General features: G+C 44.0%; 1 protein-coding gene and 2 long non-coding RNA genes across 4 annotated transcripts; 2 read left to right on the top strand and 1 right to left on the bottom strand.

The window, feature by feature from the left end:
* Positions 1–37,075: 37,075 nt before the first annotated feature.
* On the top strand, positions 37,076–41,470 carry LOC144327517 (uncharacterized). The gene is made up of 2 exons (XR_013392589.1): positions 37,076–38,441; positions 40,980–41,470. It is a non-coding gene; the product is annotated as an uncharacterized LOC144327517 (long non-coding RNA).
* A 2,414-nt stretch (positions 41,471–43,884) lies between these two features.
* LOC114596134 (uncharacterized) lies at positions 43,885–45,503 on the bottom strand. Its single transcript, XR_003706432.2, has 2 exons — positions 45,324–45,503; positions 43,885–44,287 (listed from the first exon to the last, which is right to left on the bottom strand). It is a non-coding gene; the product is annotated as an uncharacterized LOC114596134 (long non-coding RNA).
* Positions 45,504–50,038: 4,535 nt separating this feature from the next.
* On the top strand, positions 50,039–64,839 carry SIK1 (salt inducible kinase 1). 2 transcript variants are annotated; one of them, XM_028727300.2, is made up of 14 exons: positions 50,039–50,197; positions 50,908–51,138; positions 52,031–52,147; positions 54,364–54,427; positions 54,852–55,013; positions 55,385–55,509; positions 55,637–55,760; positions 56,402–56,625; positions 57,174–57,323; positions 57,864–57,986; positions 58,297–58,519; positions 59,998–60,273; positions 60,685–60,934; positions 61,868–64,839. In XM_028727300.2, exons 2-14 carry the CDS (start codon positions 50,986–50,988, stop codon positions 62,271–62,273), a joined length of 2,397 nt encoding a protein of 798 aa, XP_028583133.2. In that variant the 5' UTR covers positions 50,039–50,197; positions 50,908–50,985; the 3' UTR covers positions 62,274–64,839. The 2 variants fall into 2 exon arrangements, with proteins under 2 accessions (XP_028583133.2, XP_028583134.2); XM_028727301.2 differs by lacking the exon at positions 50,039–50,197 and adding an exon at positions 50,257–50,426.
* The last annotated feature ends 6,906 nt before the right edge of the window (positions 64,840–71,745 follow it).

Below are 71,745 nucleotides of genomic sequence, written 5' to 3'. Positions count from 1 at the left end.
AACAAAAAACAGCCCTCTATTTATGTTTTATACCAAGATCCTAGTTCTTTCTTTAACTGTAGTCTGGACTTCAACTTTCTTATCAAAACAGAGAGGCATAACTATTGCCCAGATCAAGAAGAGATAACTCTCTCATGCCAAATGGTTCAAGGCGGACAGGCCTCATAAAAATCATGATAAATCTGGCCTCTCCTTTTCCAAGTTAATTGCCAGAGTGGAGCCTTTTACCTCCATAGACGGAAAGGTATTTAAAAGAGACAACATCATCTAATGCAACAAAAATGTGAGCTTTTCCAAACTATAAGGAGGTTTAAACCAGGCAGCACAAAAATGTATCCAAGATGGCGGGATACTGCTCTCACATTTATATCACTTTGTCCTTTCACAGAGCATTGTGGAGAGCTGCCTTTGACCAGATCTGGACAGATGGGATTACTGGTTAAATATATTGTTGCCACTAGCCCAACTGGCAACTGAAAACCTCCTGAATATTTGGGGCCCAGGTGGATTTTGTTCTTCACCTGCTCCCAGGTAGGCCTGCTTGCTTTCATATCCTCAGGCTCCTTTCTGTAGCTAGTCCCATTCAGACTATGGTGTGGGTTTCTTTTTTTGCCAGCTAGCGCCAGGCCTCCAAGTGTTTGCGGATGATAAATTTGATTCCAGATGGGTGCTTCCTCTCTGTGGTCTCTGCCAGTAGAAGCTGGCAGAATAGCAAGAAGCGACGTTGCCTTTAGTATCATATTGCTTCTCCCTTTCATGGGCACACAGGCCCCCATTTGCTATTGGGCAACCCTCAACTTGCGAAAAATATGTATGGGTGACATGAGGGTATGAGCTGTGCAAGCAGTTGCAGCTACCATCTGACTTACTCCTTTGCTCAACAGCATGTTTATATCTACTGCTTTTACACTTACCCCTAGTTGCCGTTTAGGCAACATAGCACTCGGGTGTCCAGCTGGTAGGGTTGCACAAACAGCACAGTTCAGAGTCAACATCAACCCTTGTACTGTGAAGGGCATGTGAAAGGATAGGAGTGCAGGTGGCAAGACCAGATTATTCTTCCCTGGACACTGTGCACTCAGTCACCTTTAGCACAGAGAGAGGCAGAGTCAGTCATGCATTGTTTCCTCTTTCCTGGAATTTAAGATTCTCCGAGAAGCGTTATGTAATCCTGCTATGCCCCTGGCTGGCCTTGAATGTGTGATGAGAAAGCTCAGCTCGGAAACGACTATTGCCAGTTATCAGAGGGCCAAACAGAAGATGAGGAAGCCCTGCTCCTGTCACAATACAAGAGCTTCCACCTGCCAACCATCAGACACCAAGGAGGAGCAGATGAGGACACTGGGATGTTGCCCTCTAAAGCAAAGCAGACTTTATATTATTATCTCTTTCCAGTCCCATCCTGAAGTAGCTGCCACAACTGGCCCATGGGGTGTGTCTAGCAAGGGATACTGGTAAACAAGCTGCGTCTTCAGATAGCTACAGAGCAGGTCACTTCAGCTGAGTTTGTTTGGGAACTCGGGTATAATTTTGCTTTTGCTACACAGCCATGCTGGCTGTGGCCGATGGAAGCTTTAGTTTGAAACATGTGGAGGGCACCAAGTTGGGGAAGGCTGCTCTGTTGCTTGAAGCAGAATGACAATGGTTAAGTATAGCAGAGCTTACTTGCACCCGAGGCTCTTTCAAATCATACAGGAATGCCAAAGGTCTGTTCATTGTCTCACACCGAATTGTTACCAAGGACAGCTGTGTGACTTTTAAGGAAAATGAGGGTTGAGTCTTCATCTTAGCATCCTGTCATGCTCAGGAAATACCTTTCTTTATGTCCATCGGAGTACTGTAGTCTCTTTTGTTTATGACCACTGGGATGGGATGAGGAACATGGCTGCCTGCCTGCAGGAAAAGCATGTGAATGGCTTTATGTAAGAGCCACTATTTAAACCCAGATATCAGTGTATGATAACGGGCCTTTGGGCACTAGTGTATTGAATGGATGGCTGACTACTCCATCTTCAGCCCTGGGTACCATTCTCAGGGAAGGGAAGGGACATGATCCTGAGGAGCAGGTGGGACTCTTCACACAGGAGGAAGAACCAGCTGGATAATGAAGGCCAGTGGTGCAAATCGTGGAGTTGCTGGAATCCATCAGTCAAGAGCCCCCTCAACTGGGATCCTCAGAGAACAGCAAGTTTTCCCTGGGGGGAAGTAGCAGGCCAAGCAGAAGTGTGGATGAGCCCTGAGCTTCATGCCTTGTCAGAGCAAGTGGGCTATTCAAGATCCTGTGGCACCTAGCTGCTACTGAGTGTCCGTGCAACTCTCACGCATCCATCACAACCTGTGATCAGGACAGGACAACACGTAGGATTATTACTCAGGGTCACCTACAATAACTTCAGTTATTATGAAAGTTACCTCTGCTTTAACAGCTGCACTGGACCCAGGTTATAATGCAGATGTAAAGCTCTAAAGCTCTACATGACTTGGGAACAGGTTAACTGAGAGATTACCACCTCCTGCGTAAGCATACCAAAACCTCAATATCTTCTTCGGAGGATCTGCACCATGCTAAGTGAAATGAGATTTGTTGCTACCAAAGATAGGGCCTTTTTTGGTGGTAGCCCTTGGTTGTGGAATACCATTCTCAGGGAGGCTCACTGGGGACCTTCCCGGTAGCCTTTTTGACATTAGAGGGGGAACTATTTGTTCACTCAGGCTTTTAAATTCTGTTGTCAACCAATTTCGGGCTGGTTTTATTCTGAGCTGTAAATAGTTGGTGTTCTCTCTGTTGCAAGCAAAGTTTTCTTTGGTCTTTTGTTGGTTTTAATTACTCTTTATTGTATTTTTAATAGTATTCTGTTGTTGTTGTTGTTACCTTCTATTATAATACAAATGCCTTTGTTGTTATTTTGCCAATCCAAGAGCAAGCACTTCAGCTTTGCTGTCAATATTTTGCCCTCAAACCTCTTAGTCCTCCTCAATGAAACCTGGATTGGTGCCGCTGCCTTCATCCCATTCTGCGGTGCCCTCCAGATACTGCTCAACACCAGCTCCCATCATTCCCAAACATTGGCCACGCCCTCTGGGTCTGAAGGGACTTGGGAGTCCAACCACAGCTAGAAGGCATTGTGTTGGCTACTTCTGTCTTGTGTGATTAAAAATTCAAATGGTGCCTTAAGATATATAGACATATGAGAAACTGTTCTTGTGAGGAGTGTGATGGTGGAACAGTGACACCAAAGCCAGCAGCAGTGAGTTGGCACCTTGCACAGATGTCTTCTGCTTCCCACCTGTGAACTGGTTTCCCTTGAAACTTCACCCTGGAAAACGATGGATACATCTAACAATAGTGTATTGAATTCTCTTCGGACATCGCCCCTTGTTTTGAGGAAAGTCTTTATACCCCTTGTTTCTTATGTAAGCTAGGAGGGAACGGACCCAAAATATATTTCTATAAGCAGCATCTGACTGTTACTTACGACATTGCCTTGCGTAAGGAGCTCCACTAGTCAGCCTGTTTAGCGTGGTGCCATACTGAAGAGCCATATGCCATGTTTTGGGCTGCCAACAAATCAACATTACAATAATTTGCAGACTGTTTTATATTTCCTCAAATTGGGAGTCTATGTAATTAGTTCCTCAGAACAGCCTGGAGGAAATACAGTCTGCTATTTAGGCAGAATTAATGCCCTTGATCTCTCAGTTGTGATTAAAAGAAATCCTAGCTACCAGTACCAAGAACTGGAGGAGAGATCTATGCTGGGGTATTCTTTCTCCAATCCTGCCTTAATTGCAAAACTGTTTGTGGCCAGTTCTTATGAGAACCTGCTGACTGGCACAAGATGTGCTTGCCATAATTGTTAATGAAAGATGAGTAGTCTCAACTACAGATCTCAGCAGACACGACCAAACTAGCTGTATTAATCACAAACAGCAGTACCGTGGTTACTAACCCAACCCCTACCCCCTAAGTATCCTAGAAGTGGCTCTGGTCTCTATGCATGCTCAGCTAAGGATGTATGAGTGTCTTGTCCCTTGACCCTGAAGGGAAACATTCAGAGCAAATGCTCACAAAGACTTGAGCTTCCTGCAAAGAGTCAGTTTGAATATTTGCAAAAAAGCTTGGAAGGCAATAGAAGGCCGTGCACACCCTCCAGGCATTGGTAGAGTGCCTTTTCCAGTCAGAGATGTGACTGGGACATCCTGTCCCAGGATCCCCAGTTGGAAACTGACACCGTTCATATCATTTCTGATGGAGAGAATGCCCCTGAGGCTCTTTTTTGAGTCCTCTGATCAAAGGCTCATGATAGCCTCTGTAATTTCAGCTTTATATCCTCATACCCGCTACCTGTGTTTGACAGTGGTTGTAATAATGGCATTTTACTATAGGCTGTGAATGTTTACTCATCCAAACACTTTGATCATTACCAACTGCAATAATCTGTATGAGAGCACTTAGGCACTACTGCTGGTAATATATCCTTAATGACCACTGAATTTTCTACTGTGCAAATATTTACTTGAGCAATAAGAAAAAAACCAAAAACCTGCCTCTTGCTCTGATCCCTTACTGCCCATGACATTAGTTATCTATAGCAGTGTACACAAATGAACATATACATACAGGGCTTTCAAGCAAGCAGGTCCCATGTGGATTCTGAGGTGGTACCTGTGTAAGAGGACTGTGCTGTATCAGAAATGGCACATCTGAGTTGGCTTTAGCCCAGAGCTCATCAGGACTCTGGGACAAAACCTGTTTTGTGCAAAATAGTTTAGCCCTTGAACATGTGAAGCAGACTGCTACTACATAATGTAGTTTTAACTGAAAGAGAACTATCAGGATTTACTGTAATACCCTCTGCATGGGGCTGCCCTTGAAAATGATTCATGCATTTCAGCTGTTGCAAAATTGTTCTGTTCATCTCCTGATCAACATTGGGAGGAATCAACATTGTTATTGTTTAGTCGTTTAGTCGTGTCCGACTCTTCGTGACCCCATGGACCAGAGCACGCCAGACACTCCTGTCTTCCACTGCCTCCTGCAGTTTGGTCAAACTCATGCTGGTAGCTTGGAGAACACTGTCCAACCATCTCGTCCTCTGTCGTCCCCTTCTCCTTGTGCCCTCCATCTTTCCCAACATCAGGGTCTTTTCCAGGGAGTCTTCTCTTCTCATGAGGTGGCCAAAGTATTGGAGCCTCAGCTTCACGATCTGTCCTTCCAGTGAGCACTCAGGGCTGATTTTCTTAAGAATGGAGAGGTTTGATCTTCATATTCAGTTGCAATTGTATTGGATTCCAGTGTAGCTCCAGGCCATGTTTAATGTAAGAAATATAAAGAAGATCTCAGCTGGAAGGAGCCAAAGGCCCATTTAGCCAAGCATTCTGCTCTCACAGTGGCCAACTAGATGCCAATGGAAGCCCTCAAACAGGGCCTGAACCCAGCACTGCTCTTCCCACTTGTGATTCCCAGCAAGAGGTATTCAGAGGCCAGTTTTAGGGATTTATACCCTTAACAACTTTCCAGGCCATCTGAAACCTGAAAAGAGCAGAAATACAGCAAACACAAAGCAACCAGCAGAGAGAAAAGCCCTTTCTCCAGTAGCCAGCCACTGTACCTCTGTTGGCAAGCGCACATGAAGAAGGGTCTCTGTTGAGTGTCTTTGTACATAGGCAGACACTTGTGGAAATAAACTTACCTTTAAAGCAGAGATAGGCAGCCTGTGGCTGTTCAGTTGCTGCAGGAGTCCATTAGCTCCAGCTAGCATGGCCAATAGCTAGGGATGAAGTCCAGCAACATTTGGAGAGTCATAGGTTCCCCACTCCTGCCTTCAAGTCATTCTTGGCCTGGGACTCACATGCCATAGAGGCCACCTCTTTGGCCTTTGCGCATCTGCTTAGGTCCTGCTCCGTAAGCCCTTGCTTCGCAAGGATGTGGGTGGGCCCTGTACTACAGTAGCCCCAAGGTGATGGAACAACCTGTCTGATGATGGGCCTTCCTCTCTACCTTTTGTAAAAGCTGCAAGACAACTCCCCTCCCCCCATTAGCACCCAGTGAAGTGGGCTCTTTGTGTGCTTTGCTCTGGAGGTTGTTAATGTAATGAAGTGATGGACAACCTGCCGCCCTCCAGATGTGGTGGGACTACAACTCCCACCATCCACAATCCTTGGCTATGCTGCCTGGGGCTAACAAGAGCTGGACAACATCCAGAGTACTACAGGTTTGCTATCCCTGATGCGATTGCTAAATTTGTCTTTTTTTGAATATGGCATCAGATTGTGCTTTACTGTTATTTTAAATATATTTAATTGCATGCTTCTTTGACACCCCCTCAAAAAGCAGCAGCAGCAGCAGCAGCAACAGCAACAGCAGCAGCAGCAATAATAATAATAATAATAATAATAATAATAATAATAATAATAATTGCATAGCTCCTGTGGATCAGTCCTTACTTACATAAAAATCAGCTTACTTGCCAGCTAAGTTTATGCCATCAGCTCAGGGACTAATTACACATTATGCAGAAATGCATATAGGACAGAATTGAAGTTGTTTGCTTTGTTTGTTTGTGTTGCTGCTTATTACATTTGTGTACCACCTACGCCAGTGACGGGGCTCTATGCTAAAGCCTGTAGGCAATTTACAACATACAAATTAGGAGATACAATTAAAAATCCATAAATACAATTACATAAGAACATCAATAACCTACCCCTCCATTAAACAAAGCTATATGGGGGAAAAATTCCTCGTCCAAAATAACAATAGCAATGAACATTAAATCTGTCATCAGGAAGAACATGTTAACTGTAAAACTCTAAAAATTGGGCTGATTTTATTAATATTAAATTATTAATTAATGAAATTAAAACTAATAAAACAGCTAAAATTGAATAAAAAGCCTGAAAACATGTCTTTGACTGGTGCTGAAACAAAAAGCAGTTTTGGGATGTTGGGATTTGGAGGAGAAAAGTAGCAGAGTGGAAGGAAAATGTGTTTTAAACTCTGCTGGAGGAAAAGCACCTGTCATAGTTTGAAATGAGTAAGATGCAAGTGCATATAGAGTTTAGCGGCCCTTCTGTTATCAGTTAGCTCTCTTTGTGAGGACAAACTCCTTGATCTGAAGGCCCTTTTTACTCTCTGTATACAGCCATTTGGGGAAGAAAAAAACAACAACAACCATGCAAATCTATTTCTTCACCTTTGTCTTCATTTATTTTTATTCCTATCACGGTCCTACATTTCTGGACATTCACAAGTCTTTCTAAGCCAGATTGTCATTGAAATACATTATTTAGAAATAAGCAATGAACAATATTGTTGTATAAAGTCATCACGGCATTTCCTCACAGGACAGTAAGTGGCAGATGGCTCCAAGGACAGGAGGGAGCAGTCTAGCTGGAACAGGAGCAGGTCCTTGACATCTTCTTCACCAGTCTCCCTCCCTCTCCTGGGATCCTCCCCATGAGGTAGTAGGTGATAGGCTACCCTGGGGGCAGAAGAGAGAGGACAGTTCAACTAGGCCAGGCTCTGACATTTTTGGGTTTGGCCACAGTCCTGCCTATCCCATGTTTACTTCTGCTCTTCTTCCTAGGCATGGGTCTGAGACTTTTTTTGTTTGGCCTGTTGTTTCCCCAGGAAAACCCCACCGAATTGGAGGAAGTTCCAATCCACAGAAAACCCAATTCAGAGGTAAACTACGGGGTTTCCCGGGGAAAGTGGCAGGGCAAATGAGAAACATCCTGGACCCGTGCCTAGAAAGTGTGGACAAGCTCTCCTTCACCTGTCTCCCTCACTGTCTCTTCCCTTGTTCATAGCAACCATGGTCAAGTCCCAGGAACCTTAGGATAGGTAGCAAAGATGTGGTGCCAATGGGTGCTTTCATCCTGAGGTTGTTAGTGGTTTGTCTATGTGTGCTTGGAATATTTCTATTGGGTCTGCAGCTAAGGGGGGAAGGGTTAAGCCTACCCTCCACACATGGTTTTGTCCTGATGGAATGTTTGCTCTGCACTTTTTAAAAAACATGATTTGTTCCCAAGTGATGTCATTGGGCCTCCGTATGACAATAATTATTTATTGTCACTGATTTATTAATCACATTTGAAACCTTTCAAAGACCCATTTATCCAGCTGGAAAAAGCCAATTTATTTATGCTGGGAATGGGCAGAGCTATAGGAAGCCAGCATAATTGATGGCATAATTTAATATGTATATTTTGTATTCACATTGGTGAGTTGTAAAGTTTTATCCTTCATGCCAAAATAATAAAAAAGCAGGCGGGATGGGGCACAGTCTGCTGTCTTCCTTTGGCCTAGGCAGTTTATTGCTGAGGAAAGCTGTTGCCAATTCTCCATCTGAACTATCTTGATTTTCTGCCTGTCTGCCAGCTGCCCGACTTTACCCTGTCTGACTACGGCCTGTTTGCCCCAAGGTGCTTGCTTGCCCCTGTGCCTGAGTGCAGGATGCAAAGCATATCCTCCTCTCCCACTGAGTTTTCCTTTCTCTCACCAGCACTTGCGTGCTATATATTAAAGACTGTGAAGACTGGGAAAGAATATGTGTTGGATTTGGTAGGGAGAAAGAATTACCTTTCCGCTGAAAATTATATGACGCCAACAAATGGAAACAGCCGCCTTAAATGACAGGGGGACCATCTGGACCATACGTCATCTGCCGAATCAACAGCATCCCATAAACCATTCCAAGTGTCTCAGCAGGGTCCAAAACTTGGCATGTGATCGTTACAACTGACAGAAGGATTGAATGGGAAGAGCCAAGAGCTGTAAGACACATCCGGCTTGAAACTCATTGTGAAATTATCTGACGACATTATTACTGCAGCAAGGACCAATTTCACACACCCCCCTTCATTCCAGTATCGTCAACCACAATTGGCACATTTCTATAGTTAGTATTAGATAAAAGAAACCTCTTGCATATTCTGTATTGCTTCAGCCTCCACACACAGAGAGATTCCTCACACTTTAAAAACGTTTCTTTGGAAGTGACAGTCGAATCCGTTGCAGGTATTTTCTTCAGACTTCAATCCCCACTCTGTCATGATCCTCACAAGGTGACCTTGGACCAGTCATTGTCTATTAGCCCATCCTAACTCACAGGGTTGTTGTGAGAATGAACAGCATACACTAAATTGAACTATTAGGAGGAGCAGTACGTATATATCTGGAGAACAGAAAACACTTGTTTTATTAGTGATCATTTATTTTAATTATTTCCAAAATGTATACCCCACCGTTTTACAGAATAACCAAGGTGGCATAAAATTAATAAAAAAATACAGTGGTACCTCAGGTTACAGATGCTTCAGGTTACATACGCTTTAGGTTACAGACTCCGCTAACCCAGAAATAGTACCTCAGGTTAAGAACTTTGCTTCAGGATGAGAACAGAAATCGCGCGGCGGCGGCACGGCGGCGGCAGCGGGAGGCCCCATTAGCTAAAGTGGTACCTCAGGTTAAGAACAGTTTCAGGTTAAGAACAAACCTCCAGAATGAATTAAGTTCTTAACCCGAGGTACCACTGTATTTAGGTACTGCTTTTTGACAAATCTAAACGATGCACAGACAACTTTTCTGCAATCTTTACAGCAACCCTACAAGGTAGGTCATGGAATCAAAGAAGGTTAGTGTTATTATTTCCATTCTGCAGATAGCTGCGGCTCAGAGAGAGTGTCTTGCCTATCTGAGCCACCTACAGAGGTGAGATCTGAACCCAGGACCTTCAAGCTCAACATCTTAGCAATGACACCCCGCCAGCAGTCAGCAGGGCTTGCTGCATCATTCAGACACCCCACAGTAAATAAACAACAGCAGCAGCAAGTAATTTCCTTGCCCCTCTCTACTTTCCTCCCTGAGAGATTATCTGGTAAGTTTCTTTTCATCTGTACCCTGTTAGTTTGCTCTGATATTATTGAAGATCATGTGAACTCTACTCCCAGAATAAACTGCATGTAGTCAAGTCATGGGTGAGTGACACTACTGCTGTGTGGCCCAGGGGGAAAGCCCCATCTTGTTGTTTTGCTGTTCCCTCTACCATTCTAAGAAACTGAATCGGCCTTGCCTGTTTCCCCAGACCTCTTTCATGTCGCTTATACATTCTCTTTGCCATAGAACATCCTTGACCAGTTGCTGCCTTGGTTTTATACTACCTCCATTTACAATAAAAAGATGTTCCTTGCAGGAAGCCAGTGAAACTGAAACAAATCTCTCAGGGGATGCCCTGGTCACTGTCGTTTGGCTTTCCCCATTCTGATTGGTCACAGAGAATTGCTCAAGGAGCTGCTTGTGTCTGCATCTCATCCTGTCACCCATTGCCTCTGATTAGCAACAGAGGAATTTCCTGTTTTGTGTGTGTGTGTGTGTGTGTGTGTGTGTGTTAAGTTAGTACCTCATTAAAGTGCTAAAAGAACATCCCAAAGACCCAAGACTAGCTCAGGGCATAAACCTCCTTTCCTAACTATTGGCCAATTTCTGCTTTGTTGTTTCTTTTGTCCTCCTTTCTTTTTTTTAAGCTATGCTGACATTGTGCAAAAGTACCCCTTGACCACAGAGACTTGGCAAATTTCTTCTGCTGATTTCTTTTGTCTGTGTGTGGTGGGGGAGAGGTGATGGCACTCTTTTTGCATTTGCACAATCCCCAGCTACTTCACAAGCCCATTGCAAGATTCCTTCCTCTGCCTGCTCTTTTTTTTAGTATGACACACACACATTTCTAATGTGTGTGGATTCTACCACTGCTTTAACAATCCCTCTTCCCAAAGAACTCTAGGAACTGCCACTCTGTGAGGCAGAGGTGCCAACATGTGAAGGAGATGGGGTGGGGTTTGATGTCACGCATGTGATGTCACACACGCAATGTTGGGAGGAGCAATGGCTGGCGGCTCCTCCTCTCTGGCACTCAGTCTCCTCTTCCTCCTCCTACCGCTGCCACCAGCCGGGGGCTGCTTCCCCCTTCTTTCCCCTCCATGGCAGGAAGAGGAGAAGAAGGAGCCGGCCACTGAAACTGCACTGTGCTTGGCTCCGTACTTGGCCCCCTCCACCCCTGCTTCTTTTTAACATTGGGGGGGGGGAGCCCCCACAAATTGTTAGGGGGACCCAAAAGAGCTGGGCCCCTAGGAGTTGGCGCCCCTGCTATGAGGGGAATAGATGTCTCCTAACAACTCTCAGCACTCTTCATAAGCTACAACTCCCAGGAGTCTTTGAGGGAAGCCATGTACTTTAAATGTATGGCCCCCAAATCTAAAAGATCTTCTCCATACAGAGCTGCTTGGGTGTTAATATCAACAGTAGGAGCCCTCTTCGTAGTTCCACCACCTTCAGAAGCTTGGGGTGGTGGTCCAGCAGAGGGCATTCTTTGTGCCATCACACCTATTTATCCTGTCCTTTAGGCACATGAGACGTACATTTTTAGGACCCACAAAATTCTTGTGATCACAATGTTGCATTTTAAATTGTTGTGACCCGCCCTGGGACCTTGGGGTGAAGGGTGGATAATAAAGCAAATGAAAAGTAATTAAAAGTAATCATATCACATTAACTGTTGTGTCTTCATTACATCAACACAAAATGAAAGGCTGGCCTGGAGGGTAATAGGATGTGAACTGTGCTTCCAACATTTAGAACCAAGGAAGTGGACTGGTGACAAGCAGGTCCTACTTCACAACTTTTGGCAACGTAGCAGTTTTTTAGCGTTTGGGTCAGCATTCAAGCCTGTTGAATTCCACACTGATTTCTGTGAGCTCAGGCAGCCTGTATTCCTAGTTCACTGTACGCCGTTTTCAAATACCTTGTTTATGCTGAGAGTGATTGAATTCTATGAAGTAATAGAGAAAGAATCTGCCTATGTTTTGACCCTCTGCAAATCAGTAGAGGGAAATTTATATTAGGCTGCAATTCATGTTGGGAATCGGAGCTAACGTGATGTGCATATATGGCAGGCTTCAGGCTGGGATCCAGGTAAGGGAGACTGCTAATTGTAGGCAGATGTGGGTACAGGCTGAACAAAAATTAGTGCAAGCAAGGTGAACAGCTGTGGTCTCTACAGCTTCAGCTCAAATGGAGCGTATGAGGAACAATGCACTGTGAAATGTTCGTGGAAGGCTGAAGTCACTTCTGGCCACAATCCAGAGATATAAACATGCAGTAGTGGGCCGCAATTAGGGATGTGAGAGAAATTCCATTCAGATCACATTTAAAAGCAAACCTAACTAGTTCACACAATGCATGATCTGTAACACAACCATCCTTTGAAATCACCCTTCTCCGAATTTTGCAATGCGGTTCTCTAGCCATGTAATGTGTCCAAAAATGCATATGCTGCGGCAAAGTCTGAATAAAAATGCATGTATTAGTGAAAAATAAAAATAAAAGTGCATATAATAGTGAAAATAGCGAACGAAACTGGCAATTTCCTCAGGTAGTGCAATGGGTCAGTGTGTCTGGCTGTTAAGCAAAAGGTTGGTGAGCCCACCCAGGGACGACTGTGGGCAGAATTCCTGCATTGCAGAGGGTTGGGCCAGATGACCTTTGGGGTCCCTTCCGTCTCTACAATTCTATGAAAATATATGGGGAAATTGCTTTGCAAAAAAAATGTGTATATTAGGCAAAATTGTATACCAAATTGTGTATATCAGGAGACATTTGCACTAAAATGCTGATGAGGACTTGAACAAAATTCACAAATTGCTATGGAAATGTGGAGAACTGAATTTAAGCCTGGAAAATTTGTGAAACAGAGAGAAAGCAACAGTGACAGATTTGAGCATTACTAACTGCAGTGCATGCAGATCTTTCTGAACCTACCCATTGGTCGATACCCTGAGCTCTGTCACCCGTGGTTGCTGACTGTTTCACAAAGCAGATGCAGGGGAGCTGCTCAGAGGTGGTTGTGAACATCTCCCACCTCCTCCTTGCCCACCTGACAGAATGGCACAGGTGCCTTCCACACTAAGGAGAGGCCAAGGAGACCTCTTCTGACAGTGCAGCAAAAGCAGCACCAGGGTCAGGTTTAGCTTCTCAGATTACAACTTTTTGTGACTAAGTACCTTGGCCCTTAATCCATCATAATGTAATGGGGAGCGTGTCGGATTAGTTACGATTGGGGGAACCCGGGTTCAGATGCCCACTCAGCCATTGGGTGACCTTGGGCCAATAGCTCTCTCTCAGCCTGAGCTACCTCCCAGGGAGGTTGAGAGGAACAAATGGAGGGCGAAACCATGCATGTTGCCTTGAGCTCCTCGGCGGAAGCCAGAATATGAACGTAGCACATTAAAAACAACAACAACAGACTTCAGAAAAGAAAATAACAGGACATGGGAGAGGGAAGGCAGGCAAATGGAAACATTGGAAAGCCTAGCTCAATTTGTGTTGACTTTCACCTGTTTTCAGTGCCAGGGCTCAACTACGGAAAATGAAGTAGAAATTGATGGTGTTGCCTCTGAGCAGGTGCAGAGTGCCCTTTATTTCACAATGGAGGGCAGAACTACATGTTATGATGCATTGGATTCTCAGTCCTGTGTCGATTTGTGGGGGTGAATTGGCAAGCAAGAGATATTGCTTAACCCTTCTCCTGCCCGCCAGTTCTTTCCTTCGGCATATCATTTTGACTGTTTTCCCCATGGCTCCCTCTCACAACCAGCTTCAAGCCTGGAAATAAACTGACAGGAAAATGCCCTAAAAGGAGAAGCTGTGGGGGATAAATGGTGAGTGGGGGGTGTTATATACTCTCCCCCATTACCTTTACTTGGCAAACAAATGTTTGGGAAGCGCAGACTTCCTCCTGGCAAGGTTTCATTCCATTCTAAGCAACGGCAAGAAAAACTTCACACACACATCAAGGAGCAGGCGGGAAAGCTTCCAGATCAGAGGGTGTTGTTTCCAGACAGACTTCAGCTCTGGCATCTTTTTTTCCTAGAAATCAGGAACCCATGCGACCAAAGTAAATAGAAGGCTGTAATTGTGCTGCTTGACATTTTCAGGCCCGGCAATTGACATTGCTGAAGCAGTCTGACACAAATTCCACAGCCGAGAAAGACGTGTGTGGAAATGCATCACACATAGAAGCGGCTGTGGGCTCCTGATGCAATCTGACCCTCCCCTTGTCAACTGCTGTGGGCATGACGCTTGCCTGCTTCTGGTTTAAAGAGATTCAAGCTCTCCCGGGCGCTCCTCCCATCTGAGCCGGCCTGCGTAAACCCAGCACAGCAGCAGGGGCGGGGAAGACATCGCTTTGGTTTGTCCATCAGAATTTGCTAGACAAGGGATATGATCGATGGCAGCTCTTTCGGGACAAGCCGTATGGAGCCCTGTCCCACCCTGATTCGGGGCATGTGGCACGTAGACACAAGCACCCTTGTGCGCACGCACATGTACACACACTGCTACAAAGCTATCCTTGTATAAACTTTATCAGGAAGTCATCTGGACAGAGTTTTCCAGACTGCTGTGTTTAACTCTTCCCTGATGCTGGCCTGAATTTATACGGTCTGATTATTCCCACAGATTGGACAGTCTGTTTCCAGTTGTTCCAGTTGTCTCTGAATCGCTTCCATACTCTGGCTGATGATCTATAGTCCAGTAAGGAACTCCGGCTTTTCTACATGGATTTGGGCAATAATTTGGAATGCACACCTTTGGACGAGGTGTCAGATTATAGCACAGATTCGGCCGAGTTGCACAGAATTAATGTTTGTTGATTGCATTTGCACTCCATCTTTCCTCTAAGGAACATTTGAACCAGGGCAGTGCACCAACTCCAGCCGGATCCTGAACTGAATAGGGCTGATTTGGGTCAATCTGGGATTTGGCCAGAGCTGGTTGAAGCAGCCCTAGACAAGTCAGATTGGGTCCCCATGGAGTAATCTGAGGATTCCAAAAAGTAGGTGGGTGGGAAGCAAAGAGATTTGGAAAGTAGCAGACGGAGGGAGGGGGGGGGAGAAGAAGTAATTGAGATCACATGGAATCTGCCCCCATTCTTTGTGGACTAAATGAAAACGAAACACAAAACAATGATTTACAGAGCAGGAGAAGGAGCAAGTGTAGAGGCTGGGTGTGGTGAGTAGGTATGTGAGGATAACAGATCGAAGGAGCGTAAGGGCATCTCTTAAGGGCACACATTTAATTTATTTATTGCATTTATATACCACTTTTTCAGACTCGAGGTGATATATGCGGTTCTCCTCCTCCACAACAACCCTTTGAGGTAGGTTAGTTTGAGAGACAGTGACTGACCCAAAATCACACCGTGAGCTTCATGGCGATTCGAACCCTGGTCTCCCATGTACTAGTCCAACACTCTTAACTGTTACACCACACTGGCAGGAGAGATACTATGATCATAAAGGTGGTTTTCTCAGGGTGAGGCTCGTTTATTATACTGTGGGTGTGCTGACTTATGCAATTTAACTGAAAGCAAGAAACTCAACATATAACATGTGTATTACTTGGTGGAAAGGCCTTTACTTTTTATTTTATTTTAAAACCCTAAGTAAAAACTAAAAGGCCTCGAATTGCTTCAAGGCCCAGATCCAAGTCAGATTGGGACCTTTCTGAAGCACTGGATTGGGCCTCAAATATGATGAGGGCAGGGCATGTGTACAGCCCCAGTTTTAACCTTACAACCCTCAACTGCTTAAAAATAAAAGCAAGTGCATGAGGAGCGCCAGTAGCACATCTCCTGCATAATGTGCAGCTTGGTCCTCCAACCTCACTAGAATTGCCTTGGCTTCTGGCATTACAGTTTTCACACGTGGGAATGCTGGAGCCCAGGAACTCACGAGATGTTCCTGAGTACCTGAGTTTAGTACCTGAGTACCTGAGTTTCTGTGTTTAGTAATAGTAAGTGGTGTCCATTACAGCTAGATTACATTTGTTGATCTTTAACATCTGAATCCTTAGAAGGCAAATAAACAGGGAAGGAAGTTCTTAAGAGTCTTTTGTTGTTTATCTTTGTCACTTCCGAAAATAACCACATCTTGAGCAAAGACGTGCCTTGCTGGTCATTTCACTCATTGATCAGAAAAGCAACAGACACAAATGGGCCCATGAAAAAATTGATTATGTCTTGCTACTCCAAACAATTCCATCAAAAAAACGACATGAAATAATATATATAAGAGATGATGATGACACCACGATCTTACATGTTCTTTAAAGCCGTGATATCACCACAGGCAGCAGAGAACCTGACATCTTGCACTGCACCTCACAAGGAATCTGAGGCACTCAGCTAGGGATTGAGTGGGTTGTGGAATTCAGAGTTTATCCTTTGCAAACAGGTGCAGAAAGGGTGTGTCGCAGCGGGGGCTGACATCCAGCTACAGTTACAGGCCAAACACTGACATATTACACCAGTTTAAATTTGGAGGGATTCTTTCCTGCCAATTGGGTCCTTCTGGATTTACAGCACTAATTACAGCAAAGGTCCAGTAATAGAACTTTCACCTGGTTACAGTAGAAAATCTAGGTTCAATTTTTTTACTGAGTCTTGGACTTACCGGATAGAAAGCTGCATTTTACAAAGTCAGGTCATTGATTCAACTAGTTCAATATTGCCCACACTGACTGGCAGCAGTTCTCCATGGTGTAGTGGTCAGAATGCCAGACTAGGATCTGGGAGACCTGGGTTCAAATCCCCACTCAGCCACAAAACTTGCTTGCTGACCTTGGGTCAGCCTCTACATTTCAGCCTGGCCTACCGCATACGGTTGTTTGCAAAATGAAATGAAAGAGGGTTGTTTGGATAAAAAGGATAAAAGGCAAATATACTCTGAAGAAATAAGCTTGTGCCCATAGACTCCCATAATTCATAGACACATGCATATGTACCAGGTATACAAGCCATGGATGCAAAACACTGACTTCATCTTCATAGTGCCCAGGCAATCAGCTGTCCCTTTCTGAGTTGGAAAAATCTCATCTCTAGGGTCTCTTTTGCTCAGCTTACCTGCAGATAATTTGGTCAAACTTTCCTATAGTCAGCTCAATATTTGCATATTGTTTCTGAGATATGGTGCCAGAATTTTACATAGCATTCAAAGTATGGGCTGCACATACCATTTGTTTATATGCAGGACCAACATCTTCTTTAACATATTATTTTTACTAGAAATCTTAGTCCCTCTTCCAGATCATCAGTCTTGTCTCTTTTCTTCCCTTCCTACTTGTGGGCCCTGGGTGTGGTTTCACTGAGCTCTCCCTTTCCCCAGGAGATATTCATTCAGTTCCAGTCTTTCCTGGGCTCAGCCTATTGCTTATCTACCCCCTTTCATCAGCCATCCCAGCTCTGGACTTGCTGCCTCTAACTCGCCTGCCTCTCTTTGGAGCATCCTTCCCATTTAGCTTCCCCATCCTCATTGTGCTGTGAGCCCCTGGGGCTCCTCCAAACCATAGATCCTCTCACTTTCCTTACATAGGCACATGTAAAGGGCACCAGCACTGGAAAAACACAACCACCGCAAGCAGGGTGCTTGTGCTCTCCAGCCCTCTCAGTCCTCTTGCAGATTCAAATGGCTTCAATCCAACAGCTCTACTGGTTAAAACATTAATATAAACAATGATAAAAGCTAGAATTTATTAAAACAAAGCCATCAGAGAAGCAGATCTTTTATGGAAAGTAGCATGAGAAGAACATCTGTTCTTGTTCCTGGGCAGACACAGTGAAGACATCAGAAGCAGGTTCTATCATCATCATCTAATTTATATCCCACCTTTTTCAATGACAGCAACTCAACAGGCAGTTCCCAAAAGCCTACTGAAACAAGAAAGTCTTCATTGCTGGCATGATGGCTCATGGTAGGGGTGGGGGAGGGAAACAGAGTCTCTGAGGAAGGAGTCGGGAATCTTTTTCATTCCCAGCTGGGCAGCCTGACAGGGGCCACATACAAGTGGTGGGAGAGTCTGAAGCAAAAGTGGGCTGGGCAACTAGGAAAAAATTTACCTTTGTACATTAGCCTGGTTTCTACATGCAGTCACCTACCCCTCTCTTTTCTCCAGCCAGCATGATCACAGATTAAGGACACATTCCAGCCAGGCAAAAAGCACTCACGTACTCTCCAACAGTGCTTTTTTCCCCTGGGGGGATGCATACCCTTAAACATTTGTGAATCATTTGGCCTCATTGAGGGGCATCATTTCAATATGAGTAGGAAAATGAGAGTACCCCTAAACTTAAAAAAAAATAATAGGGAAAAAAGCACTGCTCTCCAACATTCCTCAGCTGAAAATCGGGACGTTTGTTGCACCATCTCACAAGTCACCTGGCTTGTGTGGGAGAGCAGTACCAAAAGATGAGTGCTGCTGTGACAGTCAGCTGCCCGTCTCCCCTGCCACAGCTCATACCTGGCAGCTGCTCACTCCCTTCCTCTGCCCACATTGCACCTCAGGCCGCTATTACAGCGGAGGTTGTGGCTTGGGCAGCAGCAGAGAGGGGTTGGCAAGAGCGTTGCGCCTGTCCACCACCTCTGCTCCAGCAGGGAACTGCCTCCCCTGCACACTAGGGTTCCGCTTTATGAGGGTTCTGCTTCAAGTCCAAGCACTGGCTCATTGTCCTCCCCAAGCTTGGAAGCGGCGGTGCTGGAGGGGGGAAATGGGATATTCTGGGAGCAAATCATAAGCCAGGATGGCTTCTGTAATTCCAGGAATGTCCTGGGGAAACAGGGACACTTGAAGGGTATGCACACAAGGATGATGTGAAGCAGGAGCAGTAAGGGTCATGGCCTTGGGAGGGTGTGGCCAGGACCAGATAGGGAGACCCAGAGGGCTGCATTTGGCCCCTGAGCCTGAGGTTCCCCACCTCTGCTCTGTCCCAAAACATGGAGGCCTTTAAAGGTAAACACCAATACCGTGAGTCATGTTTTGACTACCCCCCCCCCCCGTTTTGTTTAATTTAATAGCTAAATATGCTCCCTCTGTGACATTCATGACTTGAAGATGCTTGCTCAGTGGCTTTTGAATGATGGCAGCAATTGACTAGCCATACCTGTTTGGGTGGGGGCTGTAATAAACAGTTTTGCAACTGGAATGTAACCAGCAACGAACATGCAAAGTTTTGCGGTTTGGTTGTGGGTGTGGGAGGAGAGAGGGATATGTTGTTTGCTTTGGGGTTAATTGGTGCTACTTTCGCTTCATTGCATTTGCTTCCCCGGTTCCCCAGGCTCAGCTTGTATATTTGCAAATAAGGAAAAAAACACCAACAACACATAAATGGCTAACACTCTGCCCTTCAAAGGAAACAGATATAAGAACATAAGAAGAGCCAACTGGGACAAGCCAATGCCCCATCTAGTCCAGCATCCTGTTCTCACAGTGGCCAACCAGAAGCTTGTGGGACATCCACAAACAGGACCTGAACACAAGAGCACTCTCCTCTCCTGCAGTTTCCAGCAATTGGTTTTTAGAAGTATATCAAGGAGGCAGAGCGTGGCTTCTATCATGGCTAGTAGCCACTGATATACTTGCTGAACTCTAAATCCCATTGTACCTGGGAATAATTGGAGTTGGAGTTTCATGAGGACCGCAAGTAAGAATGAGGTAGAACCTACCTAATTCACACCATCCGAAACAATACGTAAGCCGAAACACATCTGCACCTCAACATTCACACTTCTCTGAATTTTGCAATGCAAAATAACATTTAAAAATGTGTCCTGTTAGGGACAATTGTGTTGCGAAACTGTCTTAGGCAAAATGACATTCTAAAAGGGGTATAGCAGGAGAAACTCACACACTGAAAATCCGATCAATTTAAAAAACAGAAACACAAAGTGATGTGGAAATGTGGAAAACTGAATTTAAGATTGGAAAAATGAGAAGCTGAAACTGCTGGGGTGACTGTAGAGTGAGATACAATATGAATCAAGAGGAAGATCTTAGTGCTTTGATTTTCCACTAACATCCGTGTGGTACAATATCATCAACTCCCCCACACCCTGCAGGAAAAGCCTCAAACAGTCCCAAGGAAAGGAAAATTGAATTAAAAGGGAGGCCTTGTAAAAGTCCAATAGTTCAGCTAGCCGTGTGCGTATTCACACACTGCACACCAAATAATGTTGTGCGCTGACTCAAAAACACATCTTTGGTGGTGTATATCTTTCAGAGATTCGGTGTACAATATTTAGGAGGATAAAGGGTGTACTGAGCGAAAGTCCTGACCTTTCAGCAACCTGTTTGGGACCAACAAAGATTCAATTTAGCCATGTATGGTATAAACACCAAGGGGAACGCAAGCAGCAAAATTAGAAAGGAATCTAATCAATAGCCCCAAAGATAAATGCCACTTTAGGCAGCCTTAATCTAAACTGTTGACAGAAGCCTATTCACAGCCAAACGATGAATTCTAAGTGCAGCCCCCCTTCTGGGTGGGATAAGGTGGCACAGCCAAGCCAAAGTAATCAGTGTTTTATCTGTCTCCCTCACATTTAACTTCCACTCTCCTAGTCCTCTGGGAGGGCTCACGCTGGAAGCATTAAGAGCAGACTACGCCAAGTACTCCACTAACACATTTTGGAATCAAAGGTTTTACTGGAATCTATTGATTCCAGCAGACTTGTATAAGCCTGTGATATTTTTAGTGAGAAGTCATGCACTTTGCAAATCACTAAAAAAAGAAAAAAAGTTCGGCTATGTGCAAATTGTCACAAGTAGCAAACAAGCTACAGCAGCAGTTCTGGTCACTCTTCCTTGGAAGTAAGATCCACTGAACTTGGTGAGACTTTCTTCTGGGTAGATTTGCACAGGTTTACGCTGGAAAATTACTTCCATAGTTCTTATTAAGCTATTCACAGCAGGGAATTTTCAGGAATTGGAGGCAGCGCTTGCCAAATGAGACTACTGGGGAATGATTACGCTTTGCAGTGTTGCCTTGGAAGGCAACAAGATGTGAAGGTTCTTGTTCAACTTTATTGTTTACTTCCTGTTTTGGAACGGAGGGCACCCGTGGACAGTGGCTGATGCTCGGAGCAGAGCCAGGTGAAATAAATGCTCCATTACAAAACCACAGAAACACTGACCAGCCTAGACCACAAAGCTGGACATTCTGAATATTCTGTGGATGTGACTTGTTCATGACCATATCTGAGAAACCAATTGGGGTGTGTGTGTGTGTGGATTGTGAAGACATTTGATTCAGTTCATATTTGAAGGTGAATTTACAAAACTTGCACTTTCTGAAATCATACGCAAATTGAAACGCAACCTTCTTTCACAATTCACACTTCTCTGAATTTGGAATGCAGTTTTCCAGCCTAGTATCATAGAATCATAGAGCTGTAGCGTTCATATGTACAAAAATGCATGGACTAAAGTAAAGTGTGCATATAAATGCACGTGTTTGTGAAAATAGCATAAAAATGAATTATATTAGGGGAAATTGCTTCGCAAAAATGTGTATATTGGGCAAAATTACATGCAAAAATGTGTATATTAAGAGAAATTAACACTTTAATGCTGATAATTTTTTCAAAGGCCTTAAAAAAATAATCAAGCAATCACAAACTGAACTGTGCTGAAGATTGGGAAAAGGAGAGGAAATGAAACTGACATATTCCCCCATCCCTAATGACAAGGGAGGGAATACCCAAGGTGCATAAGTGAGAGAACTCCATTCCTGGCTTCAGCATGTTGATCTCAGGGCTGCTTCAAAATTTCCCACTTGAAATGTTTCTTTTCCACGTGGTAGGCAGGCTAACAGGGTATGGTTTGCAAGCAGCTATCTTGTCCATTGTTGTGCCAAGTGAGTGGGAAGTTTTCATATCAGCTGCTCTGATGCTGTGGTGCTGCCTTGGCGTCACGAGTGGACTGCTGATTTTGGCATGTGCTACCATATTGGGACGCGGGTGGCACTGTGGGTTAAACCACAGAGCCTTGGACTTGCTGATCAGAAGGTCAGCGGTTCGAATCCCCGCGATGGGGTGAGCTCCCGTTGCTCGGTCCCTGCTCCTGCCAACCTAGCAGTTCGAAAGCATGTCAAAGTGCAAGTAGATAAATAGGTACCGCTTTATAGCAGGAAGGCAAACAGCGTTTCCGTGTGCTGCTCTGGTTCGCTACAAGCGGCTTAGTCATCCTGGCCACATGACCCGGAAGCTCCCTCGGCCAATGAAGTGAGATGAGCTCCGCAACCCCAGAGTCGGCCACGACTGGACCTAATGGTCAGGGGTCCCTTTACCTTTACCTACCCTATTTGGTGGAGCCATGGCCACATGGAAGACATTGCGATGATCTTTGCAGGTCTGCACTCACATCTGAAGTAGTGGCTGGCAGGTGGGAGGAGAGATCTCTTCCATGTGGCTATCCAGGCACTACTGCTGTAAAGTGAAAAGTGTGGAACAGGGAATGGAATCACTTTTGCGCCATAATGCCAAAAGGAGCAAAAGGAGAGCACCATTCTAACCCTCAGTCTTCCAGAGAAAAGGACAGGCCTATATGTGTAGTGGCAGCAATCACTCAGACTTGCCCTGGGTGGGAAAGGAGCTGTGATATATACTCTTTCCACACCCATGGCCAGCTCACCAAATCACTCCACATGTCCTCAAGACCTTCCTTCCTTATTAGATGAGGCTGCCACATGTTTACAGGTGAGGCTTTGCTATATTCAAGCTACCTGAGAGGTTCACATTAGGATTTAAATGTCAACAAAAGGGAGCGGAGCAAAAATAGTTAATCCTTCATGCCTGAGCGCGTGACTGCACCAGAGGAATGGGAACATCTGTCCCCTTGCTTTGAGAAACGAAGGTGCTTCAGATTCCGCAGTGAGGTCACTATGGCACAACTGCTCTATTTGTTTATGACAGTGTTCTGTCCCACACCCACATGGGACAGAAGCTCAATACGGCATTTGATGCATTTGATCAAAGGGGAAGTTGCTCAAACTCACTACCGGTTGCACAAGCTCCTCTTTGTTGTAGGTTCTGGGAATAGTCTTGGCATGGCTCTGACGGGTGGGATTGAGGAGCTATACACTTCAAGTTCTCCATTTTTGTCAGCTAGGGAGGCAAAAGAGCAGTTCCCTGGAAGGAAAGAGCTGGCTATTCAGTAACCCCCAAGGCCAGATAAAAGAGCTGTGTGTGGACAGCTAAGGAAGGAAGGACACCATCGCTGAAAGAAAAGAGAAATAGCTTTGTAAACAATCATAGGTTGAGTGGAATGGGATTAATGGCTTCTTGAAAAGGTTGCTTGTTATAAGGTCTGTGTGTGTGTGTGGGGGGGTGTCTGATAGCAAAGTTGGTATTTAGGGAGAGGTAGCAGGGAGTGGGAAGACGGCTGGCCTGAGAAAAGGAAGAACAACAGAACTGGCACAGCAGCCACATTCTCATGTGAGTGCAGCATGTGGTCACTTTATTATTAAATCAATCCAGTGCTAATTATCTGCTTGGCATTTATCAAGGAGATGAAACATGCAGAGGTGCTGTGCCAGGAATTGTGCCTTCCCACTATCTAGGACACTGGCAGGCGAGGGAATCACACAGAAGTGTTTTCCTCCTTCCCTCTGAAGTTATCTGACACACCCTTTGTCAGACGTCAGCAAGCCCAGGAGTCAGCAAGAGGGCAGAGAAAGATCACCCAATGTGTGGCACGTAGGATGATTACCAGGAACGAGTGGCAGAGCCCAGCCCAGCGTTTATGGCTCCTCAAAAAGCTGCAAACATTGTTAACAAGAATTGTTTTGCAGGGAAGAAAAGTTAGGCTGTCCCAGTAAAGCTTGGCATTTCTGTACAACAATAGTTGTTGAAAGGGAGTCTCCCTTGGGAAGCACTAAGGCAGCTTCCCAAGGCCCCCTCCCATTGTGGTGTGCCGAGTGGCATAGCCCCTTTCGACTCAATCTCATCTCTTCCTTATCAGTGTAGCAAAAGCATTTCTGAAGAGCTCATCCCTCTTTTGACTGACTGATAGGGCAGCCATGTATATCCATACCCTTAGAGATCCAAGATCTACAACTCCCATCAACCCTGATCATTGGCCATGCTGAATCCAACAACATCCAGAGGGGTCTCAGGTTCTCCATCCCTGAGTTAGTGGTGCTAGGCCTCAGCTGTATTTTATATCAAAATAAAATACAATTCATTTGTGAGCGGTTCTGTCTGTTCTTACCAAAAGCCCAAGAACACTTCTGGCTGTATTATAGCAGAGCCAAGATGGGCAGTTAACTGGGAAGAGAGCCCGTCCCTCTGCTTCTTAACAAAGCTGTAGCTCCAGTGACCAGCTAGGAGCCAGTCATGAGCAGTGGCATAGTGTGGGTTACCAGTGCCCGGGGCCACACAGAGGAGGTAGATGCGAGGGAGGGAAATGGGCGGAATATGCATGCACATTCAACTGCCTAAAGGTGTCTGCATCACCCAGGAGATTGCAGCTGCAGAGATAAGAAGAGTCATTCTGTTGTCTGGAGAGGTTACTTCTTGTTTCGCATGGAGAAGCCAATGGAGCCCAGCAAACAGAAGCACGCTGTTGTGTTGAGGCAGATCTGGGTGTTCGAAATTTTGTGCCCAAGGCAGCCACCCCTGTGGCCCTCCCCATGCTATGCTACTGGTCATAAGGGCTTTAGCATAGCTGCTTAGTTAAAAAAAGTTATGTGGGTAGAGAGGTGGAAGGAATGCTCTTTCTCCCACCTCACCCCTCAGCTTCCCTCTGTCCAGGGGCAAAGAGAAGAAGCCACCAAGATGGCGAGTCCAGTGGAATTCTTGCTCTCTGCCCCCTGACTTAATGGGCCAGTTGTAGTGTTCTTATCAGTAGCCTGAAGCATTACCTGAAATCTCTCTCTCTATGCCAACATTTGGAACTCCACTTCTATGCAGGGTGAATCATTGTTTTGATTTTCATCTGAGATGAGAATGTGATGTACTAACATGATTTCCTGTCCCAAATGTTTTGAATCCTGTCTGAATTGTCAGCTGGGATTCCACCAACTTGGGGGAGCAGGCAAAAACAAATACACAAATAGGTCACAATAAACATGGCCTGAGCAAAGTCTAGTGTTATTTTGAGTAATGGATGTCAGTAATCTGGAACACTGGGACCATGCCCTGTTTTTATTTTGAAATCCTGGCTAAAGCCACAACTCCCCTCACCCACCCATTCAGGAGCCTTACCTGCTAACATGCTCAATGAATGGTAGTGCTTTGACTGGGGGAGGAAGCCGATATGATTTCTATTTTGAAATATATTAGAATAACAGGACAGATTGCATAGAAGGGAAGAAATGGATAGAGAAAGGAGGAGGTCCGTGGCAAGTGATTCATTTATGAAGTTATACTTAGCAATTCCTTATGCATTTCTAAACTTGACACTACAGTCTGTGGCAAAAAGAATTCTAATTCTATATTGCTCAACCTAGGATCCTTCTGTGACATCAGAGGAGCTAAGCCAATTACAGTTGTGGCCTGTCTGCATACCCTACTTCACAGAACCAGATTCTGTTAGGCAATACATTGAAGACTGTGGGTGTTAAATAAGTGTAATAAGAGTCTCTTGCAAATGTTTTGAGTTTCCAAACAATTATCTGATGCTCTCAGTTCAGTGTCCACTACAGTTGTCATAGTGGCTTTGATCCATCTGTAGACTGCGATGGTGGTGAGACATCATTGTACCACCTCTCTGGCTTGTGAAGCGCTGCAAGGGTCTTTCTTATCTTCCATGCTTTTTAACATCTACATAGAAGAACCAGGTGTGGTCATGTAGAAGCTTAGCCTGAGGTGTCACTAGTACATAAAACCACACACAGCACTCTCATTCTAGGCTGCTTCCATTGCATCCTCAATGTGCCACCCAGCAGAGTTTTTCTGGGTAATGAGGGGTCTGTTACAGTCTGGCCAGAAGAAGGTGGCAGAAGCAACGGCAGCTTGCTGTGACTTGTTTGCAAAGCATTTTGAGAATGCAGCAGATGGATCTCAGAATTTGTCAAGAGCACAGGCTAGTCCCGTTGTGTTGGATGAGTTTCAGTTAGTAAGGCTTGAGGATGTGGACAAGGTGCTTGGATTGGTTAGTTAATGCTAAATACATTACTTTTGGTAAATGAGCCACCATAGACCATAGAGGGCTGTGGAAATTTGTGTCCTGGGGACAAACGCTGGCTCCCTCGGCCTTTAAAGTGAGATGAGCACCGCAACCCCAGAGTCGTCCGTGACTGGACCTAACGGTCAGGGGTACCTTTACCTTGACCTTTACCCATGTACTATCTGAAACCAAAGGGGTGCATTGGTTGCCAGATGTGAAATATGTTGGCATTATCCTACCCTACTACTATGTGTGTCTGGTTTTACAATACCTCAGAAGCTGCAGCTGGTGACTTCCAGACCATCAGTTGCAAATGGCAATTGGAGCACCTCACACTGATCAACTCCATTGGTTCCCTGGCTGCTTTTGAGTTCAGTATAAACTGTGGCTATGTGTTTGTTTATTAAATCTATAGACCACCCTATGTTTTTTGGTTTTGTTTTTAGAAGGATCTCAGGGCAATCTACCTAAAAGTTTAAAATTACAAACTCATTACAAAACACAATCAACAATACAATAGGATTAAGAGGAGTAAAACTACTCAATCAGCTAAAATGACCATGATAGGTTTTTTGTCTGGGCAAATAAACAAGTTTTAACTTGGCACCTAAGGAAAAAGTTGCCAGTGCCAGGCATACCTTCCTTGGAGGCTCTCTCTTTTGTTACATCCATGATGCACCCCAATGAGCCCTGAACACCACCTTTAGAGCCCTGTTCTTTGGTTGGCAGGTAACAGAAAAGACAATTTCTTCCTGATTTTATGGAATTCCCACTTTGGGGAGATCTAACAGGCTCCCCCCTTTCATATGTTAACAATGGTTTTGAAAACATTTTCCTTTACAAGCTGACTGGACTGATGGGAGTTGTAATCCAAAACATCTGGAGAGTGCCATTGAAGGCTGTTTTAACTACAGTGGTACCTCGGGTTAAGTACTTAATTTGTTCCGGAGGTCCGTTCTTAAGCGGAAACTGTTCTTAACCTGAAGCACCACTTTAGTTAATGGGGCCTCCTGCTGCCGCCACGCAGCCAGAGCACGATTTCTGTTCTCATCCTGAAGCAAAGTTCTTAACCTGAAGCACTATTTCTGGGTTAGCAGAGTCTGTAACCTGAAGCGTATGTAACCTGAGGTACCACAGTACTCTTGTGTTATTAACGGAGTTTTCATTGGTAGTTTGAAATCACCATTGATTTTTTTTATTGTTTGGAATATTTATACCCCTACCAACTGAGAGACTTTCTCAAGGTGATTTACTAGGGAGGGAGAAAAGTATATATAAGTTCCCTCCAGTCCACAGATTTTCCAACTCCTAAATTTTAGGGCAACAAGCAAATTACAGAGGAAAATAACTCCAGAGTGGAAATGGCTGCCAGATTAGTCAGTTGTTCGTTCTTTACCAAGACTTCTCCTTTTCCTGATGTCTCTTACAGCTTCTGGCTCCTGAAAGCAGATGCAAAAGGCTTTTCAGGGAGCACAAGCCTCCTCACATTTCTCATATTCCCCAATTGCCACTTTTAATGCAAAACTGGGGTCAAACAAAAGAAACTGTAATAAATGATTACATAAAATATAAGCATAAAAGGGGATTGCCCAATTCTTATTCTTGTCTAAATCTCTCTCAGCATGTCTCTGACTTCCCAGCTGGGCATGTGGTTCAGTTTTTTCTCAGTAATAAAGCCGAGCCATCTTCCAGAGTGTCTGACTGATTCCTGACTGTGAGGACAATCTTCTTGAGAGCTGAATCCCAAACACATTATATGCCCTTTGAACTTGCAAGTGAGCAGTTGAGATTGGGGCTGCACCAAATGTTTTTACACAAGCATTTTCAGCACAGAAAGGGAGCTTCTGGAGGGTCTGCAAACATGTTCTTCAAAAGACCTCCAAAACTTTATCGATTCTGCACCTTCTCTCTCACATTCACTGTCCCTTGCAGCAGTTGTCCACACTATTTCCTTCCCCTCAAGGGTGCCATCTTGAATATTTTTTTGGGGTGTGTGTGAGGTAAGTCCCACCTTGCATAACTGATTATAAGACGTGGCACATACCATTTGAATGGCAATGCCTGTCAAATTGACATGAAGGCATGTGACTCCCCCTATGTTTTTTTTAAAAAACCAAATGCAGATTTGGGGGGAGGTAAGCATAATAAGAGGTACAGTACAAAGGGAGAGACTACTTAACCCTTTCCCCTCTGGACATGTGCTGCTCAATGAATGCCTCGACCCAGCTCCATTTCCCCCTTACAGGGTAGAGCATATGAACCTCAAATCTCTTCGGAACGGTCTCCCTCAGGAGGTGGTGGGTTCTCCTTCCTTGGAGGTTTTTAAGCAGAGGCTGGATGCTTTAGTTGAGATTTCTGCATTGCAGGGGTTGGACTAGATGACCACTGGGATTCCTTCCAACTCTACAATTCTATGATTCTATGGTTTATGGAATTGTGAGGGGGAAGTGGCGTACAATGGCATGCCAGACATATGTAGCTTCAGCCTGAGTCAGTACTTATGCTTTGGGCTCTAGATAGGACTGGTCATTCCAGAGCTAGCAGTTTTATGCCACAGCAGGACTTGATACTGGTTTTTCTGCCCAGCATAAGGCCAGCAAAGCCAGTGGAATCATGGAAGCTTTCTAGGAAAGAGAGGAAATTACCACTCCCAGCCAAGCAGTCCAGAGCCTACATGAGAATTGGGGAGAGGGATGTACTTCATTAATCTCTGGGCACAGTGTGTTCACCTTCGAATATCTTGTTCTGCACTTAGCAATCTGTACTTTGCGTATCTCATAAAAGTCCATTTATTTCTTACTTTTAAAAATCAAAATGTATGTTTGAGTCATTGTTGCATAAGTCTTTGGATTCATTTGACATTTGGATGAGATACAGCTTGATTTCACTGGTTTGGCTGAAGCTTTCAGAATGTGCGTAAAATGTTTGTGCATGGTAGGTGGCTGGCATTTGGATCATATAGCATGTTTGAATCCAAGCTGTGTACAAACAATAATTGTTTAAGCCTTGCAACACCTTAGCAAGGTAGCTTTTATCCTCCTGCGTAAACCTGAAGGCGGGAGATATTAAGCAACAGGCTTTGGGCCACATTCCAAATCAGAAAGCAGAAGTCATGATCTTGGATTTTCTGCCCTGATCGCTGCATTGCATCTCCTGTTTTCCCCATGAGGTGAACAAGGACTGTGAATATAGAAATGTAAACAAAACGAAATCCTATAGTACTTCAGCCATAGGATCTCAGCTGTGGAACTATGTCCTCAGTTTTCAAGGAAAACCCAACCTGTTGTGTTACTGTTTTCTGTTAAGGAAGCTGACATTTGGGTGATGAATAGAGCCCTACTGAGCAAAGTGTGGTTTAATATTTCTTGGGGGATTTGTAATTAGAGCCACCCACCAGCACTTTCCCATGCAAATTGTATTCTTGATTGATTCTTTAAGCAGAGCATTTGAGTTTGTGTTTCCTTAATAGCTGTAAGTTTATGAATAATTTGGCATAATATTGTGATCTCCGGAATGTCAAAGTAAATCTTTCACAGTGTCACTGAGATGGCGGGTGGGTGGGAAGTGCCTTCATTAAGGATCTTCAGCTGCTTTGTGGAGATCTCCTTTGAAGCCATGATCATTTGCTTATCCACCCAATGATATAATGGTTTTTGAAGGTGGGGAAGGTGGGCTTGCTTGCTCATAGGTCAGCATGGCATAAGTTCCTCTAAGTTCCAAGAGCTACCACCAGTGCTTTGCCATTTAATTAGCAAGATTGTCCAAATACATATTGTTCGCGCAGCTGCTGGCTGGAGTTGATGGGAGTTGTAGTCCAACAACTGCTTTGGACCCCAGCCAGCACATTCTGCCTCTCCCTCCCTGCATGCCCTGGGGCTGATGGGAGTTGTTGTTCAAAGCAGCTGGACAGCACCAGTTTGGCAAAGGCTGTCTTAGCAACCCACATTGTTCTTCTCTATCATAATCATTCCCAGAGAGCCACTTGGCCCCTTTACAGCAGACCTCCTCCAGATTCTCCCCCCCCCCCAAAGGAGGGCTTGCTTGCACTTTCACAAGACTAGTTAATGGCATGTTACCCACTGAAAAGTTCAACTTGTGGTGACTTCATGAGGAAATCACCAGGGCATGTTTGAAATGTTTGTGTGAATTGGCTCAGAGTTATGCTAAATGCGCAGTGAAAATCCTCCATGTGTAGTAACACAGAACTACCAGACTCTAAGATTAATGTTTATTAGGACTGTGGACATGGGTCCAAGCAAAGGCTGACACAACCTAAATTAGCACTACTTGAGTTCTCTGTTAACCAATCTGCTCTCAAATGCTTGATCTACTGAAGTTGTTCTCATCACTCCTTCCCATTCCCTTCTGCTTACTTGCCCGTGATCCACAACCCAATCCCCTACTTGAGTACTTAGTCTGATGATACCTCTGTGTGCTGTCATATATTTGGATATTGTACAATGGTAGAAATGGCCACTATGCAGAATAAACAGTCACGGCAGCCCCCAGATAGAATTCATCTTTGTTTTTGCGCGTCTATGGAGCTGTAGTTTCTGTCTCTTCCTCACCTGCCTTCCCCCCTATTTCATTGCTGACGTAGACCTAGCCTTTTCATGCTTGCCAATTCTCCCCCAAGTATTTCCTGCTAGAAAAGATGTTCAGATTGGAAAACAGGGGCTGAGGCCAAATAGAAAGTAATGCCTTCAAGGCGAACTAAGGACAATCATTTCCCCAGCTTGTTGAGTCACATGTGCCGTATGGAAACTACCTTCAGGATTTTGTGGAAGGAACTCCCCCCCCCCCGTCTTTGACTGATGTTTTCTTGAGATGTGGAGAGGGCATCTGTTGCTGTCATGAAACCAGGCCTGAAACCTGGAACAAACAACATTTGATATGGGGGAAATTCTAATCACATTGAGGGAACATTAAATTGGGCTCTTCCCTCAGTGCCATTTGAGGAGTGGGGTACACCAGAAAAAAAAGTTTCTGCACTGTATGTGTGTGGGGTGAGACACAGAATGGGCAAAATAAATTTCTCCCCTCCAGTAGTGCCTATGTATAGAATCCTAGGTTCCAGGAACCCATCACTGCAACTCTCCCCGTGTAAAAAGAGTGCATGGGAAAAGGATGCTGAACACTCCCTGCAGTGTGTTACTTTGGTCACATCTTTGCTTTCCATATGCTAGTAGGGAACAAGGAAATGTGGCTGGAGGAATAGACTGAGGGAAGGGAAGGTATGGGAAAGGGGGAAGATTCATCACCTGTAGGAGTGGACTTTGGTACTATGGTGACCTGAGCTATGGTGCCCCCCCCATCAGCCTTCACATTGTGCCAGGCTTTGGGAAGGAGATGTAAGGGCTCTGGCAGGGTCCTAGAGCCACACTGAGATCTACAGGTAAAGGGCAGCATACTAATTTAACATATAGCAACAACAATGCCCTCCCAACTCCTTCCTAAAGCTGGGCAAGCACTAAGTAGGCTTTGGGAAAGATGCAGGAGGACTCTAGGACCCTGTCTGGGCCCTGACACCTTGCCCTTTTCTCTAGTCTGAAATGCTGCAACATTTTCCCATATGGATACTTACCAGTATCACATGTGTTCTCTGAATACTCTTTAGGTTCATTCAGTTCACTGGACTTCTGTTCATTTGGCATCATAACAGAGATCAACACCAGGACGGCCAGGTCCTAGGAAAGAAAGGAAGTTAGTTGCCACACAGAGGAAGGCTTTGAAGCAACAGGTCTTGTTTAGGGAAGCTAGTGTGGAACTTGGGGGCCTTAAGAGCATAGTTAGATGAGCAAGCCGTGTATTGGGACAGCGTCACCTTTTCTACGAATGTGTGCACTAACACCGTGCTGGACGACGTGGTGCCTGGACAGGAAAGTTTTGAAAGGCAGGGAGGTGAAGGGAATAAGAACTTGCATGTGGGCTTCCCATAGGCATCTGGCTGGTCACAGAAAAAAACAACAACCAGGATGCTGGACTAGAGGGGCTTTTTGCTCTGATCCACCTAGCAGGGCATTTATTATGTCCTTGGGTGTGAACCACTGTTTACAGGGGCAGACTTTGATCTTTCAGATTTTAGTGGCGTCCTGTGCACGGCCCAAATTCGACTTGCTCCCCACTTCTCGCCTTCTGTTCTACTCAATTCACTATATCCGAGTTGCAACACTCTGCAGAGCCCCCTCAGCTCAGCACCCAGTGCGGCAGAACCGGTTGCGCTGCCTGAAATCCACCTCTGCTACTTATCAGGAATGATTGCATATGTTCCTCCTCTTTTGGACAAGTTTCCTGTTGCTAATTTCTTTGGAGAATGCTTAAAATGATATAGAGTGCTACATTATAAAACACTGGTTATTATAACTATGAGAACACAAGGAGGAGAATATTTTCGTGGGCACATGTGTCATTGGTGGTAAGCTGGCCAAGCCCGAACTTGTGGCCTGCTGGATCCCAAATGGAAACAAGTCCTGGGGTATGGTTCATTTACTCTGGAGGGCTTCTGAAGCCTGGCTGCATACGGGGCATGTACTAGAGCCTCAGCTGCCACAGCAGCAGAAGTGTCGATCAATAATTTCAGGCACAGGGACTGAATGTCACCCTTCAGCCACCTCTCTCTGGGCCTCGGGACTCTTTCCAGGCCACACCCCTTCTCCCTACGCCACATCTCTCACTATGGGAGTAGCCAGGATGTTAGGGGGCAGGCTTTTGTTGGGGGGCAGAACCTCAGTTTTGTACTGATTTTGGGGGGCAGCTGCCCCACTTGGCTATGCCCCTGTCTCTCGCCAGCCCTGTCTTGTGCCCTCCTTGAGTACTTTCACTTGACTAGAATGTGCCATTGAACTCTGATTCTGCTTCTTGCTTCCCTGGACGGAAGGTAGAGAGGAGTGTGTGAGTCAATTGACATTTGTTGCTCCATTCACTTGGGCTTCCAGCACTGCCCCCCGCTGTTGTGTGGCCCCAGGAAGTTTGAAGGAAATGGCGTGCCCTTGGCCTGGAAAAGATGGCCCACCATCCCTAATTAATTCAGAGGCTTCATTCTGCCATCCCGTCAGAGGGACCAGTGTCGCACACACCCCAGTTCCTTTCTGTGAGTGAAGGTGGCTCTGAGCATGTGCTGTTTCTGTATTAGCCACAGACCACGAGGTTCCCCTTTCAATCCCTTGACAGGTTGTAAGGGAACAATCTGTGAACAGCTATGTTTCCCCACCTTCAGCTATGATCTTATGTGTCCCCGATTGACCTTGCTGCAGCATGACGACAAGGTCTGATATTGCTCTCATTTCCAGCAGTGCTTTACAGTTGCTAGTAGCTAGTTCAGCATGCAGGGGCACAGCTGATTACCGATCTAGGAAGTTCTCGTCATACTGAGCCTGAACAGCTTGTTGCTGTACCATGCCTACGGTGAACGGACACTTCCTTCTTCCATAAATGGCCGCACATGCACTTTATTTCTAACTGGAAAGGGGCTGTTTGGGAAAGAGGAGAGTATATTAAATGGGGGGCGGGGAGAGATGTGTGGGAAAGAGACCTCTGTCAGCTGTGTTGAAAATCAGATTCTGCACCACACAGGTTTGAAAGATGGAATGCCAAAGTTGTTCATTCAGATTTGTAGCCTTCTCTCTCCCAGGGACTCAGGACAGAGATATACCCAGACTCCCAAAGAGCTCATACTTTTAATTCACACTGCATAGGGAAAGAATAGAGGAGACAGTATAGTAGGCAAGGGCAGTTCTGTATATAAATGGGGGAGGAAATGATGCTCTTACATGTAATAATAATGAACTGGTATAGGCATAACCCTGGTTACCAGCTTCTAAAATAGCCTGTTGCTTGGTTTTGTTGCTTCTACAGGCAACTCGCAATTTATGCGGGGGTGACGTTCCAAGGCACCGCACGTTTAAGTGAAATCATGTATATTTGAAACACCATTGAAAAAGCCTGCTAACACCCCCGCCCCACTGTGCCCTGACCCTTTTTAAGATGTTTTCAGGTCACTTCTGGGTTTGGCAGATTGCACACATGCTCAATCGCACACGTATTGGACACGCCTTAAACAGTTGCTGCCGGTATCTATACTTAAGGGCCTTCAACAAGTCTTGTGAGATCAAGCAATGCTGTAATAAAATGAGGTCAGCTAGGAATAGATGGTCGAAATAATTCAGATCATATATTATTAGCCTACAGCTGATACATGGACAGTAAAGCAGTACCCCACAATTATTATTATTTATTACAACTTCTCAAAAAACCCCACCATTTTTAAAAATGGACTCTTGCAGTATGGAGTTTCTGAGACAAATGGGGGGCGGGACACAGTCATTAATGATGAAGGATTGAATTAGCTTCTCCCAGGCTTCAGCGGACTTGGTATCAAATTCAGGCAAAATGTTTCTTCCCCAGTGTGACTTCCCCCACCTCCCTCTCTTTGCCCTACTGTATGAACAAAGCAGGGGAGCAAAAAGCGAGAGATGTGCTTCTTTCCTGCCTCTTCACGCTCAAATTATAGGCAAAGAGGTAGGGAGCCCTTCATGAAATCCTCTCACCCCCATCACACCCCTCCTTTTGAAGCCTGTTAAAAACAGTAGCTTAGCGGCCAACACAAAGAAATGGGGAGATGTTCCCCCTCTGCTTCCCCAGTAAGTCAAGTGCTGCCTTTTGTCAGGTTTTCCTGACAGCTTAAATTGTAACGCTGAGGTGGCAAGGGGGAAATTTGTTATCGCCTCATGCTTAGCCAATTTGAGGCTTTTTTCTTTCTTTCAGCAGAGTCTCCTGGGCTGGTGAGAGAATGGAGGAAAAGACAACTGTTGTAGCATTGCGGGTCCTCCCTCCTTTCCTTAAAGATCTTCATGTGCAAATACATTTTGGTTCTGCCTAAAATCAATTAAGTTGAAGCTTAGCAGTGTTCACTGAGCAGAAAATCTTACCCAGTGGGTGAGCAGTCCATCCTGCCACTCTCACCACAACTACTGCTAAGGAAACCCAGGCGCTCTAAATGTACTTCTTCAAAGCCTGGGAATCAAGATGCTGCTGAGCGGTTTTACAGGCGCCACATATTTATCTGAGGCTAACAACCAAGATGCAGAGATGATGGGTGTCCCAGGACCACTTGTTCACCTATATAGGAAACCTCTGAAGATACACATCACAAGATCTCAGAGGGTGTATGCAGGATCAAAATGTCCTATTTTGGCCAAAGGTTTATACAAGAGCGGGTGTTTTGAAAAGCTGTATCTGCTGTTTGATACGTTTAATTTTACAATACTGTGTATCATAGAGGTTGAGTCTTTTAAGTTACCATGTACATCTTCACTAATGCTGTTAGAATACTGTTTTGTATTATCTGTTGATTACTACACATTGAAAGAGGGCAGACACACCCAGGGAGACAACCTAGTCTTTAAAAGCAACACACGTTCACCCAAAAGTAAACAGCATACTATCAGTATACCCCAGCCAGCTGTAAAAAAGACAAAATAAAAATCCAACTTCTGTCTCCTTTGCTGGCTACTGCTGCTGAACTCGTTCTCCTGGGCAGTAGCTAGTAGCCACCAGTCATCAAAAGCAACCAATGCTTATCTAAACTACACCTTCTGGCTATCAGTGCTCATTGAACGAACATCTACAGAATCCTAGAGAAAAAGTCACCTCCACAATTGATGGCCATAAAATACAGGGTCTGTGCATTTCAAGTGAAGTATCCTGTGATGAGGAGCAGTTATTAAATGATCCTCCATTGGCCTCTCTCATTCATCAGCCTGCGCAATACAGACCACAAATGAAAACCATGTGCATTGGATAAAGCAGAGGTGGATTTAGGGGAGCACCACCGGTTCAGTCACACTGGGCACAGAGCCTCAGGGGCTCTGCAACTATGATGTAGAACAGAAGGCGAGAGGTGGGGGGACCTGAATTTTGGAGCTGTACAGGGTGCCAGAGAAATTTGAGACCCCCCCCCAAGGTCTGCCACTGCAGACAGGGGCTTACAGAACAAGCACTTCCAAGCACTGCCCTGATTTTTTTAAAAAAAAATAATGTAAATGATAAGCATTTTCATCTTAAGAATTACAGAACAAATCCTGCTCCTTGTTCAAATGCGGTGGCTAAGCACCGGCTGTGTGTGCAAAATATCCGAAAGCTGTGAAGGAGAAGCAAACTGGCCTTGCTACTTGAAATGGAAAAGTGGGATTTGAAGTGGACAGGCTGGCATTATTTCTGGCGCAGGAGTGCAGCAATTATCTCAGCTCCGTCCCCTAATGAATGGCACAGCAGCTGCAGAGGCTTGAGGATTCCGCAGAGAGGCCAAGACGGAAGCCACTCGAAGGATGGAAGCCGCCAGAATATCCTGAAAGCCGTATTTCATGCATTTGGATTTGTGGCAGTTCTGTCCTGTGGGCTCAAAGCAGGTAAAACACTTTATGGATTTATTTATAACTTTTGTATGCCACCCCGTAACATAAATGTTCTCTGGATGGCTTACAGTAAATAAGTAAAAAATACAATGCAATTTCGTTCCCAGGCGCATGGTGCCTGCAGCCATTGCGGTGAGAGTCCAAGCATAGAAATAGACACAGGACATTGGTATTGGGTTGAAATAGGCCACAACTTTGATTGATTACAGATGTAAGTAGGTTTTGGCCAAGGTATTAGGGATGTATCTGGTATCAATCAACTCATCTGCTGGTTGATAAGTAGGGTTGGGTTGAACCTGACTGGGGGAGGGGATCCATCCCCCTAACATGAACCAGGTGGTATGATCCCACCAGGGCCACCATTGGGAAGGGTGCTATTGACCCCATTGACCTGTGTGTAGACTTTTGGACAAAGACACACATTCCTGGACCCTTTTAACAGGGTACCTGATCACATAAATATCCAACCCAATGCTATGAGATGGGCAAAAGCCTGCAGACCAGCCAACTTGTTTGCAGGAGAAATTCTTCCCTGGCCCTGAATATGGCAACTGAAAATACCATAGCAAAGTCATCACACTGCCCTGCCCGCTTGCCTTTGGGCAGGAAACATACAGACTGGGTGGGTGGTTAATCCCACGATGAACCCCTAAGAGCAAGGACCCCCGGATGTGGCCTTCAATTTGTAGCACCGCAACCCTGCCCCCAATGTCCCCGGATTAGCCCATTCAAAGGGGCCTTTGCTGCCAAGGCTACTGTGGCTGGAGAAGGAGGAGGTGCTGAGGGTCCCACCCACAGCTGCGCATGAAGGAAAAATGGCCCCTGGACTAGGCAGCGGCTGTGCTGAGCAGCAAACACCGCTTCCCCAGAACCGCAGGTAAACAGATACTGCAAAGTAAAATGCGAAACCATTAAAAAAGGAGTGGGGAGCTAGACAAATCCAACAGAATGGAACCTGACACTCCTCCGTATTAAAAACACAGATTATAAAAGAACAATCCCGAGAGGCTCAGGTTAGTTATTTTAAAGGCTTGCGTGAACTCCCGGCACCAGGCAAGCTTTCCTGGGAAGGCTTTTCTATAAATGGGGTGCCACATTGGCCTCTGGTTGGGGTGGTGGGAGTTGTAGTCCAGCAAGATCTGGAGGGACCACACTGGCTACCTCTGATGTAAAGGGTTGTGCTGTTAGGGGATCTGGCTGTGTACGGGGCAATCTGGGCCCTGCAGAATTGTTGTGTAAACATCATTGCAGACACATGCTGTTTAAAGGGCTGCATCCTCTTCCTACACCCACAGGCCGCCTGCTGGCAATACCATATTGAGGTATGATTAAATGGCATTCAGAAATTCTGCTGAGCTCCTCGTGTTCTGCAGATATAGTTAATCCTCAAGGAATTTGTGAATGGAGTGTGCAAAATACATTTGACCTTTAAGTAAGCACTGATCGTATGTCTTGTTTTATGTTGTTGTCTTTTTAAATCACAATTTTCTACCCGGGCGACTGTAACTGTTACCTTGGCTGATTTTATATAACCCCACTCTTTATTTCCCCCCTCTTCCTGCTTTTTGATTTTCCTGGTGAGTACAATTGAAAATGTCAGTGATGTAGCTCCAGTGTCCTCCAGTAAGAGGAGGATTAGAGTTTTCCTGACAGAGAAGGGCAGGGGCGGGCGGGGATTACAACAGTGCATCTGACGTAAGAGAGGGCAGTTTATGATGCATCAGAGAGGATAACAATTATAGGAAAGCAGAAAAAAGATGAGAAATGAATGGAATACATATCGCCAGGGAAAGCCAGCAATGTGTGTTGCAACAGTTCTTTCGGCAACCTCCCTGCTGTTCAGTGTTCTACACACGACTGAGCCCACCCTTATGCATTCCCACAGTGGAAGCAATACACCTGATTTATCAAGCCCCATGAAAGGAAACCGGCTTTAGTAATTCAGTTACTCAGTTCTTAAGGCTTTGTGTTCCTCCCTCTGATGATGTGTGGATAAATCTAGTTTTCCCTGCAGGATGCGGCATCGTACAACTGTAAGTTATCAAAAAAAATATTTCAGGGTTTCTTTGTTTTTTAAAAATATATCTTATGAGCAAGAGGGCTATGTCAGGGGAATATTTCAGTAAGTGATTTAGCACTCAGTATACAACAGTACCATATTTTTATTGTCTTATGCATAATGCCAGAAAAGCCTAATTAATATGAAAAAACCCAACATTGGCAGTAATTCTATTGGTACATGATGCACTCATATAAATTAATTAAATGTTGCTTAAATTTGGTGGGATATGTAGATACAAGGGAATAGGAAGAGCTAACCAGTTTTACACCTTGCCCAGTATTCTCATGGTTTGTACAAATGCTAAATATGTAAGATAAGCATAGCAGTCTCCCTGTAGACTGTATGCGAACTACATCAGCAAGACCACCACCACAGGGGCTTTAAGAACTGTCTAACCAATGCCAAGATTAGTGGACATCTTGTTACTAATGTCAAAGAGTTGAATCAGGCCCTAATTGCCTGCTAAATGACCACAGAGACCAAAACACATCACAGCTTTAGTCGTCACATTGAACTCATGGAAAATCACACTGGTTTGTTGCTGTGACTGACGTCATGCCTAACAGACTAGGGGGTTCTGTGTCCGTCTCAAAGGTGTTCTGTAAACTTGAAAGCTCAAATACTCCTATTACAGTCTACATTTCTTACAGCACAATCCTATTTGTGTCTTCTCAGAAGTAAGTTCCATTGAGTTCAGTTACCCCCAAGTGAGTGTGAACAGAAGTGCAGCTTTATCAACTTCATCTCGCACTTTTTTCCCAGCTTAGTTGTGGATATGTCATGTTAATATAGTAATGATATTGTTTTGAGTTGGTGGGTGCCAGGGGTAATGAGTTCCAGATACCCATAATTCCTGGATTTAGTAAGTGTTAGAATTTAACCAATGCTTGGAGAACTAAACTGGAAGTCAGTCTCTTAATAGCTGGACTCAGATCTTCAAAAAGATGGGCCATTAGCAGAGAACAAAGGCAGGCATATGGGCTATCAGCAAAGCATAGACTCTGTGCCAGCCAGCAAATGGAGGCAGCCCTTCCTGAACTATGAGATCACTAGTCATAATACAATGCCAGAGTTTTTCTTAGGAGGAAGTTTTAGGGTTTTAGTTGGCTGTGGAGTGATCAGGCTTGAGGTACAGTGATATCTTACTTTCCCAGCCACATTCACCTGCACTTTACAAAAAATTACATGGAAATTTAGAAGTGCATCCAGCAATTATATGCTTGTGAATATAGCTTTTCTGTCACTTCCAGTTTCAAATTATTGATCATGGTAATTGGCACGCTTTTCAAGGACTTATATGGAAATGGCCACACACGTTTCAAATTTCATGCCAGCTACTGACATCTTTTAGTTTTTTCAACACTTTACTTTTCAAGTGTTGTTGCTATCTGTAGTTTAGCACATTACCGGCAAAATATAAGTGGTTTGAGTAGGTGTTATTGATGTCCAGTTGAGCTTGATCTAGGCCCTAGATTCTAGGGAATTGATGAAGGCCACAAGGCCAAGTACACCTACTTGGAAGTAGCCACAAGCAAATATGTACAGGAATTTAGTGTGAAACCTCTACTCCATTCCAGCACTGATGTCATGAATTCTTAACGCTTTGCATCATCCTGGCACAAGCCTCCTCTTTGAAGTTCTCTTTCAGTTGCTAGCAGAGTGTTGCTGACAATGCATGTCTTTAGTAATGTCTTTGCCAATGTGTAATCTCCTTCTTCAAAGCATCTACAGGGGACCACCTACTTACCAAACAAAAATTCAGCTCATTGTCAATCAGCAATTTGTAGAGCGGTGACTCATATCTTTGGCATTTTTGAGGGTTTGAGGGTTTCTAAATTAGCGTGATGGTACCTAAACTCTGCATTTCTCTCTTTGGTAAGATGAATTCAAACCTGTAAGCATTTGTGTGAAAATATTTCATCATTCCCTACCTGTATCTATATGACCTTTAGAATACCTTACATCTGAAGGCAGTCCTGTAAAGGGAAGTTTTGAACGTTTGATGTTTTATTATGTTTCTGTTTATGCTGGAAGCTGCCCAGAGTGGCTGGGGCAACCCAGTCAAATGGGTGGGGTATGATGATGATGACGATGATGATCACACCTTTCGCTAGCAAAACTCCTGTACAGGATTGCGCTCTAATTATACTAGTTGAAAACTCAGTCTATTTCTTCTCCTTTTTTCTGCTTGGTGGGCTGATAACATTATTACAGATGGATACTGACAAATTCTTTCTCACAAATCTAGGCTTATATACAGGATCAGGGACCATTCTTTCCATGCTTGTGCTTTGAGAATCAGTCCTGGTTGGTGCTCAGTAATTTTTCTACCTTACATTTTTATTTTAACAGTTTTAAAAGTAAATTACCTTGAATGAAATCTCTGTGCTTTTGCCATTTGACCTAACATTGCCCTCCTTATTCGTGTCAAGATCCACTTGTCTCTTCCTGCCTTCTCATCACTTCCTTTCTTCTCATACTAATGTCCTCTTCTTTTTCCTTTGTGCAGGTTTGGTCTCTCTCCCCACCCACCCTATCAGCGGCTTGAAAAATCTGTAATCAGTGCAAATGCCCAGTGCCTCCCCCATCCATTCCCGTTGCAAAAGGCTGAAACTGGTGTGGTAAGGGCAGTGCATTGTGGAGATCTGTCCATCAATTATCATTGAGCTCCAAATTAGCCTCTCTTGAAACAGACAGATCCTTTGGCTCTCCCAACGAATGACTCTCCTTTGTGCATCGCTATACATCAGGCTTGAAACTGATTCAGTAAATTTATTTTTTAAAACAAATGCTAAACACCGTACAGAAATGGAGTAAGAGTATGGAAGCAGCCTTGTAATAATAAGCCTCGTTGCCTGTAACCACAGAGAGCTGAATATTGGCGAAGGTTTTTTTCCTTGCTATCTCTACCAAGAACTGATGGTGAACAGAGTAAAATAAACAATGATATCAGTTACCTCTTCCTGACCTAAATAAAGATGTTTAGCTATTTAAATCAAATCACGGTTGTTGTGTTTGGGTTTCTGTATTGCTGCACAACCATGCAACACTATATGAAAAACTGTGTAGAAAAAAATGGGTCACTTAGGGGTATGCTTGTTGCGCTGGTGAAATGTTTAGTGCCAGCAGAACTAATATTTGCATGAGAAAAATGCTTAAGTAGGTTGCTGGTAACTTTGTTGCACAAACTATTGTGTAATGAGTTTTTGCTAACGCGGCTGTTGCCCTGGATTTCACTGTTGCAGAATATTAAAACTCACCGGTCTGCTAACGCAAGAACCCTTGCGCTAGCAGAGGACATTAGATACAGCCTAATATATATTGTATTTTGTATTTGGCAGTGAATGCTCTGATAGTAAGTGGGGAAGCTGGTACAGAGGCTCAGAAAGTTCCATTGCTCAGAAAACAAAGCAGTTTGTGAACTTCTGTGAAGGGAGGGGAAATTGTTCATTTTAGTCGGGAAAAGATTAGTGGTGCGCTGAATTTTGGCTGCCTTTTCGTTTTCAACACTGACGTTTCCATTTCATAAGCAGGTGAAGCCCAGACTGAAGAAGAAACCACCTCCAGTGAACTATCACTTTTCATTAGCATCATTATAAAGCATCTAGAGTTTGGTAGGCGCTGTATATACTATTTAAAAAAACACACAAAAAACCCCCACAGACAATAATCTGTACCCAGTGTCTTACAATCTATGAATCCAATAGACACAACACGAAAGGAAGAAGGATGGGGAGGAAAGGGGAAAACAATGAAACTCAGGCACCAATTCTTAAAGTTATATAATTAGTCTCATGGTGACCAGTTTGAATGTAAACAGTTCAGGAAGGGAAGAAGGCAAGTGGCCTCTCCATGGCACCAGAGGAGATGGCTCTGCTGTCCCCCACTGATGCAGCCAGGTGGAATGATGAATTATGGCAGTTACTAATTGGCACGTTTAGTCATCTTGTCCAACACTGCAATTTCCATAAGCTGTTTTTCTTTTTAATTTTGTTTTGGTTACTATTACTCTCACAGTGCTCCACCATTTCCAGCACTGCATTGCCATACTGCAGGAGCAGTGAGGACACCGTTTACTTTAAAAAGGTATAATCACAGATAATACATTTTTAACATGGGATGCCCACTTAGCATAAGTAAACCTGGAAGGAAATGGGTTTCTCCCAAGACAAGGCAAAATTAAACATGATTCAAAGCTTTCTTCCATCTTCTTGGTGTGAGCTGATTTTGAAATTATTTCTGCAGCATTCACCTTGGATTATTTCCAAATGTAGGGGGATTTTTGTCCTGGGGGTGGGAGTTTGTCACTGTTTCTGTTTTTGCAACTTCCTCCCACCATTTATATGGTGTTCCCATGTGGTTTTTGGCAGGATATTGGGCTGTGTTATAAAATGCTCATTTACATTTTAGCAACCTCTTCAGTAAGCATAAAAGGGGGTGGAGTTCTGAAATGTTTGAGGGGAGAGTGAAATTTTTCAAAGGTCTTGTGTAAGTGTATGTGTACCTTTACCACCAGCAGGTCCCCCTCCCCCACCATTTCATTTACTTTAAATTATGCTGTTGCCTGTTGCAGTAGTGGAACACCTCTTCTCCCAGAAGGCCCCTGGAGCAAGGCTACATCCTGGCCTAGCATCATTCCAGGGGCATTTGGGCAGGGTGTGTGCATTTGAAATAATGGAGGCTGCCAGCTGCTGAGAGATGTTTTCCTGCTGCTGCTATGTAAAACTTAAGGCAGGGCTGGCCCACCCATGAGGCAAGGCGAGGTGACTGGTGCCTCAGGTGGCAAGATCCACAGGGGAAACTAATCCTGATGTAGATCTCTATTTCCCCCCACCCTCCTGATGCAGACCTTCACTCACCCCTTCTTCCCTTGTGGGGAGGGGAGCAGCATTTTGTGGTTCCATGGAGTGTTAAGAATCTCACATTCCCTTGTTTTGCATGTAAATAGGGTGAACACATGGAAACTAACAAGAGTTCACCACCATCATAGTTTGATCTTCAGGATGGCTGCCAAGAAATAGGAAGAGTGTAAGACAGTAAGACTCGCTGGTGCCATGACAATTTCTGTGTCAAGGAGGCAGTTGAGCAGGTTGATGAGAAAAATTCTCAATATCTGTTTGAGGAGCACCCACATGTTTTTCCAGTCCGACATAGAAATGCCACAGAAGGCACTGGATGTGCAGTTTCTACAACAGTCACCTGAAAGAGGAAGCTTTCATTGTGGAGCATGAAGAAATCCCACCAATGGAGCTCCCTCCAACCTCCTGTAGCCCAAGCTGTGGGCAATTTGGTGCTTCCTTCTAGTTCATCCAATCCCAGGGTGACCTCTACATTAATGACTGCCTTGTTTGAAGTCATGACATTTGCTCAGATCAGGAATCACCAGTTACTTTAAGAAAGCCCAAACAACTCCCTATGCTTAGGGGCATTTAATTTTTTTTTTTGCAAACTCAAGAGACCAGCTTGTTTCTTCCAGAAAATAAGCTCATACCTCTTGGGCCACGGGTGGGGTGTATAGTAGTAGACAATGGGACAAATGTGATGAAGACTGCAAAGGATTTGGGGCTTGGACACACTGACCTAGTCTTTAGGTCATTTAGTGGTAATCTCCCATTTGGCTTGATCAACCCAAGTGTCTCATCAAAGTGTTTGGCACAGCTGGCTGTATGTTTATCCAGGAAGGGAGCTGCCTTTCACATCCAATGTGGCCATGCTCGCATTCATTGGGAGCAAAAGGAACTGGAGCTTGGGTCACCAACTGCAGATGCAAGCACCTTCTTCTCTGTTGCCATGGATCAAGAAGAGGTCTCAGAGGAACTACAGAGAAAGGGTGAAGAAGAGCCAGAGGGAAGACTGGAAACTGATTCAGAAAAAAAGGTGGAGGATGACCACTAGACAGACACAGACAAGCTACTAAGTGTTGAGTTATAATTTCTTTGGCAGTAAAAAAATACTTGCATTGGAACACACAGAGTAAACTAATTGGTACCTTTCTGACAGAAAAACGAATCCTTAATCATTATTTCCCCAAACCACATAATTATTAAAAACACCACAAATTATGTTGCTATTATGTTGTATTATATTAATTACAGAATGATGATGACAATGTCCCAAGGAGAACTTTTATAAAGGGGAGCTACAAGGAGGCCTCTTGTAGGCATTATCTTTGTAAGTAAACAACACTATATGAACTTTCCCAAAAGCTCCCAAATCAAAATTTTCATTTTGTTTTCTAAATGTTGTCTTGTTTCTTTGTAAGTATGAAGATTTATGCAGAGATAAATATGGTTTGGTTCTGCAGTTTTCTAAAGAATAAAAAGCTTTCCTTGGCATAAATAAAACTCAAAATGAAAAGGAAAGAAACATTGCAATCCTATACATATTTGCTTAGAAGTAGCCCAGCCCCCTCTTCAATAGGACTTAAAGGTAAAAAAGGTAAAGGTACCCCTGCCCGTACGGGCCAGTCTTGACAGACTCTAGGGTTGTGCGCCCATCTCACTCAAGAGGCCGGGGGCCAGCGCTGTCCGCAGACACTTCCGGGTCACGTGGCGAGCGTGACATCGCTGCTCTGGCGAACCAGAGCCGTACACAGAAACGCCGTTTACCTTCCCGCTAGTAAGCAGTCCCTATTTATCTACTTGCACCCAGAGGTGCTTTTGAACTGCTAGGTTGGCAGGTGCTGGGACCGAGCAACGGGAGCGCACCCCGCCGCGGGGATTCGAACCGCCGACCTTTCGATCGGCAAGCCCTAGGCACTGAGGCTTTTACCCACAGCGCCACCCATGTCCCACCAATAGGACTTACATCTGAGTAAATATAGGAGTGCAGTATGTCAGGTCATGTAACTTACATATACATCAGTCACAAGTAAGTCTAGTACTTCAGAGTCTTGAAGCCAGTTCTTCCAGGGCCCTAGGGGAGATCTTCAGGTGTCCCTGTCTGTCTATGCCCCAGCTGGAGCACCTGCACATTCTATTACCTATTCTCCTGTGATGGGTGAACTCCTCTGATCCCGCATGCTTGATTTGGAATTGTGAATCCCTTTCATGCTTCTGCTGAACATGCAGAGGTGGGGGAGCAGGGAGACGTGACCAGTGGGGGTAGTCCTCCCCTCCCCGCAATGCATTCAGTCAGCATGCATGTGACCGGCATACACAGGACTGTGAATATGACGAAAGGGGGAGCAAAGGAAGCAGAACTGGGGTAAAGGTCTGGCCTAGAGAAATGATGCCATTTTGGCTGGACATGGGCAAACAAGAGAGGGAGCCAATGTGTATAGAGTTGCAAAGTCTAAAGTCTAGACCATGTTCGGGGAATTCTGACGGCTGTGGCTTTTTATAACATCACAGTGTTGTGACCTACCAACCCTAATGGACAGAAAAGGATAAAGGGCATTGGTTGGGAGGAGGCATGGACTGAGTTTCAGAGATTATATGGAACTGGCCAGCCAGTTATTTGGCTGCAAGAATATTGTGATTATAGAATGGTTCAATCTTTATTTCACTTCATTAATTCCACCAAAAAACCATCCCTATTTGTTTTGAGTCTACTCCCTTTCCTGCAGTTTCATATCTTCCTGTTGTAGCAATTCAGCCATTCCCAATCGGAAGTTAATTTGTCCATACAATGTGCAAGCTAAACAGTACATGAACACAAAGCTGCCCCTTTCATTGAACAGGCAAGCACATTTGTGTAAGAACTTTATGCACACACATTGTCAGAATGCATACCCAGGGGTCTGCACAAGGGCAACTTGTGGACTGATTCTATGCTGAACTGGTGAGAGTGATAAAGCATACACTGAGAATACTCTGCAAACTGCAATGTTGGGGGGAAGTCAAGCTGACTCATTCCTACACAGATTTTAAAGTGGTACAGCAGATCTACAAGGCATTTTAAAAACAGAGAGGCAGGGGAAGGAGAATGTGTCTTAACTTTCAAAACTTCTATCCGCAAACTACTTGAAAACATCGTATTAATATTTAACTGGAACTGGCAGACAGAAAAGTGTGGGAACTGCTTTATTAAAAGAATCAATGTTGATGTAAATGGCATTGCAAACATCACAAGGATATCATAAACCCTGGGAGGTTTTAGACGAGAAGAATGGGTGAAACCTGACCTGTGTCAATCAAGCCCTAACATGTGTGCTACCTCGAGACTCATCTAACATGAACCACAGATGTGACAGAGACTGAGGTCTGGATATATCAGAATGTATAACTGGGAACCAAACACAGTCTCCACTCATGACTAGAAGCTGATGCAAAAGGGGAGGGGAAGTGGAAGAAAGTTTGGTGAACAAGCATAGGAGCAAAAAGGGAAGTGATCCCTGAACAGTACAACCATCACCTGTATACTCATACCAACCTGAGACTTCCTGTTGCTTGTGCAGTACTAGCACACAAGAGACAAGTACCAGCAGACCCTGGAGAACCCTGAGATATGCACAGCTGCAAAAAGTTGCAGGGGGTAGGTAAACCTCAAGGTCCTACCCCAACCATAATAATTCAATATGGAATACTGAGAGACTGAGAGTAAACAAACTCTAAATGGTGGGAGAGAAGGACAGAACAGTGGCTGAATGGAGTGGTTGGAACAGGAGGATGGATAAACACACACATATACACATATGATATATACATAATAATAATCTCGTTGTCTGAATAGGTCCTGGTTCACCCAAGAGCTATTTATTTATGTTGTGAGGATCAGAAAGTGAGAGCTTCCCATAGACCTCAATTGAGTAATGAAATAATTTAGTGTAGCTGGAGTTGAGCACAAGTGTGTCCCTCCATATATAACACCACATAAAATTTCCCAATGAAGATTGAGTAAGCTCAGTGGGCACGAAGTGCAAGCTGGTTGCAGGGCGGGGGAAATCAGGGGGAAGGTATGGAATTGGGATGCAATGGAAACACTAGACAGCAACATTCCACACTGTAACATTGTGTTGCAAGCCCCACTTGAAGGAATTCTAGAAAGATACAAGGGTCCCCAGGATAAACCTAAGACTCCAATGGGCGTCACTCCTGTGTAATGTGCCATAATAGATCATTTTACCAGCTGCTCAATGCTGAGCTGCTCAATATCATCCATTCCTGGGTGACAAATCCGTTTATTTTATGACTACAGTAAACTCCTGCCTTTTTCCAGGTGTAACTTTGTTTAGGACAGTCTCTTGCCAGTGTTTCAAGGGGATGAAACATAGCCTGTCACAATGTATCTCACTCGTAATCACTTCTAGGGAATTGTTCATTTGCAGCCACTGTGCTTGTACATGTTGTTTTGTTAGGTTTCAAGTGCTTCAGTGAGAACAGTGAGTTTTGTTTCCTAATAATCAGGAATATTCACCTGTTATTTCACATGAGGTTCTTTGAGCACTGTTCAGACACTAACTGATCATCACTGAACAGGTACACCTCATTACCTCCATCACAAAGATAGGTCAAGTAAAGTCCAAGGTCATTGATCAAGTTTGTGTCTAGCAGCCCAAACACTCAAAACTCCCAGGTGTCTATTCTGCTAAGACCATGTCTTGTTTCTGTCACACCTACACTCTTGTCCTTGCAACCTAATTTTAACTTTTGGCTCACTGGAAGACAGCTGTGTAGGAACCATGCAGTGGGTACAAATGATTCTTTTATTTTTATTTCCCTGGAGTAAATGTGCACAGAATTCCTACCTAAATTTTACTGCTAAGCAATGAGATATTGACCTCTCCTTCTCTCTAAGAAAAAATATGTCCAGGATATGCTCGTGATGTTGTAGTTGGTTGTTGTTGTTGTTTTAAACACCATAAAAATTTTTATATAACATTTATATATCAATTTGTCTCAGTCTCAAAATTTACCTGATTTTTGTTATGTTCCTTCTGTGTGTGTTTTTTTTAATATAGTTGTGATTATGCTAATAAGTCAAAGGGAGGGGGGAAACCCCCAAATGAAAAATGTATAAATTGGCTAGAGCTGCATAGAGGGAGCACATGCCATAAACCATGGAACTGAGTTGACTACATATGTATATATATACATTTACGTATACAGAATTCTCTACCAAGCCACAGCTTCTGTATCACCTCACCCCAAAATGACGTTGCTGATGGCTAAATTTTGGGTTGGGGTGATTCTCCACTCTCATTCGGAGGTTTTGCTGCATTGTTCTCCACTCCGGGCAATTGAAACTAGCCTTTGGACTCCTGGCCTGCTGCCACATTGCACGAGCTCTCGGCCAATTTAAATGGCATTATAGGAGTTGGGGCAAGGTGACCCACGCAAACTGAATCCAGGCAGGACAAACTGTCAAGGTCACGCCGGGGATTTTGCTTGCAGCCCGTTTATTATTTGTGCACGCAGCACATAAAAAATGAAGCACTGGATCTACAAGGCACGTTTAACTGTTTCGGGACGGGGCTGGTTTGTTGTTTTAAATTTGGTGGCCGCCGGCCCCATCTTCGTGGAGTTGTGGGCGTGAGGGATCCTCGACCATCTCTCGCCCGCCGCCGAGGCTCCTCGTTCTCCATCCCGTATCGGGAGATGCGAGGAGGGAAAACACATCTTCTCGGGCGCTTTTAGAAGCCGAGGTCTCTTTGGTCCGATTTTAAGCGCCCCGAGGGTCACTTGACACACGCGGCTTCCAAATCCCTTGGCACGTGGTTCCAAAAATCAAAACAAAAAATAAATCGAATATGCCCGAGAGCTCGGACCCTTTGCGAGGGGGGTTCAAAGCCAACTTTTAACAGGCGCCTCCCCCCTCAACCGCCTGGAGTGATCACTGGAGCCGAGCTGCCCCTGGCTGCCCCCGAGGAGAGGCCATTCCTGCCATTCCTGCCAGCCTAGCCTCTCAGAGGCGCGGCCAGGTTTAATCCCTGCCTTGGGTGCCGGTGCGTGAAGATGCCTAATCCTATTTCGGTGCACATGGATGGGGCGACACCGCCCTGCCTGCCTGCCTGGCTGGCTTTGCCGCGTCGGCCAAGAGGTTAAATCCGCCCCACTGGCGCCTACGGGGTTAATCGGGGTCTCGGGTGAGGCGGCGCACGTGCGACCGTTAACTGCCAAGCAGCCCCGCTCTCCGGCCGCCCTTTGCACACGGTCTCGTACATTCTCACGCAGTAGAGCCCGTAGAGTTCCACGCGCCCAATCTCACACTGGGCTCCGGGGCACAAGGAGTTAACAAAGGAAAGGGGGGAAAAAGAGAGAAAGGGCCTAGGCTGAGTTCCGGCGCCGGACGGGTTAATTGGAGGCGCTGCGGCTCCGACAGGGGGCGACCCCTGCAATGATAACAAACGGTCACGTGGTGCGGTTCGAGCGGGGAGGGCCGTTCCTCCTCTCGCTCCCTCCCTCTCCCTTTCCCTCGGCGCTAACGTCACCCCACCTTCCCGATCTCCAGGGCGACGGGCCCATCTGGGCGCGCGTCAGAGCCGCCCGTCTCTTGGCAACGGCTGGATGTCTCTCTCTCCCTTCTCATTCAGCCTCGCGCTTGATCGCGCGTCGCTCTGGCGTCAAAGTGACGTCAATGGGCCTGTCTCGGTTTTCGGAGGGGGCGGAGGGAGGGCTTCCCGCGCGCTCCTCTGGCCCCGGCACACACAGAGCGCGAGGGCAGCAGGGAGAGCAGCAGCAGCAGCAGCCTGAGAGCCTGGCAGGCAGGCAGGCAGGCGGGCGCGGAGCAGGAGGCGGCGACGGCGGCAGCAGCAGTCAGCCCGCCAGCCAGCCCGCCTCGCGCAAGGTAGAGTCGGAGAGCGAGGCGCGCGGGGAGACGCTCGCAGCCGGCGCTGCGCTGACTCGGGGCGCAAGTTTTCCGTGGGGAATTTCCCGCGGCGCCTCCGCCTCGTGGCTTTCATGCTCCGTCCTCGGGGGCATTCCTGGGCTCCCCACACAGTCTGGGTAGCCTAGTCTCTCTCTCTGCCTCCCGGGACGGCGGCTGCTTTGAGGGAAGCCCTTGCTGCAGCCCCTAGGTAGCTTTTGAGTTGAGCGCTTCTGTATATATGTATATAGTATAGATGACGATCGTCTTGTGAATAGTCCAGGCGAGGTTCCCAAGCTGCAAGACTCGCCAAGCCGCAGGGGATTTGCGCGGCGCTCGTCTTAACGCCCCCCAATTCCCGTCCCATTCATTGTTAGTGGAACTTGAATGGATCGGGCGCAGAAGTTAGTTTTTCAGATGATCCTGGAACGGGTTTCTTCCCTCATCCTAGACAGAACTTGCCCAGCACTTTTCTGCTACTTATTGCTAATTTTTTAAGCTGCAAAAGTACCTTTCATTGCCTTTATCTTAGGCAAGCTTTGAAAGAGTCAGTTGTGCTTTCTCCAAGTTGAAAAGTCCTCAGGACTAACTTATGAAGTTTGAGGCAATTTGGTAGAACCTCAGTGGGGCAGATTATATATATATATATAATAATTCACTGAAAAATTCACTGGAACTTTGTTTTCTTGCAGGTGCAGATTCCAGTCTCCGAAGAGGAAGGCTTATGTAGACATTTCTAAATAGCATTTGTCACCCACCAAAATCAAACCATGGTGATCATGTCAGATTATACAACTGTCCCCACCTCAAGCCACAGCCAGCAAAGGCCTCTTCGGGTCGGATTCTATGATATTGAGAGAACCTTGGGAAAAGGCAATTTTGCTGTAGTAAAACTGGCCAGACACAGAGTCACCAAAACGCAGGTGGGTGTGTTGATGATTGCTGCCTTGATCTGTATAGAAAATCAACTGTAAAGAGCTGGTAGTATTCCTCTGTGAGGCTTTCTGTTTCCACAGATAAGAACTAAACTAGGTACATTAAGAGAAAGTCCCTGGAGTAGACTGTATAATAGAATGTAGTTAAAATAGCAGCAGTTCAATTTGCACATTGAAATCACTTCAAAATGAATTTGGAAATATTGGTGATTAGTGCTCTCTTCATTATTTTTGTTGACATAGTTAAAACAAACTGAAGACATGGTGTCTTAGTTAATATTCCTAGGTAGGTGTCAGTTTTTTAAATAAGCTGTGTAGTGCAACTCCAGCTTACATTACCTTTCTAGCACTTTAGTGGGATATGTGATTTGGATCAAAACACTGAAAGCTTCGAAATTATATATATATATATATAGAGAGAGAGAGAGAGAGAGTGTTTAATTATATATGCTGAATTTCTAAGTCAACCTATGATCTATTTTATTGAATCTGGACTAGACAATATATTATAAAACACGAAACATCGGGAGTGATTGCCATTTTAGTTAAATTCAGTGGCTGGCATTTGATTTCTAAGTGTAGCAGTCTTTAAGCATAGTTTAAGGAGTAAGTAAGTTGAATTTAGTGACACTTCTAAGTAAACATGTTTACAATTGTGCTGCATTCACTTTTACCTGTTTACAAGTCCTGTTGGTTCCAATGAAATGGATAGTCAATGAACGAGTCTTTGTGTTATTATTGCATTTGTTGATTGTTTCCCCCTAACTTTCTCAAATATGATTCGTTTTTCAGAACATTTTTTTATTTGTACTTGTATGTTGTGCAGTAGTATAAAACCATATTTTACAAGTGTTCTGGGTTTGTTTTCTTGAAACTATAGGTTGCAATAAAAATTATTGACAAAACACGGTTGGATTCAAGCAATTTGGAGAAAATCTATCGAGAGGTTCAGATTATGAAGCTTTTGAACCACCCCCACATTATCAAGCTGTATCAGGTAAGAGATAAGTTCTGATCACTACCTGGCTATTAGACTTATCCTTATGGCTTTGGCTGCTAATGATCTTAAAATGCACATGCTTCCAACAGGAAATGAATTAACATTACTTTTCTAAACAGTGCTGGAACAAAGTGACAAAGTATTTCATATCCAAATATTTAGCAAGGTTGTTATTTTGTTTTCACAATCAATTCAAACAGTTATAAATTGTTCAAATGTGACTGTAAATCATTTGATGTGCTAGGTGTGCTGGGTAGGTATACATAACTAAAATTCCTTGTGCTTTTACACGATGTAAATACTTCTCTGCTTATAGAATTTCCAAAACCATAATCAAACTTCTACTTACAATGCTGATTATTTGAATTACTAGTTGAAATTGGGCTTCGTCTGAGTAAATGTGTTTAGGGTCAGACTGCCACTTGGAAGTTTTCTTAAAATCTTGGTTTTAGGAACTCCAAAAGCCACAGTGAAATACTATGCAATTTGTTCTAGCTCAGTTGTATTTTCAGCACATGCATTCCTTAAAAAAAGAACAAAAACTGATGTACTCTGCATCTGGTGAGCAGAGCTGAATTTACAAATGCTAAATATCTTATCTAATTAGTGTTTGGTGGAAGTTCCTCTTAATCATCTTAAAGAGCACCTTATGGATTTAAGAGGAAGGTGATAAGTGACCTTTTGTAAGGAAGAAGAAAATGTTAAACGTGGCTTAAGAATATAGCTGCTCTTAAGTTCAGTGTACAGTAACAATTGCCATAATATAAGATGCCTAGAAAATACATCTTATCTTTGGGAAGATGAGCAAGGATAAGCTTCGCAAATATGAAAAGCAGAGCCAGTGAGAAACTTGTTTTGGTGGCGGTGTTATTTTTAAAGTACACATATATGGCTGCCATATGAACTGCTGTAACACATATTTAGGTCTATTTGTCATCACTCTACCTACCTGACAGATAATTTTTATTTCCTTTCTATAAAATAGTCCAGGTCAAAATAATATTTCAGGCATTGAATATTGTTTAAATCCTCTCATTGCTGAATTAGGCTACTCAGCTGAACCAGAAAAGTGTTTTTAGAAGCTGTTTTTGTGAGGAGGAGAGGACAGTATTCCTACCTACACATCTTTTCTGTGTTCATTTTTTGATGCTCCCCTTTGGTGGAGGAGTCTGAGCTGCAGGAATTAGGTGAAATGCCAGTTTGGGGGTGGAAGGATAGTGTTGACTTAGTTTCAACAGCACTGTCTAATTTTAATCCAATTGGCCTCTTTCCCAGAACATTTTAAATGTCTTACTCTTTCCTGTCACTTCTTTCTACGTATATATATTTAAAATTTATATTTTTCATTATGTTTATATGTGGGATGAGAGCGCCTTTCTCTGCCTTTGATAGTCAAACCTCATTGCAGAATCTTAAAAAATATAGTTTCGGAAAAGACACTGATGCTGCTTTGTGGTTCTTAATCCTTTTTTGTAAGCCAGAATTTACTGAACCAGAAAGCACAGTTCTGTTTGGGAGAGCTGTCTTTGATGGATGTTTTATATTTATCATTTGATGCTGTAAAGAAGGAGAGGCAGTCTCGGGGAGCAACATGTTAAATTTATTTTTTTGAAAGAATTTGAACCATATTTTTAAAAATGCTTTAAGTCATTTTAAACTTATTTTGCAGGCGTTAATGCCTTTTAGAAGTAAATTGATACTGAAATTGCCATTCACACTTCAGTGTTGATGGATGTTGAGAAATAGCTGTGCACACATAGGACGCTGTTATGGATAGACAGGCACGTCTAGTAACTTACTGAGTGAATAAACCCACACAATACCAAGTGTGAATGGGGCGCTTGGATAGTTCTTGTTTGCTTTTTGTTCCACCTTCTGAATGTGTCGGTCACCTGCTTCCTAACAGTGAGATCATGAGTCCTGTTAACTGTCCTTAAATAACATGATACGCCTGTGTAGTTAATACACGTTCATGTAATAAATTATGGACATTGAAGGAAGAGGTGGAGGCTATTGAAGTATCTCTGTATAGAAACAATATTAGGTTCATGCAGGGAAGCCTGGTCTTTTCGTTCAGCTCTTGTCTGTGGAGCAAATGCATTTGATATTCAAAAGTATATTAAATATTTCAAAGGCCTGTATCTTTAATGCATTCTGGGGGTTTTTTCCCCTCCCCCCTCTCTCTTTCTCTTCTCCCTCTATACCCTTATTAGGTTATGGAGACAAAAGATATGCTTTACATTGTAACTGAATTTGCAAAAAATGGAGAAATGTTTGGTAAGTTCTTATCAAAGCATAGCAGTAGACACTTCCTTAGTAACTTGAATGTTGGGTGAGGAGCATGCATCTTAGCATTCGGATAAATGTGGGCTTTGTTTATCTGTAGACTTCTACAGACATAGGATTATATGGGTTACACTCTACTTCAGATAACTGTGCTTTGAACAGACAAGTATTTGTCTGGTCTAGGCTGCAAAGCCAGATATAAATGAATTCCTTAATTAGCTGAAGTCCAAATAATGGGAATTTCTTTGTGGGCATGTTGTTTTATGAGGGTACAGAAACTGAGGATTTCGATCCTAATGCTTAGATATCCAAAGTAAAGGTCATAACACTGAAGGAGGAAAGTCTAGTTGGGGGTGAAAGGACAAGTTTGTTCGTGGTGTTTAGTATTTGACCCTTTTGTCATTGTCTTTGGCAGATCACTTGACTTCCCATGGTCACCTGAGTGAGAGTGAAGCACGGAAGAAGTTCTGGCAGATCCTTTCAGCTGTAGAATATTGCCACAGTCATCATATAGTGCACAGAGACCTCAAAACGGAGAACCTGTTGTTAGACGCTAACATGAACATCAAGCTTGCAGGTGAGAATGGTTGCACAGATGATGTCACTAAAAAACTTAGTAGGGCTTCATGAAATCCTTGTATGAACAACTTCTTTGTGTGATGCCACAATAGACAGAACCTTTGAAATGCTATGTTTATGAACCTGCTGAATGGATTATATATAATACTTAGCAAAGAAGCATAGGTGCAATTTATTGATTTACTGGATTTGTATAAGCTGCTCGGTGACATACTTTCTCTGAACAGCTCACAATAAATAAAAGAATAAAATCCAATATTGAAATACAAAAGCAAAACAAATACATAGAGTTCCCTTGCAGTGCCCCTGCTTGCTTTTATTACAAGTGTATTTTTAAAAATATAAAGGAATATTTCATTCATTCTACAGACTTTGGGTTTGGAAACTTCTACAAATCTGGAGAGCCTCTCTCTACGTGGTGTGGGAGCCCACCTTATGCAGCCCCTGAAGTCTTTGAAGGAAAGGAATATGAAGGTCCGCATCTTGATATATGGGTAGGTGTATTGCATTCTGTATTAGAGTTCTGGTTGTGTATTAATTTTCCAAGATGGTGGTGCTTGACAGACTTCGCTGGCTGCATTTCAGGCATTCATGTATTGCACTGTTTTTATTTCTTGGCAGAGCCTTGGCGTTGTGCTTTATGTCCTTGTCTGTGGCTCTCTGCCATTTGATGGACCCAATCTGCCATCTTTAAGACAAAGGGTGCTCGAAGGACGATTCCGCATTCCCTACTTCATGTCGCAAGGTGTGTTTACCAATCTTTCTGGCATTAGAAATCCACAATTCCTTTCATGTTTTCTACTTGTTAGATTTTTAGGTTTTGAACCATATTTCCCAGATAAAAGCTTATGTCTTGCATAATCCTGTTTTTGGTGTTTAGAAGAACACTCTAGATCTATGTTGATAGTGAAAACATACGTTTCCCAGGTAGATTTTGTTTGACATGTACAAAGGCATATCTGTGTAGAAGAGGATGACACTCTGGCTGTAGTGGCTCATATTTAATGAAAAGGGGCATACTAAAAATTATTTGAAATTCATTCAGTCATTAAAACTAGGACATTCTGTCGAAGACTGAAATATCGACAGTTTGCTACAGTTCCCCAATAACTTACATCTTGCTCATGCTGTGGGAAAAAGAACAAGTTAATTTTTCATTGTTTTTAGCATATAGACTCAAAAACAGCTTAAACTCTTTTGAGCAGTATGTGATACAATTGCAAAATAGCCATGAAGGTAGATTTACCTTAGGTTATCAGAGAGTTGTTTGGTGCTCTTTTATGGGTAAGGATAAAAAGTAGTGGCCACTAGTTTAGCTTTCAGTGATGTGTCTTGCCTCTTAATATCTATATTCATGTTTCGGTTTTGTGTCTTGTCTTTCAACAGACTGTGAAACGCTGATTCGACGAATGCTGGTTGTGGATCCCACAAAGCGAATCACAATTGCCCAAATAAAGCAGCACAAGTGGATGCAAGCAGACCCTTCCCTTCAGCAGCAGCAGTCTTTGTCATTCTCCATGCATAACTACAACTCTAACCTGGGTGACTACAATGAACAAGTCCTTGGGATCATGCATACTCTTGGGATTGATAGGCAGAGAACAGTTGAGGTGAGCCCTTAGCTACATGTTTGGCATCTGAGAAGCCCTTGTCCCTTATAAAATATTGGAATAGACATTGTGCTCTATAGGAAAGGGTAATATGTTTCCCATTTAGATTTCAAATTTTGAAAATGGTGCCCCATGTTGTGGTGGTGCTAAAAAGTAGTGTGTTGCTTGGTAGAATTTCTTCCATGTTATCTGGAAACCAGGCAGGGTGCTTCTCAAATATGGCACTATAGGCACGAGACTGAATTATTAGGCTGCAGACATACCTGGCTGATAAGAGGGAAATATGGGACATATGAGACTAACTTGAAAGCACACATGACCAAGTTTTTTTTGCCTTCTGAGAATGGGCTTGCGTTGCTTCTAATAATACACACATCCCAACCCCTCTATTTTAAATGCATCATTTTGTAGAATCCCTCTTGATTTCGGGGGCTCATTCTTCCAAGTAAACGCGTCTTGACCTTCTGACCTTTAGCGAAGAGGTGGCCCTCCCTTTTTGAACCAAGCAATCTATTAACAGCTGCCTTTCTCTCTCCTGTCTCCTCTAGTCTCTACAAAACAGCAGCTACAATCACTTCGCTGCAATTTATTACCTTCTCCTGGAGCGTCTCAAGGAGTACCGAAGCAATCAGTTGTCAAATCGCCCAGTAAGCAGCCGTCAGCAAAGGCCAAGGAGCTCAGACTTCAGCAACATTGAGGTAAGATGATGCGCTGTCCTTCATAAGGTCACACCAGTTCCTCGCTGTATATATTCTGCTGCATATTCTGCTTCTGGGGCAGTAGCTTATATTTTGTGTGACCAAGAGTGGCATTTTCCTCATGTTTCTTTTTAAGCCTGAGATCAAAGGACATTTTCCAGCAGGGGATAGGAAGCGGGTGGGGAGGAGGTCTCTTGTACCCGGCCTCAGTGTCGACAGGAAACGTGGCTTGCTTCAGGTTTAAAACCAAAATTCTGCAAGCACTCAGGAGGATGTAGAATGAATTATACAAGTGTAAAAACCATAGGCTGCAGGAAATCTCCGTCTGTGAAGCATTAAGCAGACGGGAGCTGCATCCTGTGCAATGTCCTAACCTCTGTATTACTTGGAACTCTGTGTGGATATGTATTTATTGAAGAGCAAATTAATTCATCCTTTCATATTGATCCATACCCGTGCAGCCTTTCAAGCTTAATGTATTTGTTCTAGTTACAAGAGTGGTTGGTAATGACTGTTCTCTCAATCCTTCTTTGGCTTCAGTTGCCTCAGGACAGCCTTGCCAGCGAGACCTTGAGATCATCTCTGTTCTACCAGCAGCCCCAGAATCTGATTCAGTCGCCCTTGCAGGCAGAAATGGATTGTGACATAAACAACCCATTACAGGTTGGTGCTGCTAGCATCCTCACTTCGTGTTTGATTGAAGGAAGTGTACATGCCTGTGTGAGAGTGAGTGAGTGAGAGAGACCTGAGGGCAAAAAGGTCTAGGATGCATTTAAATATCCACCCCATCCATCTTTTTATTTGTAAATAAAATTCATAAAACTGAATAAAAAATCCCTTGAAGGATATCATAGAGGCATAATACACAGGGTACCCAAGCAGCTATGATAATGAAGGGATCGTTGGGGAGAGGAATGTGGGGAAGAACCAAACAAGGGCACTCTATCACTTCCTGCCTTTTTTGACCTTTCAGCCTATGTTCTTTCCTGTGGACCCGAACTTCAACAGTCTATTTCGGAATCGCTCAATCTCTCCAAACAGCCTCCTGGAAACCACCATCAGTGAGGAAGTCAGGCAGGACAAAGAGCTGGAGGAGGAAATTAAAGCCTTCAACCCCATTCGCCTCCCCATCAACACAAGCCGAAGGCACACGCTGGCTGAAGTGACAACTCATTTTTATCAGTGTTCTCCACCATGTAAGTGTTTGCAAGAAGGGTAGACCGCAGGATATACATAGAGGGTAGAAGAGTGTTTCCTTTTTGTGCTTTAAACAACATGTTGACAGACATCACAGTTTTTTTGTGCCTCTGTTTAGTGCATTTATTCACAGTAGGCTATTTAAAACATTTGGATTTGGAGCCGAACAGCCAAGTAACTCTCACAGGCCTATTCCAGAATGGGGCTTTTTCTTCCAGTGCACAATAAACATGTAATGGTTATTGGAAATCTGAACGACATTTACCCAAGCACGATCATCTTTGTAGAGAAAATTTCCTTTTTTAAGCATTGTAGCTGCAGTGTTTGTCAACGTTTTGTCAAAATATGAGCCCCATAGTTGGAAGATGGTGGTATGAGCACCATTGAGAATATACAATAGCTCATTAGCAGAGCATCTGCTTGCTTGCAGAAGGTCCCAGGTTCAATCCTTGAAGTCTGCAAGTAGAGCTGGGAGAGACCCTGGAGAGCAGCTGCCAGTCATTGTAAACAATGCTACTTGACTCTGTTTAAGGCCATTTCCTATTATTTTTCTTGAGACTAGCAAAACAGGCTCTTTCCCTAGCCATGCCCTCTTAAAACCTTTTAATTCCCTCTCTCTTCGTTCTCTGTTGCTCCCCAAAACGATAGAGCACGTCATGTAACCATTTAATTTAAAAGTGCAAGTCTGAACATCAGACCATAGTTTTTGTTAACTGTTTTATTTACTTTTTTATTCTTCCCTCTTCCCATTCCCTCCCCACCCTAGTTTCTTTGGAAATTGTGTGTTTTCACTCTTCAGTACCTATCTTCAGTGGGTATGGAGTGTGTTTTTGAAGCTTAGTGAACAGTTTGCATCTCTCGCTGCATTCCATGGCATTATTTGGAAGCAGGATATTTTGCCTCTGACACGGAGTTCTAGCCAGCTATACTAGCTTCTTGGCTGGTGGGTTGGTGTTGCTTTCCAGGGAGGAGAGGGAAGAGATGGCAGGGAGGTCAGTGCAGTGCAAGCACACTGGCGGGTTAACCTCCCCAGCACATCCTTCTCCCTCCTGGTAAGCTACAGAACCTGCCATGATTTGTGTGCTACCTTTACTAAACACACACCACACAAACCCACAATAGTGTCAACACTATTCCCGTACCTTCATCCTGTCCCCTGGAAAAGGCCACCTAAGCCCTAAAACCAAGATAATTATTGCAGCTGCACTTGATAGAGCAAGGATCCCCTATTGTATTATTACTCGCTTTAGCAATAAAATCACCCTATAAGACTACATTGCTGCTATAACTGGGATGGCACGCCTGCCACGTACAAAGCCTTGTGAGTTTTATACTTGTTTGCATTGTGGTCTGAGGCTTCGGTTAATGGTAGATTTTCTTTGGGTGGGGAGATTAATCTTATTTCCAACACTCTTCTTTAACTTCCTGTATCCATTTTGCAGACGGTCTCTTCCAACCCATCTGCTTCTTTTTGTAGGTATAGTCATTTCCTCTTCCGCAAGCCCTACGGAAGGAACCAGTTCTGACAGCTGCCTCACTTCATCAGCAAATGATGGCTCTGTGGCTCTGAGCAACTGTTTGGAAGATCAGATGATGCTTGGTCACCCAGCGACAGCCAGAGTTACATCATCGTTTCCGACTTCCCATTCGGACACACCAGTATTGCAGGCTCAGGGCTGTCTGGGTGGTGCTTCTCTGTTGCCGGTCAGCTTCCAGGAAGGAAGGAGGGCATCTGATACCTCGCTAACTCAAGGTAATTATTTCCTTGCTATGTAAGCAATACCAGCCCATAAACACACACAGTAGATACATCAAGTAGTCGCTTTTTGTAGTTCTGTAATCAATATGCCAGACTCCTCCTTTCATCATAAGATTAGCACAGACCATCTGCACACATTTTATTTGCCCATCCCATGAAATAACCTGAAAATGCAACAGTGCAGTTTATAAGATATGCAAGTTGAGAAAAGAGGAGCTGCTTGGCAGATTAAATTGGGTTCTATTTGTCTTCTGTGGCTCTTGTACGAGGTTCCTGATTGGTGGGGAAATGAGCTGCAGCAGGTCTGTAGTAGGTGCAAGTAATGTGTGTGTCCAAAGACAATGTCAACCTGTCATGCTGGTAGATTTATAACTCTTCTCCTTCTTCTTCTTCTTTGCTTTATAGGCTTGAAGGCATTTAGACAGCAGCTACGGAAGAATGCTAGAGCCAAAGGTTTTCTGGGACTGAATAAAATCAAAGGGCTTGCTCGCCAGGTGTGCCAGTCCTCATCTGCTCGGGTAGCACGGAACGGCACGAGTCCTTTCCAGCATTCTCAGCAGAGTGCCTGCGTATACAGCAGCGGGGGAAATGGTGGCAGCGGCGTAAGCAGTAGAGAGAGCAGGAACCTCCTTGAAGAGGTGCTTCAGCAGCAGAGGTGAGAGAGCAGCACACTGGCTATTGTAACAGTAGCTTAGTATATCACGACCTTGCCTTCACATTGAAAACAGACGAGCTGTTTATTTTCCACATCACTTTTGGGACAGGATGTGCGATCTGATGCTAGCATTGCTAGCTCCACTTAAAGCATCAGTTTGCGATATAGGGTGCTCAGGTTTAAACATAAATGGGCTGCGTCTGACTAAGTCATTCTTGGAGTTGACCCATTTAAATCAGTGGGCTTAAGTTAGCCAGGGCTAACTGAAGCCCATTGGTTTCAATGGGTTTATTATTATTGTTATTGGGGGTGGGAGGAATTCCAGTTGTTGTCATAAGATTCGTTCTTAGTATTTTCAGGCATGGAAGGATACTTTTTAGCATCTTACATTGCTTCTGCATCACACAGAGTTCTGCACAGACATCCAAACTATGTGCATGGTGGGGATGCAAATTACACCAGCCCTACCCCGGGTCATCCTCTTCTGTGCAGGGGCTGTGTAGAGCCTAGTATCCACATAAGCTCAGTCCACACTGAACTGTGCCTCTTGATTTTCAGATCTCCGGGTGGTGTGGGTAGGATCTGTTCATGCTGGGTTTTACACTCATAGCTAAACTTGTGAACAGCATTTTGGGTGAGGCAAGCACACCACGGAGGATGGGATAGGCTAAGCTGGCAAGATCCCCATTTCCCACCACACACATAGAGATGGAATGTCTGTGTAGGGCTGCAGCCCACAAGGGAGACTCTGTACCAGTGGCTTAGTCATGCAGAAGAATGTTCCCCCCCCCCACCAAATCTGCTGTCACGACTTGCAAAGACAAATGCTTCTAATGCCAAGGTGTGAGGGACAGAGGCTGTAATGTGAGAACAACCCCAAGGAAGCATATTAAAAATGGATAACTTCTTCACTCTCTTCTTTCTTGTATCCAGAATGCTCCAGTTACAACATCACCAGCCAGCCTGTCACCAACCTTCTCAGGTGTCCCAGTCGCACACCATCCTCATGCCTGACACTACAGGAAGCAAAGCATCCAGTTCCTTCCCCCTGTCCGAACTGCAGAGCGAGAACTCATTAGAGTTTGCCTTCTGCAACACCCAGTTTCTCCAGCCTCACCTGTTTGGAGTCAGTGTTTCTCCAGTAACTTCAGCTGCTCACCTCCTAGACACCCACCTGCACATCAGTAGCAATGTCTCCCCCATCGCCTCCATGTTTTCTCAGCAGAATGGCTTTGCTGTGCAATCTCCGAGCTATGATGCAGTTACTTTGCAGCATGGGGACTTTGAAATGGAGGACCTTACATCCACCCAGATGGGGAAGTTCGTCTTAGTCAAATAAGATTCCCCGCCCCCCTTCCTGCTCTCCAGTTCTCGTGATTCACACATCTTTCTTTTGGAAGAGTGTGCTGCTCTCGCTACGATCTGCAGATGGGTGATTTTTATTATTTTTTGCAACAGTAAAAACTCAGAAGCAATAACCTGTTTGAAATATGTGAAGAGGCCATTTGGCTTAGTAAAGCCCCGAACTTTATAGAACTAAAAGAAAAAAGCAATACTTGCGTCTTTTGGCTTCAACTGTACTTGCACTGAACAAATGTAACCAGAAACTGAAAGGAGAGAAAAAAAACTTTTTTGTTTTTGGAAGAAAAGAATGACAGGGAAGTGGGGGTGGGGTGGGGAGGGCACAGGAGAACACTTTTCTGGTACTGTATTAAAGTCAGGCCAATACAGCTCTGCTGTTATGCAAGACTTTGACGGCTGTCAATGGTTGTGGTGTAGCAGGGGAAGGCTTTTCAAAGAAGGGACCAGAGCCACCCTATTCACAATATTTGTTTATGGATTTGTGAAGACGATAATTACCTCTTTTCTTAAAGACGACAAGCAAGAAAAAACCGCCACCCACAAACATAAACACAGATGCTTTTGTGTCACATTAATCGTTGATAGGGGAATAATGACAAAATTATTACGCATTATTTGTTTTTATACTCTTGTTAAAGGAACCAATACCTCTCTTTACTTTTTATTCTCCCTTACTCAAAGGTTTATACCTTAAGAGGAAACTGTGAACTTTTCTGCTTAGTCTCTCACTTGTAGCAGCTAAGGGTAGTTTGTATTCATTAGAAGCAATTAATTTGTCCTCTGGCGGTTCTGTTACCAGACTACAAATTGTGTTCCTGCCTTTCTCTCTTCCGGTGGTGGTGAGGTTCAACAGTAGGAAAATGTCTGTGCATCAATGAGGAGATGCCCATGGAATGCCGCAGAGGTGATGGGAGCAGAATTGCTAAGAGGTGCTGGTGTGGGAAGGCTTTCTTTTTAAATTCTTCTTTTACCTCCCTTCCCTCTGCCACCCCTTGAAAAGCACTATCAAATGCTTTGAGGTTGCCTATGGGATGTCTCTCAGTGCTGCACACAATTAATGCCGCTGCTAATGAGGTTTTTATGCATTTCGTTAACAGGGTCCAAACTGAACTGTCTCATTGGGGAAACGTGCAATATTCAAAAGGTTGTGACACTTATACTGACAGTCAAAAGGAAATAGGATAGCACAACTTGATACTCTTCGTAAACAGTCGTTTTTTGAACAAACTAGTTTAAGTGAGATGAACAGCACAACTTCTGGGTTTTGTTGTTTTGTATACTAATAGACGAGAGGGTTGTTGTTTTTATTTTAGGCATTTTTATTTGCGGTTTTAATATTCTCTATGTGTGTGTGTGCGTGCACACATATAGGACTCGGAAGACAATATACACTACTTGGCTTTTGAAATAAGCTTTTTGGAGTTCCCTGGCATTCGCTTCCTCTGACCAGAGAATGACTTTTGTTGATACCAGTGGAAGCCTGGCAATGGATGTCAGAGGGAGCGGGGAGACCACAGCAGGTCTTCCTTTGACCTAATAGATAGTTGGCGGGGGAAAGAGGGTGGAAGATCCGTTGTCGGTAGCAGGTGAGCAAGCTTGGCCAAAATTACCATTCAAATGTCTGAAAACAGCTTCATTCTGTCTAACACTTTTAAGGACCCATCTCTAAATGTAACACAGGGGTGCCTTCAAGTTACTACTACTGCTTCTTGCAACCTGCAGTCTTATATATGTAAAAAAAGAAAAAGAAAAAAAGCTATTTTTTTAAATAAATAAGCCAAAGACTGTCTGTCTGTGGTGGTAGTGAGGAGGGAGATAAAGTTGTATAGATCTATCTGTGGCTTTTCAACCTCTTTATCTGTGTACAGTATCTATATTGACGTGTCTTCAGTTTGCTGCTGCTGCTTTGTGTTCTGGAATCTCCAAGGTGAAGGGAAATAACTCCGTACAACCTTCTCTCTGACTGGTGCCTTTCGGCAGAGAAAATACCAGACTCATGCTAACTTGCAAAGCGGTTTGGTGTGTGGTTTGTAGGAGTGGCTACAAGGAGTGGGAGCAAGATCCGTCACAAAGCAGCAACGTTGCCTTCATTTTCGTAAAACAGTAGCAACATGTTATTTTATGAACTGCATTCCCCACCCCACCCATTTCTGTCTTTTTACTTTATTTTCTACCATAGATCAAGAGGCCACAAAAAACAACTTTTTGTTCTAAGCAATGACAAGCACTTTACTTCTTGAGCCCCCCCTCCCCAATTGCTATAGAAAATGCTTTGAAACTATTCTGAAGTAGAAAAAGGTCATTTTCAACATTTCAGGGTTTGTGTCTCCTTTCCCCCCTTGTAGTGTTCTTGACAGTACTGTTTTGCAGACTGCAATGCAATAGATTATTTAAATACACTATGTGATTGGTTTAATTAAGATGTATAGTTTTATTTTTTATCATGACGAGATCATTTTGTTTCTTATGTTAAAGAGATGTACACCAAAATGATTAGTTGTGTTTTATTTAATATTTAAATAAACAGTTGTTGAAATAATTTACGATCTGCCTTGCAATCCTTTTTTTTTTTTAAAAAAAGTGTGGCTTTTTAAAAAAGATACATCTATTTGGGTTTCCCTTACAGCTGATCTTTTTGTAAAGTCTTGTTATTTCCATGAAAAACAGAAGGGCTCCTCAGATGTTTTCCACCCCCACACAAATACTACGGTGTTTCCTGATCTGGTGTCCTCCAGAGTGTTTTGGATCACAGCTTCCAAAACGCTGTGCTAGCTGAGGCTGATGGGAGTTGTAGTCCAAAACATCTGAAAGGCGCTAGGTTGGGAAAGGCTGGTATACGGAATACATGGAAAAGGAAACAGAACCATGTTCTCTGGTCCTGTCCCCAGTCTCCACACAGTCATTGGAACGTATGCAAGGTATTTCTTTTTGTGTACAGTTCTATCCTCTTGAGCGCAAGCAACTAAAATTCACCCGGCACTAACAAATTATTATGGCTTAACATTTTATGGATTTTGGGGATCTTTATAGGGTTGCCAACTTTTGATATTAAAAATACTCATTTACTGCTCTCCTAGGACCTTACGTGGAGCTAGTTTTACCAAGAACACCTAGAAGGTTAGGGGAGAAATTTGCAGAAACATAGTAAATTGAGATGACAATTTAGTCTCTGTGTATGTGAAACTCAGTATAACAAAACACACCAGGTGAGGCACTGGATCAAGTATAGTAATCAGTCAGTCTCTCTCTTCCTCCTACTGTTGTATATAGTTAGTATTAAAGTCCAAATAAAAGGAATTATGATGTAGAAATGTCATAAAATTATATTCGGTATGGATTTCTAAAAATGGGGCAATAACTGTCACCTAATAAATTCCATAGGAAGGCCGCATATATGCCAAATGACTTGTGATTAAACCAGCTTGTTAACACACAAGAAATCCACAGCCAATATATGTAGAAGTACAAATTAAGTATTGTAACTTCACTCAGACCAAACACGAAAGAAGCATATTGTCGAGGAGGAATTCTTTTAAAGCTCTGCCTTTCTCACTGGCTCTCCCCTGCCCTGAATAATGGAACATCATAAGATTGTCAAAAGTCTTGGGATCTTTTGGAAATGTTGCAAATCATCCTCTTGGCTGGCCTTTGAAGCTAAGGATTAAGGTGGCAAAATGAAGGAAGTATCAGTGAACTTAAAAAAAATATCTGTTCACATATACGCAAATTCTTGAGCTGTCTCTGTAGTTTACTGGCATTTTAATCCCAGATACTGGTTACTTCCCTGAATGCAGTTTTGCTCGTAAGACTTGTCAAATAATGGCTGGTTGGCAAACCTAGATTTACCCAAGCGAATACTGTTGCCCTTGTTGTGGGGTGATGTAAGTAGGGCAGCTTCAGCTTCCTCCTTGGCCTGCCACTAACATCCCATCAGCCACTAAATGCAGTGTACAGGACTTGGGCAATAATTATAATTATTACTTTGTGTGGCATTGCTAGAGGCAGGGCTGTAGTGCCAGCATGGCATAAACACCACTTTCTGCACTGGGGGGGGGGGGGGAGTGTGTTCAGAAAGAGATTTCTGTCTCTTCTTGGGGACTAATCACGGTTTGGCAGATGGGTGTTGGCCGGGGGGGAAAGCGCTTGTCTTTTACTTTCAGCAATTGTCAAACAGGAGATGCTGGCAATCTCTGTGCATGTCATCTGTTTTTGCATATGAATTTGGACAAGATCTTCCAAAGCATCTAGATTTTCCACACGCTTATGCCTCTTACATTGCATAAGCAGAAATAAATTGCCTATGAATGCATACTTTTGGCTCAAGAATTCCTTTGGCTACATACCATTAGGGAACTGGGGCTGATACCAATTGTGAACTTAACTCTTAGTATCCCTGCTCATAATGAACAGATGCAAATGTAGCTTTTAAATCTGGGACATAGAGTGTTGTGGTTTTGCACACGTATGTTTCGAGAGGCGCAGAAGGCTTCTGAGGTTGGAACCTGATTGTGGGACTTGTTCTCCCTTCTCCCAGGCTGTTTGATTGGTGACATTGAAGCGTTTCCTTCTTCCTCTATAGCCTGGAATACTGCTCTGTTCCACAGATAATCTCTCTTTGTAGGGAAGTACTGCATTGCTCATCCCACTTCTCCAAGTTGTGGAAAGTCCCATGGGTTCAGTGTTTACTCACTTTGGAAGGAAGTTGCTGGAGGCTTATTGGCCTTTTTTAATGGTTCTGTTTGCTTACAAATAAATGGGCTGAGCACAGCGAGAGCTGCAGTGTAAAAACGCCAACAGACCAACAGCCCAAGTTCACTGCTGTCATGTCAGATTTCTAGAGAGGCACCCGACACCCTATGGTGCTTACAGAGAGCCCAAAGTCGTCGTCGTCATCTCTCTCTCTCTCTCTCTCTCTCTCTCTCTCTCTCTCTCTCTCTGTCTGTCTGTCTGTCTTTCTGTTGCCCTGAAACTGTGGACCCCCAGACATCACCATTTATTAAAGGACAGGTGGATACCAGCTTTTTGCCTGCTTCTAGGTATTCCCTCCCATGTCTGTGGAGTACTATTCCAGTTGGAATATATTCAGTCCCTTTAACAGAAGGGTGTCCCCCACTCCAGCACCAATCCTGTAAGGAATCCCAGTAGCAAAGAGGGTCCCATTCTAGTCCTCTGTGCTGCTGCCACCCACTTAGTGTCACCTTGGGCAAGAGGCACGGGATCCACTACTTCCTTACAGTAATCTCCGTGGGATTAAAGAAACAGCAAACTGAACACTGGCTTGGCAATTTCAGTCCATATTCCCACCTTCTCTCCCAGGTACTTGAGCACTGAGTAGCCTAGCCCAGACAGTCTAAGCGACATGGAAGACAACCAGTCCTTGAGTGTGCCTAGAAATCAGTATAGCCCAGGAATCCAATCCAGCAATTTATTCAAAAGGAGTATATCAGTTGTGGGTTGGAGGATCAAGATGGACAAAGGATTGTTTGGCCCAGGGTGCTGATTGACAGGTGGCCAGGTAAATGCCCAGGGTCTTGGGGATGAAGCAAGCAGGGGGACAGTGGCAGGAGGTGGGGGCTGTCAAAAGTGTGAGACAGAAGCCTTGGTGTGCATTGGGAGTCACAGCCTTCTCATCTATGCATGATGGAAAGCTGGGTACTGTAATCTCAAAGCAATGAGGCGGGTAGAGTGTAAGTGAACCACAGCCCCAACAAGGACCCCCCCTTAAAGTAATAATAATACAAATAAAAATGTGCACCCAACCCCAAGCCCCTTATTTATCATAATTATCCAACTTTCCAAAATTTTAACACTTCTTGAGATGGTTTGACCCCTTTCTGTTTTAACAATACAAATTCCACAAATATTTTCCCTATTTCCTAGGAAGTTTTCCCAGTAAAGGGAATACTGAGCATGGAAGGTACTGTCATGGAGCAAGATGATTACAATACTTTACTGCTTTTGGGTTTTCCTGAGCTTCTCTGTCCCCTTTTTAATTTGTGGTTTTATCTTTTGAAAAGAATACAGTTCTCTTTTTGAAAGAACTTACTAAATTATAGTGCTGATGCAGAAGGCTGTCTTTTTTCGTGTGTGTGTGTGTGTGTGTGTGTGTCTGTGTGTGTATGCGCGCAAAGACTTCAGATGATTTGGCTGAGAGAGGTGAAGAGATAATAATGAGCCAGGCTCTGGCATGGGAGAGCAAACAGACGTAATAATGCTGTGAACTTGTTTTCCAGCAACAGCTAATTTGGAATCAGCAACCTGCACAAAGAACATTAACACTGCTGACTCATGAAGAAATTCAAAATTATTTTTGTTGGCTAAGTCTCTACCCTTGCCCCACGCACAACATTTCTAAGAGCTTGCTAGCCAGATCATGGGTTGTTTATTATTTTACCCCACTTCCAAATCATATCTGGCTGAATTAGATGGAAGTACCCTCATGTGAGTGTCTCAACACAGGCAGTGGAACTAGACCTTTAGCTTCACACTACTTGCGATGGTTCAGTTCAGCAAACAAGAAGCTTGGCATTATGCACTTTAATTTCCAAACCAAAAAGGGTTTGTCTGCTTGCAAACTGCACCTCTGATGTTGTAGGGCCCAGTCTGAGATGCATGTGCTTGTGATTAACATCATAGAAGGTAGCCCAAGGGTCATCTAGTCCAACCCCTTGCAGGGCAGGAATCTCAACTAGATCATACAAGACAGTTCTCTGCTCAATTATTACCATGTCCAATGTTTGCTGGTCCATGTAGACATGGGTTAAATATCTTGCTGAAATCTGTTCCCAACCTTTTAACTAGGTTTTTAAAAGTGTCCCTTTGAAACACACGCACAGACACACACACATGTGTGAAAATGCTTCCTTTTCAATCACACCTCTTAATAAGATATATCTACTGTCCTGATCTTTTGTTGTTACTTTACGATAGAGGTTATATGACCAATTTTAGTTTGGTACCAGCTGAGGCCTAGTATACAGATTGTTTAAATGCAATTCTCCAAAAGTTTCTGCTGTGTTTCCTATGTATGTGCTTCTTGCATCCAAAGGATATCTACTTTGGGAGTTTTTTCATGCACAAGTTGTTTTGCACTAAAGGAAGAAATGTTATCTACGCTTGCCAGAATTAATTAACTGAAAGAAAAAACACACACACCACATAGCACAACAATTTATTATCTCAATAATTCGCTGCTATCAACTTTGTATTTATTGCTTCAGCTTTCTCTCCAACTGGGTAATGTTTTAGATATCACATTTCCCTTTGTTCAAAATTAGATTGCCTCATTGGAATCCTTTGGTCAAATTCTTCTTTGACCTTCCTGTTCTTCAAACCTCCCCAACAACCTGCAACACACAAGTTTCAATAGTTTGTTTGCCGCTGCCGATTTCTTGATTAGTTCTCTGGTTTTCTTTATCTATGTACTTTACAAAGTTTAAACTCTCAGCGATTATTCTTTATCACATTTTTTGTGTGATTATGAACCACAAATAATTTTGGTAGGAAACCCCACTGGAATTTTATTCTTCTGCAGTACTCTTGTCATGATTCCAACCCCCATGTCTTAATAGCGCTGGGTGCTTGTCAAAACACTTGTGTTTTAGCTCTGCCTAGCATTATCCATTGACTTTAATAGATATAGTGTGGAATAGTTACTTACTTTAAAATATAATAATTTTATTTTACACATCTCTAGGTTTCTAAAGCTGGGCTGTTATATTAGAATTTAACCTTTCCACAGATTCCAAAAAATGAATAATCATTTTTCCATAAATGAATAATCATTTTCCTTTTCTTTCTCTCTCCCCCCCCCCATTTTTTCCTTAATAAAGTTATTATTTGTTACAGTTCTCAAACTTCTGACAAAACATATCTAACCCCAGCTGGGGAGCAGTGGAGCACAATGGAGCTTCTGATCAGCCACTTCATCCCAAGCCCTAGTGGCCAGAGTGGAAAGGGAAAGGTGCTTTTTCCTGATTCCCTTGGCAGATCCACAAGGCTTTGGATCCCTTGACCTGTAGTTGTGATAGAGTCCCTTGACCTGCAGCAGTGATAGAGTCCCTTGACCTGTAGCATGGCTTACTTACTTGAGTTACATCTTTTACATATGTCTTGAAGTCTCTGCCATGGAGTCACAGATTTTCCTTGGGACTGGTCTGTCAGCCTCAGTGCTCCTTGCCTGCAAAATGTCTTTCAATGATTTCCTAGAAGATCTTCTAAATCAGGCTTCCTCAACCTCGGCCATCCAGATGTTTTGAGACTACAATTCCCAGCATCCCTGACCACTGGTCCTGCTAGCTAGGGATCATGGGAGTTGTAGGCTAAAAACATCTGGAGGAAGCCTGTTCTAAATCATTAACTATGTTATATACTGCCTTAGAACTATATACACGCCTTGACTTGTTGAGCTCACCTTTTCACCCAGACCTTGCCAAGTCCCACTCCAGGCACACTCCAGTGCCATAATTTTGCTTTCCAATAAATGGTAGCCCTAATTCCTGCTGAGCTGTCTCTTTACCCTCCACAAAGGATTTCCCTCCACTCTTTACTCATATGTAAAAGGTAAAGGACCCCTGGACGGTTAAGTCCAGTTAAAGGCGACTATGGGGTTGTGACCCTCATCTTGCTTTCAGGCCGAGGGAGCCGGTGTTTGTCCACAGACAGCTTTCCAGGTCATGTGGCCAGCATGACTAAACAGCTTCTGGTGCAATGGAATACCGTGACGGAAACCAGAGCGTACGGAAATGCCATTTACCTTCTCACCGCAGTGGTACCTATTTATCTACTTGCACTGGTATGCTTTCAAACTGCTAGGTTGGCAGGAGCTGGGACAGAGCAATGGGAGCTCACCCCATCACACAGATTCAAACCACCAACCTTCTGATCGGCAAGCCCAAGAGGCTCAGTGGCTTAGTGCCACTCACCTATGTAGAATGTGCCATCTATTCTGGTCCTCGTAGCACCACCTGAGAAGGCTGCTTATCCTGCAGCTGGTTGGTGGATGTTGGTTGAAAGAGACCTGATTTTGCTCCTGCAAAGCTCTCTTCCCTCTAGCTACATCCCCTTCCTCACAACTAAAACACAAATTAATTTCAGGTATTCATTTCTATCTAATATTGGGTATTGTTTCCCTTCAGTACTACCTTTGTGCCTGCCTTGTCCCCTGGAACATCCATTAAGCAGTTCATAAGCATTCAGTGTCTGCATTCATAATTTCATTGTTTGTTTTGAAAAATTGCTGCACATAACATTGTGTGTGTTTGTGTATTTGTGCATATGTACATGTTTTCCAACTCTCGCTATTCTCGTCTGATTTTAGAAGTAGGACTTCATGATTGCTGAGAAAGTATTCAGCCATGCAGGGAAACCCTCTGTGGTAGAAGAAATGACGCGCAGCAAGCCAGCTTGCTTTGTGCGGTGGAATTTTCCTGCATTTCTGCTACATGAAT

Source organism: Podarcis muralis, chromosome 4 (genome assembly GCF_964188315.1).
Source record: "Podarcis muralis chromosome 4, rPodMur119.hap1.1, whole genome shotgun sequence".
Lineage (NCBI taxonomy): Eukaryota > Metazoa > Chordata > Lepidosauria > Squamata > Lacertidae > Podarcis > Podarcis muralis.
This window is presented reverse-complemented; position numbering and strand designations above follow the sequence as displayed.

What these genes read in the sequence shown, in the direction of transcription:
- SIK1 (XM_028727300.2), top strand. Translation starts at nt 50,986, where the DNA reads ATGGTGATCATGTCAGATTATACAACTGTCCCCACCTCAAGCCACAGC. An exon ending in ACATTATCAAGCTGTATCAG is followed by an intron (nt 52,148 to 54,363) that starts GTAAGAGATAAG and finishes TACCCTTATTAG; the next exon opens with GTTATGGAGACAAAAGATAT. An exon ending in GTCCGCATCTTGATATATGG is followed by an intron (nt 55,510 to 55,636) that starts GTAGGTGTATTG and finishes ATTTCTTGGCAG; the next exon opens with AGCCTTGGCGTTGTGCTTTA.